At 39.6% G+C, this 72,089-nt stretch overlaps 1 protein-coding gene across 1 annotated transcript; it reads left to right on the forward strand.

Moving 5' to 3' along the window:
* Positions 1-49,294: 49,294 nt before the first annotated feature.
* Positions 49,295-52,480, forward strand: LOC308611325 (UDP-N-acetylglucosamine--peptide N-acetylglucosaminyltransferase 110 kDa subunit-like; the record flags this gene model as incomplete). Its single annotated transcript, XM_081260152.1, has 1 exon — positions 49,295-52,480. The coding sequence occupies exon 1, from the start codon at positions 49,340-49,342 to the stop codon at positions 52,478-52,480; it is 3,141 nt and encodes a 1,046-aa protein (XP_081116278.1). The 5' UTR covers positions 49,295-49,339.
* Positions 52,481-72,089: the final 19,609 nt, after the last annotated feature.

The raw sequence follows: 72,089 nt of genomic DNA on the forward strand, positions 1-72,089 counted from the left end.
ATAAAGGCAGGGGAAGCAGGAAAGTGACCGCCTCATGTGAATTCCTTCTTATTCAAAATACAGGTCGTAGCAGTTTACTTGGGCTGCGTCACAAAATACGACACACTGGCGGGCTTAAGCAACACAAATGCACTGTCCGACATTTACGCAGGCTGCAAGTCTGAGATCAAGGTGTCAGCAGGGTTGGTCCCCTCTGAGGGCTGTACGGGAGGATGTGCTCCAGGCTTCCTGGTGGAGAGGGCGGTTTCCTCACAAGCACATGCACTATGTACGTAGCAGGTAGGTGCCTGGGCTGAACTCCGATCCCAGGGCTGCTCATCCGCAGCAGCACCAGGCCGCTGGAGGGCTTGTCACGGACCCGTTGGCAGGAGGACTGCAGGCTGACACAGACGTCTGCTCAGCTGTGGACCCATGGCCCGGCCACAGCCCTGCCAGAGGCTGCCTGGTTGAAATCCAGGTCACGGTTCACCTCCCTCCTGCTTATTGCATTCAACGATGCCTTGAAGACCCCCTACTGCACCAGCCTGGGTGGCACATCCCACCCAGTCATTTCCACATCAGAAGCATGTCCATTGAGAAGGTTAAAATTAGGCCCTGGCTCAGTGCTGTGGAATTAGAATCTGTGAGGCTGGGTCCAGGCATCTGTGTTGGAATATTTTCTCCACGGGACTCTCATGCCCAAAGGACTGTATTGACAAAGCCCTTCTGCTTCACCCCACTGATATTTCTGCACTAGAGCTACAGCCGTTGTTATATTAAACTGCATCCGCAGGAGGAAGAGAGAGGAGGAGAGGCGACAGTTCTGCTGATCTCCAAACATGCTGTTACGGAACCACACTTGGGTCCACTCGCCCGCACGCACTAAAGCCCATCGACGGACACGGGTCACGGTGAAGGAAAGTGCCACGTTTATGGCAGGGCAACAAGCAAGGGGTCCAGGTATCTAGGGCTCAAAAGGCCCCCACTCCCCCGTGGCTTTCAGGGAAAGGTGTTTACAGATGGGGTGAGGCTGTTGGTGGGAATGTACACTGGTGCTGCCGCTATGCAGAACAGTGTGGAGGCTCCTCAAAACACTAAAGCTAGAGCTACCGTAGGACCCAGCAATCCCACTCCTGGGCATATACCCAGAGGAAACCATAATTCAAGAAGACACACACACCCCAATATGTATAGCAGTACGATTTACAATAGCCAAGACATGGAAGCAACTTAAATGTCCATCGACAGAGGAATGGACAGGGAAGATGTGGTACATATGTGTGATGGAATACTACTCAGCCATAAAAAAGAATGAGATTATGCCATGTGCAGCAACATGGATGGACCTAGAGATTATCAGACTAAGTGAAGGATGTCAGACAAAGACAAATACCATACGCTACCACTCCTGTGTGGAATCTAAAACAGTGATACGGATGAACTTCTAAACAAAACGGAAACAGACTCACAGACATAGAAAAAAAACTTATGTTTACCAAAGGGAAAAGGTGGGGGAGAGGGATAGATCAGGAGGTTGGGGCTAACATATGCACACAACTATATATAAAACAGGAAATCAACAAGGACCTCCTGTAGAGCACAGGGATCTCTACTCAATATTCTGTAGTAACCTAGGGAGTTCCCTGGTGGCCCAGAGGTTAGGATTCTGGTCTTTCACGGCCGTGGCCCGGGTTCAATCCCTGGTCAGGGAACTGAGATCCTACAAGCCACACAGCACCACGAAAAAAAAGCAAAATTCAGTAATAACCTAAATGGGAAAACAATCTGAAAAAGAATAGATATCTGTGTCCATATAACTGAATCACTTTGCTGTACACCGGAAACTAACACAACACTGTAAATCAACTATACTCCCAATATAAAATTTAAAAAATGTTTAAAGTGAATTGCAAACGAGTGGGGTGAGGGAGAGGAGGTTGAGGGGTGTGTGGTCAGCTTGTGGACATTCTTCCGATTGGTTGGTGGTGAGGTAATCTGAGGTCAACATCATCAACCGGCTGGTTCCAGCTGGTCTGGGGTCTACGTGCTTGTGGGCAGCATGCAGTTACCTTCCTCCCCCCTGCTGGGGGCTTCAGTCTCTGCAAAACAGCTCCAAGGACGTGGCTCAGAACAGTATCTACAGCCCTTGAGGAGGAACTAAAGGTCCTTGACTTTGTTTAATGGCTACACTAGTATTTTTTGGTCTTTGGGGACTCTTTTCCTTTCTTTTCGCACTTTCTCCCTTCTCTGATTAAATTGTTTGTTTCCAACTCACGGAAAGTTAGGAGGCTAAAATTTTCTAAAGACAAGAAGCAGGCAGAAGACATGGGGAGAATCCATCCCAGGAAGGCCCCACAAGGTCCTGCTCACTTACAACATCACATTCAATCTGGGCTGCTTACGCCATTTTGGGACAACATACCAACACATCTTAAGATGGGTCCCACCCAACTGTTGCACATTTGGACAAGGTGCGGTGGGGTGGGATTATGCAAATCCAGATCTGAAGACTAGATAAAGCAATCAGGGTATTTCACAGTATACAAGAGAAATTTTCATGGGGACAGAATACCAACCTTCTAATATTTGAAAGCCTGTTAGCCAAGAGGGAGAGTGAACTTCTGTTTTGTTATACAAGGACCCAATCAGCTGTGATGGTTGAAAGCATGATGAACGCAAATCTGAATTCATTTGCCTCCTAACAATGCAACGTCTACAGCAGAGGGACACAGGTCCTCAAGCAGCAGTGCTTTTCCCAGCAGTGCAGACCCTGAGGAGAGCCAGGCTGTGGCAGCTCTGGAGGACCTCAGACACTCTTTGCATGGCCTCTGAGACCTAGAACATCTCAGAAAGTCCAAGAGTGCAAACCAAAGAGACACTCAGTCCCTGCACCTTGGATGAGCTGATTTGACTCTACGTATGCATTGCTTGGGCTAATTAGAAATATGGAAGTGATCAGAAGACAGAATAAACCTCTGGGCACATCCTGAACAACAGAGATACTTCTCATCAAAGTCCAAACAATAATTCAAAAGCAAGATTCAGAGCCAAAATGTGGAAACAAACCAAGTGTTCACTGACAGATGAATGGATCAAGAAAATGTAGTGTGTATATTCACACAACAGATATTATTCACCCACAAACAGGAAGGAAAGTTTCTAATTGATACAAAGACCATTTATGTATTTTTCAAAGATTGACATTTCTTTGTATGAACAGTGAAAATTTAACAATTCCACTTTTAAGAGGAAAGGTTAGTGTTTCTTTGTAGAAACAATTAAGTCTCAGCAGTAGAGGCATAAGCACACACGTGCACACAGAGTAAACAGAATAGCGCCCCGCTACCTCCCCGCAATCTGATCCCCCGATGAGCCCTGCTGATTCTCCCTCCAAATATAGAGAACCTGTTTACTTCTCTCCATCTTCTCAGACATCGTCTTCCTGGACTACCACGCCAAATTCCTAACCTTATCTGGGTCTCCCGACTTCCACTCTTACTGAATCCCCACCCCATCCATTTATGCAGCAGCCAAAATCAATTGTTCCTCTTTCAGTGCAAACTGGATCAGGACACCTCTCATTCACTGCTTTCCCACTGCACTTGGCAAACATCTGAACTTCTTCAGACCCACGGTTTTATTTCCTTCTCACTCACTGTGTACTGTCCACACTGGCTTTGGGGTCTAGGAAGGAAATTTTGACACAGGCTACCACACAGATGACACGCGAAGACATTAAGCTAAGTGGATAAGTCAGATACAAATGGACAAATGTTACATGATTCCACTTCTGTGAGGTCCCCAGATGGGTCAAATTCATAGAGACAGAAAGTGGAGTGGTGGGTGTCAGGGGCTGGGAGGGGGGTGGGGAGTCAGTGTTTAATGGGGACAGAGTTTCACTTGGACAGGATGAAAACATTCTGGAGATGGATGGTCGGGATGGTTGCACAACAATGAGAATTCTTGTTTTCCTTCCTTAAGATTTTTGTTTTACTTATTTTCGGCTGCGTTGGGTCTTCGTTGCTGGGCGCAGGCTTTCTCTAGTCGCGGCGAGCGGGGGCTACTCTTCGGTGCGGTGTGCAGGCTTCTCATTGAGGTGGCTTCTCTTTGCGGCAGAGCATGGGCCCTAGGCGCGTGGGCTCAGTAGTTGTGGCTCGCGGGCTGAGGAGTTATGGCTTGCAGGCTCAGTAGTTGTGGCGCACGGGCGTTAGGTGCTCCGCGGTATGTGGGATCTTCCCGGACCAGGGCTCGAACCTGTGTCCCCTGCATCGGCAGGCGGATTCTTGACCACTGTGCCACCAGGGAAACCCAAGAAAAAAAGCAAGACTCAGACCCCAAGGGGAGGAGTGGAAGTACGAGTTGGGAGGTTCAGAAGAAGCTTCCAGTGACACTGCATGACCCTGAGTTGGCTATTTTCTTCTCTGCATCTCGGCTACCATATACTTCCTACCCTCATAGAAAAATAACCTGTCTGGAATTGGAAATTTTTCCATTTAGTCTTTTTGTGCATGTGACATTTTTATTCAGAAAAATAATCTGTGTTGAACTGGAGTTTTTTCCATTTAGTATTTTGTACATGTGACATTTTTATTCAGGTAGTGAAATCTCTGGGTCAACAGTGATACCACATTCTCAAGATTTTGATAAGTAGACTAGAACTTCTTAACTGGAATCAAGGGGCAGGCTTTGGATAATCCATGGACTTTGTGACATCCAAAGGTGCCCTTTGTGTGTGTGTGTGTGTGTGTGTGTGTGTGTGTGTGTGTGTGTGTGTGTGTGTTTGTAGACACCCTTTGAAGGGTGCGTGAGCACCTGTAGTTTTCTATGATTTTAGCTTCTCCAAATGGCTCTTGGACTCAAAGGTGCCTGAGGGGAGCGGACGTGTACTCCCCCAGTACAGAATTCTGAACGCAGTGTCAGTAAACATTCAGCCAAAGAGCTTTGCCAAATTGCGTGTTTTAACGTAACTTTTTAATCCACTGAGTCGATGTACCTGGGATCTTTTTTTACATACTTATCTCACTCTTTATTTATTTTTTTTTGGGGGGGTACGCGGGCCTCTCACGGTTGTGGCCTCTCCCGTTGTGGAGCACAGGCTCCGGACGCACAGGCTCAGCGGCCATGGCTCATGGGCCCAGCCACTCCGCGGCATGTGGGATCTTCCCGAACCGGGGTACCAACCCGTGTCCCCTGCATCGGCAGGTGGACTCTCAAGCACTGCACCACCATGGAAGCCATTATCTCACTCTTATAAGGCAGAAACGTTGCTGCTTCCCCTAAGTTTCCTTGTCCCTCTCCCCACTCTCCCACCAGGCCGTGGAAGAGGAATGGGAGGGAGAGGGAGAGTCCAGCAGGGAGAGGACAGTGCACCTGCTGGGAAGCAGTAAAGAGGGGTCCAGGGTGGGAGGGAGGGAGACACAAGAGGGAGGGGATATGGGAACAGGTGTATATGTATAACTGATTCGCTTTGTTATAAAGCAGAAACTAATACGCCATTGTGAATCAACTGTACTCCAATAAACTTGTAAAAAAAATTAGAACTACCATATGACACAGCATTTTCATTCCTGGATATATATCGAAAAAAATAAAACCAAAAAACATTAATTTGAAAAGATATATGCACCCTAATGTTCATGGCAGCATTATTTACAATTGACAACATATGGAAGCAAGCTAAGTGTTTATTAAGAGATGAATGGGTAAGGAAGATGTGATATATATATATACAATGGAATACTACTTAGCTAAAAAAAAATTTTGTTTGAATTGAAATTGTATCAAGTATCTTTTCCGACCACAATGCTATGAGACTAGACATCAATTACAGGAAAAGAGCTGTAAAAAAATACAAACACATGGAGGCTAAAGAATACACTACTCAATAACGAAGTGATCACTGAAGAAATCAAAGAGGAAATTTAAAAATACCTAGAAACAAATGACAATGGAGACACGACGACCCAAAACCTATGGGATGCAGCAAAAGCAGTTCTAAGAGGGAAGTTTATAGCAATACAATCCCACCTTAAGAAACAGGAAACATCTCGAATAAACAACCTAACCTTGCACCTAAAGCAATTACAGAAAGAAGAACAAAAACATCCCAAAGTTAGCAGAAGGAAAGAAATCATAAAAATCAGATCAGAAATAAATGAAAAAGAAATGAAGGAAACGATAGCAAAGATCAATAAAACTAAAAGCTGGTTCTTTGAGAAGATAAACAAAATTGATAAACCATTAGCCAGACTCATCAAGAAAAAAAGGAAGAAGACTCAAATCAATAGAATTAGAAATGAAAAAGGAGAAGTAACAACTGACACTGCAGAAATACAAAAGATCAGGAGAGATTACTATAAGCAACTCTATGCCAATAAAATGGACAACCTGGAAGAAATGGACAAATTCTTAGAAATGCACAACCTGCCAAGACTGAATCAGGAAGAAATAGAAAATATGAACAGACCAATCACAAGCACTGAAATTGAAACTGTGATAAAAAATCTTCCAACAAACAAAAGCCCGGGACCAGATGGCTTCACAGGCGAATTCTATCAAGCATTTAGAGAAGAGCTAACACCTATCCTTCTGAAACTCTTCCAAAATATAGCAGAGGGAGGAACACTCCCAAACTCATTCTACGAGGCCACCATCACCTTGATACCAAAACCAGACAAGGATGTCACAAAGAAAGAAAACTACAGGCCAATAACACTGATGAACATAGATGCAAAAATCCTCAACAAAATACTAGCAAACAGAATCCAACAGCACATTAAAAGGATCTTACACCATGATCAAGTGGGGTTTATTCCAGGAATGCAAGGATTCTTCAATATACGCAAATCAATCAACGTGATACACCATATTAACAAATTGAAGGAGAAAAACCATATGATCATCTTAATAGATGCAGAGAAAGCTTTCGACAAAATTCAACACCCATTTATGATAAAAACCCTGCAGAAAGTAGGCATAGAGGGAACTTTCCTCAACATCATAAAGGCCATATATGACAAACCCACAGCCAGCATCGTCCTCAATGGTGAAAAACTGAAACCATTTCCACTAAGATCAGGAACAAGACAAGGTTGCCCACTCTCACCACTCTTATTCAACATAGTTTTGGAAGTTATAGCCACAGCAATCACAGAAGAAAAGGAAATAAAAGGAATCCAAATTGGAAAAGAAGAAGTAAAGCTGCCACTGTTTGCAGATGACATGATACTATGCATAGAGAATCTTAAAGATGCTACCAGAAAACTACTAGAGTTAATCAATGAATTTGGTAAAGTTGCAGGATACAAAATTAATGCACAGAAATCTCTGGCATTCCTATATACTAATGATGAAAAATCTGAAAGTGAAATCAAGGAAACACTCCCATTTACCATTGCAACAAAAAGAATAAAATATCTAGGAATAAACCTACCTAAGGAGACAAAAGACCTGTATGCAGAAAATTATAAGACACTGATGAAAGAAATTAAAGATGATACAAATAGATGGAGAGATGTACCATGTTCTTGGATTGGAAGAATCAACATTGTGAAAATGACTCTACTACCCAAAGCAATCTACAGATTCAATGCAATCCCTATCAAACTACCACTGGCATTTTTCACAGAACTAGAACAAAAAATTTCACAATTTGTATGGAAACACAAAAGACCCCGAATAGCCAAAGCAATCTTGAGAACGAAAAATGGAGCTGGAGGAATCAGGCTCCCTGACTTCAGACTATACTACAAAGCTACAGTAATCAAGACAGTATGGTACTGGCACAAAAACAGAAAGATAGCTAGGTTCATTTTTAAATGGAAGATATACTCTAGATATTTAAATGTAGGGCATCTCTTCCTTTCAAATCTCAGAAAGAAAGGTGTGCTTCAGTTTCCCTGCAGAAAGCTCTAGTACCTTACTCCCTTTTGAAAGAGGAACTAATCCTTCTTTCTCTATTCTTCTTTGTCTTCTTCCCTTCATCAGCAATGAGCCTCTTTATCATTTTTGTCAGCCCAAAGAATAATTTTTCTCTTTCCAGGCCAGTCAAAAATTGTACACTACAAAGTAAACAGAAAGAGCTTTATTTATAAAAATAAAAAAGCTATGGCATTAGTTCTTAAAGAGTATAAAACTTTGATCCCTCATTCCAACAAAAAGTCTTGTTAGCATTTAGGGTTCAATGAGAGGCAATAAACAAAAATGTTTTGGTGACTCATTTGACATCTTTACTAAAAGGTTTGAACTCATAATGGTGAATATCAGACATATTTGTGTTAGGCAATTAAAATTAAATTATATCTAGATGTATTTTAAATTACCATATTAACATTAACAAGTAATCTTAGAACTCATCTTGAAAGTAAAAGGTACTTTTATACTTTATAATGAAAAAATCAATAAAATGTGCCTTTATGAAGAGAAAATGTAATTATAATACCAATTAATGTTAACTGGTCACTTTTTTATTGAAGTAGAGTTGACATACAATATTATGTTAGTTTCAAGTGTTCAACATAGTGATCCAACATCTAAATACATTTGAATTGGTCACCATGATAAGTCTAGTAACCATATATCACCATACAAAATTATTACAGTATTATTGACTATATTCCTTATGCAGTAGATTGCATCCCCAAGACATTTATTTTATAACTGGAAATTTGTACCACTTAATCCCCTTCACCTATTTCTCTCAGTCCCCATCCCCCTTCCCCTCTAGTAATCACCAGTTTGTTCTCTGTATCTACAAGTTTGTTGCTCTTTTGTTTTCTTTGTTTTCTTTTTTAGATTTCACATATAAGTGAAATCATACAGTATTTGTTCTTCTCTGTCTGACTTATTTCACTTAGCACGCCTAGTACTCTAGGTCAATCCATGTTGTTGCAAGTGAAGATATTTCATTCTTTTTTAGGACTAAGTAATATTTCATTATATATGTGTGTATATATACACCACATCTTCTTTATCCATTCATCTATTTATGGACACTAGTTTCTTCCATATCTTGGCTAGTATAAGTAATGCTCCAATGAACAGAGGGGTGCATACATCCTTTCTTATTAGTGTCTTTGTTTTCTTTGGATAGATACTCAGAAGTTGAATTGTTGGATCATATGGTAATTCTATTTTTAACATTTAGGGGAACCTCTGTACTGTTTTCCATAGTGGCTGCATCAATTTACATTCCCACTAACAGTGCACAAGGGTTCCCTTTTGGATGACGGCCATTCTGACAGGTGTAAGGTGATATCTCACTGTGGTTTTGATTTGCATTTCCCAGATGATTAGTGATATTGAGCATCTTTTCATGTGTCTTTTGGTCATTTGTATGTATTCCCAAAGCAATGTAACCCCTATCAAAATACCAATGGTATTTTTCACAGAATTAGAACAAATAATCCTAAAATTTGTATAGAATCATCCAAACAAACAAAAAACCTCCAATAACCAAAGCTATATTGAGAAAGAAAAACAAACCTGGTGGTATGACATGCACTGATCTCAGACTATACTACAAAGCTATAGTAATCAAAACAGTATGGTATTAGCATAACAACAGACACATAGGTCAGTGGAATAGAGAGCCCAGAAATGAACCCACAGTTACGTGATCAATTAATCTACAACAAAGGAGGCAAGAACATACAATGAAATAAAGACAATAAATGGTGTTAGGAAAATTGGACAACTACCTGCAAAAGAGTGAAACTGAATTATTTCCTTATACCATATATAAAAATAAATTTAAAATGGATTAAAGACTCACATTTAAGACCTGAAACCATAAAACCCCTAGGAAAAATACATTGACATCGATCTTAGCAATATTTTTGGGGGGTCTATCTCCTCAGGCATGGCCAACAGAAGTAAAATTAAACAAGTGTCATTATATCAAACTGAAAAGCTTTTGCAGAGAGGAGAAAACCATCACAAAATGAAAAGGTAACTTACTGAATGAAAGATTTTTTCAAATGATATATCTGATAAGGAGTTAATATCCAAATTATCTAAAGAAATCATACAATTTAATATCAAAAAACCCCAGATATTCCAATTTAAAAATGGGCAGAGAACCTGAACTGGTTACTTTTTAAAGTGTTTGATACAGTACTTAGATGCATTCTTTTTTCATTAGCCTTGAATAGCAATACTCTTAACATCTCCGTTTATAAATGAAGAAATTAAGGAATGGAGAGATAAATGACTTGTCTAAGGTACAAAGCTTATTACAAAAAAGATTATACTAAACCAGACCTCTGATTCAGATTCCTATACTTTAATCATTAGGGCTTACTGCAGAAGATTAGAGACAGAATTTGACATTGAAAGCTTAGATTCCAGTTTTTAATGAGACTTCTTCACCATGCCTTTATGTCTAAGGGAAAAAATTCTGGTCTGTACTGCCATTAATGATAATACTGCTTTAGAGAAATGTTCTGGAGGGAAAGGATATTATTCAAATTTATTTTTAAAGTGTTTTTTTTTGGTTTGACTTTGTTTCTTAATTTTCTCATGCTAGGATGGGAGGGCAAACAAAACCTAAACTAACAATACCAACTATACGTGTGTGTGTGTGTGAGAGTGTGCCTGTATTTATAAGTATGAAAATACAACTTACAAGAAAAGGCAAGACCAGAATCTATAAGGCTAAGGATTTTGACTTTATCTTAGATGCAAGAGAAAGCAATTAAATGAAAAGAGAGTTGTGTAGATACTAGGCTGTTCAAGTAGAGCAAAGGAGAAATGGTAGTGGCTAAGACGGTGGCAATGAAGATGAAGAGAAACATTATATATGTGATGAGAGAGAGAGAGATGAGATTCCAGAGGACCTAATGATGCAGTCTATGCAGAAAGTGAACAAAAGGAAGGAACTGAGGATCATTCCCAGGTTTTTGCATGGAGTTACTTTTTGTGTGAATCATGGCACCATTCACTGAGGAAGAAAAGATTTGCAGGATGGAAAAGTTTGGAAGAAGGAATCATTGAAGTTTCATTTTAGACATCTTAGTTGTAGAGACGTCAAGCAGTGTTCCTCATATTTCTCCAATGAAAAGAATCACCTGGGGATCTCATTGCACATATGGATTATCACCTTTTCTGCTAGAACTTCTGGTTTGGTAGTCTGAGTTGAACACAAAGTACTAGATTTTCTCACACTGCAGAAGAAAAAAAACACACTGAAGGAGGTGGGAAAGAGCTAACCTAAGTAACTTTGGAAAACAGTATTTTAATATACTGTGATTAACCATGCACAATATATACTGAAAAGCTAAAGACAAAAAGAAATGTACACAAATATTGAACTTGTTAGTAAATTTATTTTTCACACGTGTACAGGTTAATGATTTTTAAATATTTTATGTGTATTCCAGAATTGAGCAAATGAATAGACTGCAAATAATGAGAATCAGGTTTCTAATTGTTAAAGAGTGACAAATAAGGAAAGGGTAAGGGAGGCTAGAATAAACCCTGTGCTGTTGGATTGGAATCAAGGTATCAATTTGAATTCATGTATCAATTTGAAGTTATATATATATGTAGATAGACAGATGATAATGTGTGTGCGTGCACACGTGTGTGTATATACACACACACCCAGATAGATAATATGAAAATAGAGATACTTGTATATTTTTATGTATTCGTATATATATTTTTAGCTCCCTCTGCTGAAAACACAATGAGGTAGCTTGGATAGTGATAAATCCACCTCATACCAAGATTCTGGTTTCTGAATACCATTATTAATGCAAGGAACAAGAACTCCATGGAGAAATGACTGATTCAAGGCTGAGACAGAGGAAAGTAAAAGATGGGTCTGGAGCACTTTGTGGTGTCAGAAAGTAAGATATTACTCCAACAATTGTATGGCCATGTAGGAAAAATATAGGAGACAGCTGGAAGGAGTACCAGTGACCAAATATGGAACACTTTGAGAAACAAAACTATTAATGATAGTAATAAATTTTAACCCGTAGAATAAAATAATTATCCACAAGTTCACACTGATGTATGTATATATATGAACAAATAACCAGATAAATACATAAATGAAGGAGAAGAACAGCTCTTTCTTATACTCAAATTATAGTTAATAAATGTAGAGGGAATGATGGGGATAGAAAATGAACAATCATCAAACACCACAGTAATGGGTGGAGTCAAAAATTATTGATGGATGCTAAAATTACTATGGGAAAATTAAACAAGAAGCAGAATATTTGAACAATCTCAAATAATTACAAAGGGAAAAATAGTGATTTTGCAGCTATCATTATAACTAAGTCATCAAAGTTAGCATCCCCAGTAGTGAGACATACAGATTTGTTTGTACCTCTAATATGTACTGAAAATGGCATAATATCTCTCCTGAAGTGTTCTTGTCAAGAAATACATATCCTCAGTCTAACCATGAGAAAATATCAAACAAACCCTATTTGAGAAAAATTCTACAAAATGACTGGCTAAGATTTTCCATTAGTTCAAGGTCATAACAGACAAAAAAAGACTGAGGAACTATCCTAGATTAGAGAAGAATGGGGAGATATGACAAGCAAATGCAATAAGGGATCCTAGATTTGAATCTGGACCGCAAGACAATAGGCAATATTTGAATACGAGTCTATAAATCATTAGTAGCATTGTGACAATGTAAACTTTCTGCTTTCAATAATTATACTCTAGTAATAGAAAATGTTAACATTTGGGGAAGCTGAGTAAAGGGTATATGGGAACTCATACTGCTATGTTTGAAGTTTTTTGATAAATAAGATTTGATAACACAGTTTTATAAAAACTTAGTTTGGACATTTCTGAACCTCTTTTTTGTTTCCTTATGGAAGAAAGTTGCTTGTTTAGGGATAATACTAAATCAATGGGGGTAAGATTTACACAGGACCAACCCTAACATTCATAGTGTGTGGCACAGGAAACAACTTTGAATGGCCATTTCAAGGAACAATATACTTAAGTGTATACAATGAGTAAAATGGATGAACTACACAAATTAATGAGTGGAAAAACCATAGAATCATAGAATTTTCTCACTGTAAAGGCTCTTACTTTCATAACTTTTCAGTTCCTATGGGTAAATACCAAAGAGCAGGATTACTAGATCACTGTATGGTAAAAGTACGTTTATTTTGTCAGAAACTGCCAAGTATCCCGCTAGCCACAAATGAGAATTCCAATTGTTCTGCATCATCACCAACTTCGGTATTTCAGTTTGGGGATTTTAGCCATTTAAATAGGTGTGTAGTGGTATCTCATTATCGTTCTAATTCAAAATTCACTGATGACATGGAATGTGTAGCATCTTTTCATATGCTTATTTGCCATGTGCCTATTTTCTTTGTTTAACCATAGTAGTTTTTTTTTTTTTTAACCAAGGCCTGCTAACTCTTGTCCTCCTATGTCTATTTATGTTGTCTTTTTTCTTTCTTTCTTTTTTTGAACTTTTGATCATTTAGTCTTTTTCCTGGTTATGTCCAATTATTTTTTATACTAAAATTGGGCTTAACTTATTTTAGGAAACTATAAAGATACCTCCACATTCTGGATGTTGTTATCTTTCTCTTGAAAAGATTTACTTTGGCCCATGGCAGACAGTTACTATAGGGACTGGTAACCTTAGTCCATTCTCCGTTTGAGCTCATTCAAAGCCGTTTTTCAGTCTGTGTGAAGGTTGGTCTATTCCTGTCTTGTCCTTCCTCTACGGGTGTTGCCCTTTGGGATTACCATGTGAAAGTTTGGATTCTCCCTATTCCCAACTACCCTTGTATTTGTTAGGCTTTAAATGTAATGGCTCCCGCAGCCCTGTGAGACTAAAGATACACTTAGCTTGTCATTCCATTAGTTGTTGCCTTTAGCTTGAGCTGTTGCCCATTGGCTTCTGTGCTTAGAGTCTTTTGAACTCCTTGGCTTTTCAGTTCGTAGGCTGTAAGATTTGAATCAGCAAATGCCCAAAGGAGAAAAGCTGCACCAAATGTCAAGCTTGTGTATGTGTTTCCCTTCTCTCCACAACTTGGCCCACGTCTTGGTGTCTCTCTAACATTCAGATGGCAGTGAACAGATGTTTTCTTACTTTATCCAGCTTTTCTAAAATTTCTTTAGACTTCACCTCATCTTATGTTATTATTGAACTACCATCTCAATTACCCCTAGGAAGAAAATTGACAATTTTATGTTTTATTTTTTTATTTTCTATATTACCTCAGTTTCTGTAGAGACCTTTTACCTCACTGTTCGGTCTAGTTCCTGTGTTAGCAGTAAGATGGAGATAAGCTGGAGGCTAAGAATACTGGGGGGAAATCACTGATGAATCATATGTCTCATTCTTTTTGTTTTTCCTCTCCTTATTTATTACTCTGGCAGCCTACACTTGCCTTTCTTCATTTGACCCAGTTGCCCAAATAAGAAACCCACTCTGGTAAAGACCTGACTTTACTCTCATAAATGTCTGCATGTTAGGATTAGCTAGATGATGAACACCATGCCAGAGTTCTTTGTGTGAGACTTTTGCAGACTTCTGTTAGCCCTTTAGTTTGCCTCTTGCAAACGCTGCTCAGATTGTTGAGGTTTTCTAAGATTCTGTAGGTCAAACCTCTCTACCTGCATACCAGATGAGCCCTTCTCTCTTTCCTGACTTCACTTGTGGGAGGTTAGCCCTCGGTTCTTCTTTTTCCCCATCCAATCATAATTGTTCATGAATTCCAAAAGGCCCTCAAAGTATCTGTCGTCCCTTTCTCTCTTCTTTTTATCAACACTGCTAAATATTAACCATATATTTGCATACCTCTTTCTTACTTACAGTGGAATATTGGAAGGCTCGATCATTAAGTGTGAGCCCCACCAAACTAGGACTCATACAACACTCTCCTCCAGGCAAAACTTTTGATATCCACTGGGTTTTTTTAATACTATCTTATATGTAGCTAAATTTGTAAGGATTTAGTTAATGCCTGAGTTATGTGACAATAAGAAATCAGTCAAATTAGCACTACAGAAGTGCAGCTTAGACCTAGGGACCAGAACCAAGGACCACAAAAACCTGTTAACCAATAAGTTTCACTTGTACTTCATGTTTAACAACTGCTGAGGGTGAATGGGAAGTGAGGGAAAAAGAGTTTATCACAGAAACTTGCACTAAAATGAAGAGGAAAATGACCCAGTTCCTGGTTCAAGTCACTGTAATCTGCTTCAATAAATAATAACAGCACACAAGGAAAACAAACACTATATGATAGGAACAATGGATAATTAATTACCAGATCAGGGAGGACAGATTACACTTGCTATGGGATTTCATTAAAGAAGGATTCCAAAAAGTACTGGCTTCTTCTGAGAAGACTTCTCAGAACAGGTAGCATTTAAACTGAGTCTTGAACAAGTATATAGAGGGTAGGGAACAGGCCTTCCGGGCAGGGAACAGGCACAGTGTCAGGAATGGCACAAAGGGCTTATGGAATAGGGGACAAAAAAAAAAAAAGCTGAACACAGGAGTGCTACGTGTTGGGGAATATGGGGGAAGGCTGGCTGAGGTTGGTTAAATGAAACATAATTAGACGGAAGAGAAAGTAGGTGCAAAGACACATGGAAGACTGTAGAAAGCCCCTGAAGATGGAGGTCAGCATAATAATATGAAGAACTCAGTGGTACTTTGACACTGTATGAATGTCTAGGTTTAAAAAAATCAGGAAAACACAATAAAAGAATAAACTACTGATATAATGATATGTAACCAGAGGCCAGATACCAAAGAATACACACTGTGTGTTTCCACGTATGTTATATATGGTGATAGAGGTCAGCTTAGGTGTTGCCCTGGGAGAGTATGGAACAGAAAGAAGTAACAGAGAACCGTGTAGGGTGTTAGAAATATTTTATAATATCATGATCTGGTGTTGGATACATGGGTGCATAGAGGTGTAAAAATTCAGTTATTAGCAATGCAGTTAACCTACTAGAGTTTTTTTAATATATGCGTACATTAAAAAAAGACTCTAGTAGGTTAATTAGGCTGTCAGTTGTATGAAGTAAATTTTGATCAAGGAATAGCCAAGGTAGTAATGCAGTAATAAGTTATAAATGTACTCACTGTGCTCTAGAATGTCACAATTGGAATACAAGAAATATGTGTAAGAAAAAAGACAAATATTCAACTTTGATGGTTGGATGAGCTGAATAAGTTAGATCACTCTACTTTCAATTTAAGAACTTGGCCAGTGTTTGGATACCTTTGAACAAAGAAAAAAAAGAAATACAATTTTTATTATGCATATGCTATGTATCAATCCCTGACTTCTATTTTGACGCATATAAACATGGGAAATATTGCACCTTGTAACTGAGACAATGAAGATGAGTGAGGTAGCTAGTTTTGACACTAGAGCCTGAGAAAACCATCAGCTCATAATTGTAAGAAGTCTGAAGTCGGAGGAAAAGAATCAAGAGGAAATAGTGGTAAGTGCCAGGAGCTTCTGGAAACTACATCACAGATGAAGACTCCAGGATTGTTAAGCTTTCTAAGAGTCCCAATAACTCAGATAAAAACAGAGGGCTTAAAACTGAATCCTGGGGATATATGTATGCATATAGCTGATTCACTTTGTTACACAGCAGAAACTAACACAACACTGTAAAGCAATTATACTCCAATAAAGATGTAAAAAAAAAAAAAAAAAAAAACTGACGCCTGCAAAGTAACAGTTGTTAGGACAAACAGTAAAGAATTATAAGAAAAATAATCACATGCCTGTCCCAACAGAGAAATATCCTAAGCTCCATCTCACCATTTCTCCGATTGGCCTTTCACAAAATACAGTCCCATCAGCTGAATATAGGTTTGTCAAGTAACTGTGAGTAAGACTGAATTAAACAAAAATAAATCAATTCCTTCCTCCAAAACTTTTCAGAGTATGTAATGAAACAAAGTGAAACTTGAATTTCATGTCGGGATGTAGAGTACAGTTCTTCCCAAATGCTTCTGTCCTGTAACTACATTAACATCATCTAAAACCAGTGTTCTGCAGGACAGAGATTGTGAAACGCTGCTCTCATCATGTAAGATATCAACTCTTTCTGAAAATCCATTCTTCCTTCTGCCCTTTCTCCTGTTGTCCCTGTCACCTGGAATGTCTGTCCTAAGCTCCACCTGCCAAAACCCTACCCATTTTTAGGATCCAAGAGATAATAAAAGGCTTACATTACTGAAAGGCAGAGAAAGAAATCCCTTCCTAGGGATCTACATTTCCTTCCTAGGGAAAAGAAAAATTGTAAAGTATACCACGGTGACCTTAAGTCTATGAATGTAACTATGTTGTGTTACTTGGAGTTCTGTAAAAGTCAATGTGCTACAATATACATGGATATGAATGTTTGATCTCTTACAAGTAGAACTTGCTGATAACTTTCATCATGAGCGAGGTTAATGATTAAGGGAGCCATTGTATTTGGCTCAGCCCTTATAACTAGGGAATATTAAAATTGGAAAGGTCCCCAGATATTAGCAAATCTATCCACCTCATATTCTAAGTAAGGAAACTGAGACCTTCATAGATTGGATACTTATATTAACAAAGGAAAAGGGTATAAGATTGGCAGACCTACCTTTTAGATTAAGAATTTTGAGATTTTTATAGACTACTAGGACATTATGTCCACTGATATTGAGACAATGTGTTTCTTAGTCATCATTTCCTATTGCACTGACCAAGCGAGGTGGCAGTCAGTAGTTGTACAAAGGGAAAAAGAAAACTTTAGAAACTCCCAATTTATATACACAGGGAAATTCATCATTCATGTTATTTAAGCTAACTGGATGCAGTTTATCAGCTACATTGAGGAATGGTGAAGTGAAGTGTCTTTACAATTAACATGTTAGTTTGTGTCATGACCTCCCTGGTGTTCAAGTGAGTTAACGGTTAGCACTCAACTAGGCACTTAAGAGTCCATTATAAATCTGGACTAAACATTTATTTGTGGCATCTTTATTCTTCTTTGGTGCCCTTAGGCAGAATTAGCCCTCTTATGTTTTGATAAATTCAAGTATTAAACAGGGCTAAGGTTTCACAAGTTCTTTGGCCTAAACATGGGGGTAAGGGAGACCAATGAGCTGGAGTACTTCTAGATTTAAGAATGGTCAGATTGAGGAAGAAGAGTCTTATGCCAGAGGTGAAAGAAGACTGATTATAATTACCTATTTTTAAAAATTCCAACCCTTTTCAATGTTCTAAAGTGATCAGGAAGTACATGGGTATGCTAGGAAGTAAGGGAGTCAAGCAAGAATATTCTCTAAGAGTTTGTGGATGGCAATGAAGAGGAAAGGAAGATAGAGACAATCCTGGAAAAGGTTTTGGTTGGCCATAATAATGAAGTCAGAAGGAGAAGAAGAAGAAGAAAAAGAAGAATGACACATGCAATGGGAAAGAGAAAGCAAGAATAGAGAAGCAAAAGGGAGAGTAGAAAAATGAGACAAATTTGGAGAAGGAAATGAGGAAGAAAACTGGGTGAAAGAAGGAAGCACTGATGGTAGACCACCTGACACTCAAACATTAACACGATGCACATTTAAGATGTGTCATCAATGGCCATGGTCATTACCCTCAAATAGTTTACAGTATGTGTTTCAGAGACATTTATAAATTGAAAATGACATTAAAATAAGTGCCAGGGTATAAGTATTCATGGAATTGTATGGGAGAATAAAAAGTCCCCCGTCAAAGAGCCTTCTGAGACATCGGGAAAAAAGGAAAAACCTAAAAAGCATAAGACTCTTCCTATTTTCATTTCCAATGATACATCCCAATCTTGATGATCAATCAGCGATTTAAATATCAACTATAAACACAGTATTTTATGAGCTGCTATGCAGTGTACTAGAGCAATAGAACAGAGAGGACCTCAAACCCTCTGTTCCCTCAAATTCAAAGGCACGCTTCCTGACCTCTCCAGACCACTACTGGACACAGGGAACACACACTAATGTTTCAGGACCCCAACCAGCAGTCACCTGCTTAGTGATTACTTCCATGACACACCCTCACTAACACCACTGACTTTCCTGCTCCTACGGGACATGACATATATTTCCTATTTTAACACATACCACAGTGCATTATGATTGCAGGTAGATGTTCTAACAACTTAAAAGAGAATGATGACTTTTTTGCTCTTTACATCTTGCTATTTCCCTTCCCATAATATTTCTTGAAGCGAAACCGTAAAATATAGACAAACACAAAAAACAGAAAATATACAAAACGTGTGCTTTGCACCTTAACACAAACTTAAGTAAAATTAGTTCTGACAGTATCCGGCATGACAAACTTCCATGGTACAAATGAGAATGGACCAAGGTTTGAGCAGGTACAGGAGACAATCCAGGCATGAACAACACCAAGGAAAGGTAGACAGGAAGTAACATGGTGCGTAGGAAATCACGAGACCAGTCTGATGGGAGGAGACTGAAACAAGACTGAAACTCACTTTCTAAACCTCCATCTCCAATTGGACAATTCACAAGACACAGGTGCACCAAAGTGGCCAAATATTCAATCCCTTTAATGGGGAGGAACAGTTTAAAATTTTATTGCTTTAGTTTGCCCAAAAGTAACTATCAAATGTTGGCAGGACACAATGAAGGCTTACCTTTGTTAACATAGTTAAGTCTCTCTCTCTCACAACTAGCCCACTTGGCTCCACGTTCCTTAGCGCACCCGATGCACTTACACAGCATTGATGGGCTTTACACAGCTGGAAGGTCACATCTTTATTTCTTATTGCAGGAACACAACATCTGGAAACTTTATTTCTATCGGAAGCTACAGCAAAATTATTGTAAAATGAGTCATTTAAACCATACATTTTATCACCTTTAAAAAGCATCTGCTCTGTGCTAAGGATTAGAAATGACTCCTGTCCTTAAAGCCTCATTAAGGAGGAAGATCTATAAACTCAAAATTTCAATCACATGAGATAAAGAACCATAACCTTTAAGCACAGAAGTGCCTATGGAGGCCAAAAGTTATATCTAAGTGACGGCTTCATGATAACCCTGAAGTACAGTCTAGAAAGATGAGGCTAGGCAGAGTTGGAGTAGGAGGTGCATTAACTGCACAGGGAGCACCTGTGCAAAGACACTCAAGCCTGACACCTGCTGGGCACTGTAAATACTGCAGGTGGGGATGACTAAAGACCAGGGGTCCAAGTGTGAGAAGAGGCAGAAATAAAAATAGAGATGTTGGCCCAAGCAAGCCTGGGAGAGAGCATGGCTTGTATCCCACAGGTGATGAGGCCTGGGGCTACCACTGGCTGAGTAAGGGTGCCTCCGCTGATTAGAAAAAGGCGCCCCGCTGCTGAAGGACCAATTAGATAAAGGGAGTGATCACAAAAAGCTCCCCTTCCTCAAGGCCAAAGAGCCCCAGGAGGCTTGGCAAAGCACAGTTCAGACTACAGGCCTCTGTGCAGAGCACACGCTGGGCGGCTAGTATGCACTAACTCTGTGTGGGCAAGCCATTAGCAGCATTATTTTAGGCATATCTTGTCATGTTAGAAGATCACTCAACCCGAGTAGGCAGATGAACTTAGAGGAACTGAGACCAGGGGCCGTGAAACCACCCAGCAGTTTCTGCCATAGCCTGGGCAAAATGTAATATGGATGAAGAAGCAAATTTAGGAGGAGGCCAAAATTTACAAGATAGACCCACTGGATGCAAGACATAAAGAAAGTTCAGTGAAGGAACTCTGAAGAGAATGGGCTCTACAATAAATTTTTCTTACATTCAATGTCAAATATCAGGCAAAATTAAGTACAGTGGCCTCTAAGGTCCCTTCCAGCTCTAATTTCTTTTGATTTCTAACTTATTACTCTGGTTAAGTAAAGTCCCTTCAGAGGTACAGAACAGTTCTTATACCTGAATGGGACGCAAAGAATAATCTGACTTCTCTTCACCAGGGGAGGAGTTGAACTATCCTTGCAGAAGAGATAACAGATGGTGTGAACCCCAGATCCTAGAAAAGGGCCAGGCACACGATAAGTATTCAGCTTTTCAAAATCAAATGAACAATCATTTCCTGTCCTAGATCTTTACACCCTTCCTCTGCTGGCTACTTTCTCACAGCTTATAAACATCCTCAAATATACCCACTTAAAAATCTCTCAGATAGGGCTTCCCTGGTGGCGCAGTGGTTGAGAGTCCGCCTGCCGATGCAGGGGACACGGGTTCGTGCCCCGGTCTGGGAAGATCCCACATGCCGCAGAGCGGCTAGGCCCGTGAGCCATGGCTGCTGGGCCTGCGCATCCGGAGCCTGTGCTCTGCAAGGGGAGAGGCCACAACAGTGAGAGGCCCGCCTACCGCAAAAAAAAAAAAAAAAAAAAAAAAAAAAAAAAAATCTCTCAGACCTATGATTCTCTGGATCTTCTTGTGGATAACCTAAGTCTCTACCATGCCTTCAAACACCTCTCCTCCCCAAAAGCCCAGATCTGAACCTTGGGCCCAGACCTGTCTACCAGGCCCCTCTAAAGCACTGAAGATGAACTAAAATCCTCTCCCCACCCCCAATACCTTCCTACGGTGCTCTGTATCTCTCAAAAAGATGCAGCTGTAAACTGTCACCCACGCTTGCTGCCCTCCCTTTTCTAACTGGTCACCAGGCCCCACCCATTCTCTCTCAGATCTGCAAAATCCAGTCCAACCTTTTATAACTTAAGTGGGAACCTTAGATTACAATTCACCCTGCACCCAATCAAGTGCCTTGCACATGGAGGTCCGGGTAAGTCTCTAAACCAGAAGTCCATCTCACTGTTCTTTAGGGTTTCCCACAGCCTTCAGGATAAACATCTAAACTTCTGACAGGACAAACAAGGCCCCGTTCTGTTGGGCCCCACTAGGTTTCCAGTATCAACTCTCATTTCTTTCCCAAACCCTGAGTTCCAGTCCTATACCTTAGTTTTGCCATATTTTCTTATATTTCTCAAACTTTGACACACACTGCTCCCTCCTGCCACCCCAGTAGCTTCTACATATCCTTAGAAAGGATGGCACCTCCTCCAAGAAGCCTACCCTGAACTTTCCCTTCCAAGATTCTGTGCTCTGCAAAGGGGAAAGGTGGGGGGGGGATACATTAGGACTTTGGCATTAACATAGACACACGACTCTATATCAAATAGATCATCAACAAGGACCTACTGCACAGCACAGGGAACTCTACTCCATAGCCTGGAACAAACTGTACGGGAAAAGAATCTGAAAAGGAATGGATACATGTATAACGGAATCACTTTACTGTACACCTGAAACTAACACAATATTGTACATCAACTATCCTCCAATATAAAATAAAAATTAAATTAAAGAAAAAAGAGATTCTGTGCTCTATAGCACCAGAACTCACTTCTTCCAGAGCACTGACTACTGTGCTTGTGTTTACTTGCTGCCCAGTAGAAGGGAAGATTACCTAGGGCAGAAGCATCCTCTCCAGCAGCCCTTGGTTCTGACAACTCATTCAAGTGCCAGGCTACTTTACACACATAACCTGCTTAATTCATTCTAAGAACCCACAGAAAGAGTGGTTATTAATGTCATTTTACAAGTGTGGGGATTGTAGTGCAAAAGAAACCTGCCCAGGCCACAGACAGCATAAGCCCTGGAATTCAAACCCTAGGCTGCCTTCACACCAGTGCTCTTTCCACTATATGATACGACTACTGAAAAACAGATTTTTTCTTTCCTGAGCCCTGTTTTAATGGAAAGGAAATGAAGCTGGGATATATCCATTTCCTAATCGCTTTGGTGTGTACCAGGCAAAGTCATTCAACAGACCAGGTAACATCTGTGCAACAATTAACGATGCTCCAAACTGTGCTAAGTGTTCTACTTTGTAGAGTCTAGAAGCATTAACACAGTGCATCCTTGTAACCGCCAGAGAGACTGGGTCCTGTTAAGCCCACGCTACAGATGAGAACACTGAGACCTTGAAGCCTTAAGGCACTCGGCCGGGGTCACCGAGCCGGCAGGAGTCCTAGGCCACACACCCTGTCTAGTGCACGCACACTCGGACACTGGGCACTGGTTCTAGTGCCCACCCTCCACCTTGCACCATTTAAAACCCCGCTTCTCAGTGCCCACACGAGGGGCCCTGGAAGCGGGAAGTACAAACCTGTCTCGACACGCCGTGGCTGGAAGAAGCTCTGGATACAGATCAGGGGCAGCGGGTGCTCAGGAGCGGCGCCCAGTGCACCCCGCGGAGGCGGTCGGCCTTAAGTCCAGCAGGCCCTCCTGTAGGGAAGCGCGCACGGAGGGCAGAGGCACCGAGTCCTGCAGCGCGCACAGGTCCTCAGAGCGCGGAAAGATATCGGCCACGCCGTCCCGGCGCAGCTTCACCAAGGGATCATGGCCCGAGCGCGGCCTCGGGGACGCTGGCTGCGGACATGATGCCCACACCCGCCTGGGGGCCCCGGCTCGCCTCCCGGCCCCTCGGGCGCCCACCGCCCGGCGGCTGCGGCCCCGCAGCGTGCGCAGGACCGGCGTCGCAGCCAGAAGACATAGGGCCACGGGCCCCAGCTACGCCAACCCCCCCATGCCGCGCTCCGGAGACCCCGCAGGGCCTGGTGTTGGCGCACGCACCTACGCCCTCCACGCCGCGGGGCTGCCGTTTATAAGTCAGCGGGCGGGACCGTGGGGGCGGGGCTCGAGGACGTCAGCACGCTCGCCGTGCGTCGCGTCCGCATGCAGCCCTGTCTCCCATGGTGACGCGGCCTGAAGAGTAGGGGCTTGAGCTCTGAGACTAAGGCAGCGTGAAACGTTGGAGGTGTGGAGACTTCGGGGCTTCCAAAAAGCGTTTGCTGACTCATCCAAACAAAAGTGAGACCTGGTTGTATCAACGCATTTGAAAAGTAAACTCCCGTAAGTGTCTGTGCTCCCCCCGCCCAGGAGAGAGCGTGTATTCCGTGAGGGACACACGAAAGGCTGAGTGAACGTCTGCCTGTGGTCCCTTACCTGGTGCACGGGTGTGTGAATTTATGCGGAGAGCTCTTAATTTCCGTAGTTTCTGCTAACTTGACACGGTAGTTGGCAAATGGTGACGTGTTCCATGCATTCAGGACATGATCGTGGTTACTAATAATCACTTTGTTTTGTACTGACAACTCCACAGAGAATTTACTACTGAATATCCACTTTACAGAAGAGAAATTGAGGCGTAGGAAGTGAAGTGGCCGAGTAAGAGTAAGGACTCAGACAATTGGTGTTAGTAAATGAACCCTGCAAGGAGGCCGTTAGCCTGCGGTGGCTCTAGTGATGCGGCCGCCTACGTAAAGCAACCGAAATCTAAGCCTGTCAACGCCTCAGGGTGACGCACAGCGCTGAGGACAACTAGTCAGAAACCACCAAGTAGGCTTTAAAGCGATAGCAAGTCAGTCATTTCCTTGCTTTGCTTCTGCCCTTTGAAACTAAAAATCTCTGCAGCTCCTGTGGCTGGAGTGCTCCTCACCACTTCCGCTTTGGCGGTGCCTGAATTGAATCTAGTTTTGCTCACGTAAAGTCTTCTTTTAAACATGCCTCAGTTTGTCTTTTAACATTGGCCGTAGAAGTTGGATTTGTGTCCAGTTTCTAGAACAGTGGTCGTCCTCTGGTCAGGCCTTAGGCGTTATGCATACAACGTTCCTCTTCTACCACCACCTTCTGGATGCCTCCACCCACTACCAGCTCCCGCGTATCAGATCCCCTAGACGTGGTCAGCAATGGCTTTCACATGCAGCGTGCTCACATTATAACATTGCAGACACTCCTCCGTCCTCCAGCCAGCGTGTGAAGTGCAACATGACCATTCCTGTTGAAGAGCCTGCTGTGACCACTTTCCCAAACACAGCCACTCCCCAGCTGACCCTGGGTGACCACTCTTCTGAACTTGGTCTCCATCACTGCATGGATGTCTTTCTATTTAGGCTACATTTTTAAGTATTCTTAAACCTCATATAGTATTCTACTATGTTTTCTCTTCTTACTTGATTTTTTTAGTGTTATCTTTGCTAGGTTCATCCATGCTGACACGTAAAGATCTGTCTAGTTCATGTAGTTTCCTCACTATGTAGGATTCCCATGTAGGGAAATGCAATAATTTATATGTGCATTTTCCTGTTGATGGACATTTAAATTGTTTCCAATTTTCAGTATGATTTCTGTTGTAAAAAATTTTGTATACTTTTTAAAGGATACTTTACATTTACAGTTATTACAAAATATTGGCTATATTCCCTGTGTTGTACAATACATCTTTGAGCCTATCGTACACCCAGTAGTTGACATCTCTCACTTCCCCACCCCGTATTGCCCCCTCCTCCCCCTCCGCACTGGCAACCATTAGTTTGTTCTCTATATCTGTGACTCCCCTTCTTTTTTGTTATATTCGGTAGATTGCTGTATTTTTTAGATTCCATATATAGGTGATATCCTACAGTGTTTGTTTTTGTTTGACTTATTTCACTTACCACAATGCCCTCCAAGTCCATCTATGTTGCTGCAAATGGCAACATTTCTTTCTTTTTTAAGGCTGAGTAGTATGCCATTGGTTATATGTACCACATCTTCTTTATCCATTCATCACTTGATGACACTTAGGTTGCTTCCATATCTTGGTAATTGTAAATACTGATGCTCCGAACATTGGGGTGCATGTATCTTTTCAAATACATGTTTTTGAAAACACATGTTTTTGTTCTTTTTGGATTTATACCCAGCACTGGAGTTGCGAGGTCATATGGTAGTTCTATTTTTAGTTTTTGAGAACCCTCCATACTGTTGTCCACAGTGGCTGCACCAGTTGACATTCCTACCAACGGTGTACCAGGGTTCCGTTTTCTCTAAAAATGGTAGATTTTCTTCCTAGGGTTAATTGAGATGATAGTTGAATAATAACATAAGATCAGGCGAAGTCTAAAGAAATGTTAGAGAAGCTGGATAGAGTAGGAGAACTTCTGTTCGCTGGCGTCTGAGTGTTAGAGAGACACCAAGACATGTGGGCCAAGTTCTGGAGAGAAGGGAAACACAGACGCAAGCTTGACATTTGGTGCAGCCTTTCTCCTTGGGGCATTTGCTCATTGAAATGTTACAGCCTAGGAGCTGAAAAGCCAAAGAGTTCAAAGGACTCTAACGACAGAAGCCAAACGGCAAGAACCGTTTTCCATTGATAAACAGCATTTTAACTATGTAGAAGCAGAAAATGAAAAGAAAGAACTTTGCATTACATTTAATACAAGTTTAGGGAGATCTTTGTGGTATATTAGTGAACTTATTTGTGGAAATTTAGCCATGTACATTGTGTTGGAGAGGCACCAAGGTTCAAGATTTCTCACAATTTGAGGACACAGTTGCCTTAAATGTAGGCATGGTGGCATCCATTTACATAACAATGATTTGGAGGATGTTGTGTTAGTCAGCTCTTGCTGTGATAATGCTTTGGAACAAATCACCCCAAACTCAGTTACATAAACAAGAATTTATTTTTCTTGGACCTATGGGCTAGCTGCAGTGGCTCTCTTTTAGACCTCTAGATGGCTAGTTTTGCTCCGTGTTTTGGGTCAGTTTGAGGTCTGTCACACACCTCTTCGTCTGGAGCCCAACTGTGAGGCCGCAGCTCCCAGGCCCTGTCTTCTCTAAAAGTTCACTGAAACATAGGTGAGCCCAACCGCACAAGCCCATTTAAGGCCTCTTCTGCTCATTTAAGGCCATCATGTCTGCTCATACTTCAGTGACCAAAACATGTCACAGGTCTAAGCTGTATTTAGAATATGTGTATTTGTTTAAAGTTGGGTGCTCTCACAGAAGAATATTGCATTTTGGACAGTGTTAGCTTAGCATTTCCATCGGCATTTGCAAACGTGATAAACGTCGTGTGCACTTTTTCACCTTTGAGAACTTTTTGAAATTGTGGGACAATTTCTATGGGGAAAGAGGAAGGTAAGTTTTAGAACTCAACTCTAGTTATGGCAGTGTTGGGAGAAGAATTAATGAGATAAGGTCAATACAAATGAAAGATTTGGGATTCACATATTCATAATTAACATCAGCATTCTTCAGAACATTCCTGGAGAATTGTGAAGCTTGCTTTACGTGATTTCTATCATAAATCATTATAATCTGACCAAGCCACTTCAGTAAAACATACATCATACAGTACATCGCATTTTAGTTTTTCCTACCACTGCACAACTTATCATCAGGCACGAAAGGCTACATATGGTATGGTTCCATTTATACGAAATGTCCAGCAGTGGCACATCCATACACACGGCAAATATTATACATTAGTGGTTGCCAGGGGTTTGGAACAGAGGGAAATAGGGAATGAGTCCTTAAAATGGGTGTAGGTTTCCTCTTGGGGGGATGAAAATGTTTTGCAGCTGGACAGCGGTGATAGTTGCACAACATTGTGACAGTACTGAATTCCACTGAATTGTAAAATGATCAAAATGGTGAATTTTGTGTTCTGTTCATTTTACTACACTAAAAAGGAGAAAGAATTAGGGAAAGACTTAGAGTTTGGGAAAGTAAGGTGAACTGGTCAGGAAAAAGACAGCTCTACTGTTCAGTTTTCTCTCAGCTCTCCCAGTGCATTAATCCTCAGCAAAAAGTAGCCTGAACTTGTAGATGATAGTCATTCAACAGAGTCCAGGGAAAAGTAAATAAAATAAAAGCCAACTCTTCTTCTTTAGCACATCTATGAAAGGTTAACTTCCTGCTCAGCCACATGGACATTCATGAAGACGTTTCACTTTAGGTGTCCTCTACTTCAGTACTTTACTCAGCGCATTCACACATGTAGGCAACAGCATTCCTTAATTCGATGGACTCTGCAGTGCTGGTTGTGATCAGTCTCATGAAAAGAAAAGGGAAGGAGGAAAAAGCCTCCACATTGACTTGGTGGTCTTGACAAAATGGATGCAGAAGACAGCTTGAGTGTCAAACTGGAAACTTTTATTTTCCTTTTCCTTTGCTTTTTATCTTTCCTATCAGGTCTTCTGCCCACTTCCCACCCCCTTCTTTCAAACGGGAGAGACACTAATTAGCTGCTTTTTTGTGTTTGTGCTAAAACAACTATTGTTTTGGGTTTCTTGTTGTTCGGTGAACGTTATTGCTTTTACTGCCAAATGAGCTTTGGTGGTCGATGTAGGGGGTCTCTTGGGAACTTAACTTTTTCCAGTTTAAGTGGAAAAGCTTTTTTGTTTGAATGGGCTTTTACTGGGTGCTTCAAGGTTTGCTCTTGGCTCTTTGATGGGGGACTGGATAGCACTGTGTTTCCTTTGAGGCTCCGATAAATAAAGGATCCAATGTCCTCCTGGGCACTTTGTGTTGATTTTGCTGTGTGTCCTCTCTAATAGCCAGATGCAGATTCCAGGAAAATGACATATAAATGAATAGAAGTAATCTAATATTTTTAGAATTTGCTTTGGCCATACTCCTGGTCTTATTCTACTTGTAGCAGAGCATTAGTTATGTATATATTAACTATAATATACCAATATTAAATATTATATTGATATATAAATGTAATATACTAATATTTATATTAATGTATAACAATTATGTATTATATTAATATATATTTTTGCCTAGCATATATTATATACAAAATATATGAGTAATGAAATGTATTTATATGGTTAATATGTTCATAATATTAATATGATATATCCTGTAATATTGATTATAAAACAATTATATCATAATATATAAATTATAAATATATATATTTATATATATATATTATAAATATATAATTATTATTATCTGATATAATACACTATAGTTAATATATTCTATATAACACAATACATAATGTATTAGTATAAGACAATTATATTATGTAATATAAATATAATACATCTATGAAACTATATATATTTTAATTATACATTACACATACAAGTATGTATAGCTATTTATAATTTTATTTACATAGGAATCTGTTCATCATAACAATTGATGTAAAAATATGCAATATTTTCAATCAAATAGGCCTTAACCTCACTACCTACACATAACTACTTTTACAGTCGTGAACCCTGTCTAACTCATGCTTCCATATCTCTCAACCTGCTTTTCTACACATGCACATAGACACACATTTATACACTATATATATGTATACTACCAGTTTTCAGTTCAATGTGTATAACTATATAATATATATAATTATATTCCTGTGTATGTATACAAATATAAATCAAAGGTATGTGTATAGGTATGTATTTCATATGTTTATATAACTAGATCATACAAATTATGTGTATATAAATACATGACTATATACATACATACACAGAAATATACTTATTTAAACAAAAGGGACCTAAATAAACATAGTTCTCTAAGAATAAAACTAGTTATGTCTCACTGTTTCAATAAGAGTGTATAGTTTTCTACTGTATGTGCTTCTATAATTGTTATGAACAATTCCCATTTGTTGAATGTTAAGTTGTTTTAATTTTTTGCCATTATTAATGAAGCTCTAAAGAATACGGTGGGCAAGATTACTTGAAAAACTCTCCTAAAGGAAAAGGGTTAGGTATGCTAGGTTAAATGTACACAACTTATTTTTAAGTGCGTGGTTGATTTTTGAAGTATGCAGTAGAAATTTCCAGGACCCATGAAAGAAGGGTGGTACATGCGTGAGAGTTATAGCTATATTAGGAGTGGATTGAAGATCTTGATAGCTTAGAACAGAAGCTGGAAATCCTGTTTTTATGGAGCCAAGTGGCAAATATTTTAGGCTTTGTAGACCAAAGAGGCAAAATTGAGGATATTATTTAGGTACTTAGGTAACCATTTAAAACGTTACCAGTTAAAATGTGTAAATTATTCATAGCTCATAGGCCATAAAAACAGGCCTCTGTCTGGATGCCTTAGTTTAATGACACACCTGACATAGAAACTTGTTTTTAAATGACCATGACCACATGAGAGGCAGGAGGTAAGACTCCATTCCTACTAGATGGGAAGTTAGAACTAAACCTATCTATCCCTAGCTTCACCTTCAATGAAAGGGTGTGCCAGGAGAAAAAATATCTGCTGGCAAAGGGAGACTAAGACCAAATTCTCTTGGCCTCTGCTCTGGGTAGGAAACAGGTAGGAAATCTTCAGAATTCTGAACCCCAGATCTGTGTTCCCAGTGTTTGGGTTGCCAATTTATGTGCGGTCTTGCAAACAGAAGCTAAGAAATTAACTTAAAATGCTCCCAAATCCGTGGTATTCCAAACACAAAACTAAACCCTTTCTGGAGAGGTAGACCTTCAACACAGGCCTATAGCATTCCCACAGATAAAGTTTAGCTAAACATGAGCTCATGATCTAAATTTACACAATAATGAAGAAATCAGCTAGAAGTGAAGAGAATCAGCAAAAAGCAATCAATACCAGAATTAGATTCCCAAGGCCATCCATCAGATGTTGGACTAATCAGGTGCAAGGCAGAAAATATACATAAAACTAGAACTGAAACAAGGAACAAGGATGTTTTAAAAGACTGGGTAGGATCTTTAAAACATTTTTCAAGTACATGTCATTGATAAAGCTAAAAACTCGAAGGTCGTGTAATACAGCAGATTAATCATGGAGAAGAGTGAATTTATGCTGTTTTTAAAAATATGGCAGATCAGATTTTCTGCCTAATTATATAAGTAGATCTATCTTTAAAAAATACACATTATTTTAAAGACTTATTGGCTGTAAAATAAGTTAAGGGTATTTCAAAGGGCTTCTCTCCAAAGAAAAGTGAGAAGTAGCAAAACACAGAAAGTCGAGGGTAAAAAATGTCAATATATACATTGCGATAGGGTGAACTAAGCCTTAGGCTAGCAACAATGTGGACGAGCTGACCCTTAGATACTTACAACTAAGCTGGAATCTTCAAAAAGTTCAACTATTTATAACTAAAAAGATTTCTAAAAATTAATAATCAAGTGTTTTAATTGATATCAGAAGAGTAAAACAATAAACCCTGAGAACATAGAAAAATAGATAATAAATACATGAGCAGAACTTAATAAAACAGAAAAAAGTATAAAATTGAGGTGATTTAGTAAGTCAAAGGAATATTCTTTGAAAAGATTTAAAAAACACACTTTGATTAAGCAAAACAAAAACATAAGTAAATAATATACAGAAAGAATCAGGACAATGTTATAGCAGAGCGTACAAACAGAGAATATATAAAATGCCAGTAAATTTGAACATTTCTGTAAAGTGGACAATTTCCTAGCTCCTAAAGTTTACCAAAACTGACACAAGAGGAAATCTATAGCTGGAGTTCTTTCACCAGTAAAGGAATTATGTCAATAGTTTACAATCTTTCACCAAGAAAATACCAGACCCAGCCAGATCATTTGGGAGGTCAATTCTATCGAACTTCTATTAAACAGATAACGTTAATATTAACAAAGAAAAACTTCTAGAGAAAGCGACGGAAGAATGCTCCTTTATTCACCTTATGAAGTCTATATAATCCTAATACTGAAAATAGATTAGGACTGTAAGGAAAAAGAAATTTACAGGTCAAATTTCCTTGTAAATATAAAAGCAAAAATTTTAAACTATGATATTAGCTACCCAAGTTCACTAGAGTAAGAAAAAGCATGAGCAAGTTAGGTCATCCAATGAATGAAAAGGTAGTTTAAAGTCAAGAATATATATCAATAGATTGAAATTACCACATTTTATTTCTTTCATCTGTCTCTTTAAAAAATTGATAAGTACTTATATTGATCTCTCTTGTACTAGGCACTGTGCTAAGGCACTTACATATTTACTTCTTTAAACCTTCTATCATCCCTGTGGGAAAGTTCTATTTTGCTTCCATTTCGTAGCTAAGACTCTAACCCCCAGGAAAGTGAAGCAACATTTGTAAGTTTTTGTGGATGGTCAGTGATGGGACCAGTACAGGAACATCCAAAGTCTGTGCTTGGGAACAGCGCCACATGTTCACACTCACATTACAGATGAAAGGAAAGGAACCATGCACTTACCATATGGATTAAATCTCACATTACAGGTTAAAGGAAAGGAACCATGCACTTACATTATAGATGAATACCCCCATAACAGGTTAAAGGAAAAAGAAACATGTGCTTCTCTCAAAAGTTGTAAACAAAGCATATCCATTTCTTAATATATTTCCCAATTTCTTTTGCTTGTTTTCTGACCTTTGTAGTGCATTTTGCCATGAGGCAAATTTTAATTCTTATATAATTAAATGTATCCTTTTTTCTTTGTATCTTAGAAAGGTATTCCTCATGAATACTTTATTTCATGTCTCCCAGGTTTCTGATACTTTTACAGTTTCATTATTTTTTTAACTTTTAACTAGTTGCTGTATCTAGAATTTAGTAATGATAGCCATATTTTCCCACTTTTGTTGAATAATTTTTGCTACTGATCCAAAATGTGAATTTTATTTTAATCTCACTTCCCTTATGCTCTTGCATTTAATTTTAAGATGCTTCCTATTCCACTGGTTGTTTTGTCTATCTAAAACAAAATGCTACCTTAATTATAATGTAATTATAATATAATAAATGTAATTAGTAAACATAATACGAAATATAATAAATAGCATATATAAAATAACAAAATATAATTTACCATATAACAAGGTCCAAGGAGAGCCAAACTATACAATCACTTGAAATAGCCCCCAAAAGATAGTTTCTAAAGTTCAATATTCATTTGTAATTTAGAAGAAAGAGTAAAATAGGGATTGATGAATGCTTCCAAAATAAGAAGAAATTATATGTCTAAAAGAGAAAGAGGTAAATGATAAACTTTAGTAACACTGGCAATAAATACAGGACAAGATGAGGATGCCTGATATAATGTTAAAGAAAAAGTATTATGTAACATTGTTTTTGCAGCACTGATGAGTTCAGTGAAAAGAGAATCTCATAGAAATGAGTATCTCGTTCTTCTCAATGTCTGTACACTTGTCCATTGCATGAACATAACAGCTTATTTAGCCAATATGTTACTGATCTGCATCTGGATTTCTAGGTTTTCATGGAATTTTATTATGCACAATTGTTTCAAACACTAGGACTTCCTCTCATGTTTATATCTTTTGAAAGAAACAATATCCCCACAGATGATTTATCTGTGCTGGCTGCTAGCTGACTTTGGGTACTTCTCAGTTCTTCCCTTTACCTTCCTTGTCAATATGAAAATGGAAGGCAAGAAGGTCTCCTGTTTAGAGACTGTAAAGATAGATCTTGGTGATAAAGTCTTGGTGGTAAAGGCTAAAAGTATCAACCCAGAACAAACGTTTTTCCAGCTGTAACTATGTGTGATTCCCTTGGCTTGATTCCGTAGAGGATGTAAGACAACACTGTAGAATCTGCGTCAAAGTGCTTCCAGTAGGATGGGCTAAGTCAAGTATGGTGGCATATGTAATTCAAGACAAAATATAATGTCTCCTTTTCTCTCCTAGCAAAACTTGGTGGAGTGAATGTAGAAGTCACTGTATGCTTTGAATTAAAGGAACACAATAAATCTTGTTTTGGAAGGTAAGTATTCTGGTCTCTTTGTGGAGATGAATTGGAAATTGTCTAGAAGAAGGAAAATGAGGTTAACCAAAGTTAAACTCATAAATAATTGAGCATTAATTAAATAACTGTGGTCTATGTTTGTCTTTGATCATAATTTCTCCCAATTTATAGACCTCTTTGCTACGTGATGAATCCCTGTCAGAGATGCACTTAATAATGATTATTACTTGTGTATTAGGTTTTGCCTGGGCCCTGAAGAAACTACCCTAAATTACCAGCTATGATTGTCACTTGATTTCCTCACAGAGAACAATCAGAACTCCTTGTCTTAAGTGGCTTGGAATGTGAAACTAGTTAGTCTCTTAGATATTGTTAAAGGACCCTACAGAGCCCATTGGTGAAAGTTTGGAAAACATTGGGCTTCTTAAAATTGATTCCTGTAGTGCTTTAGGAAAGATCACTGAACCAAAAGGATAACGGTGTTTCTGGTTCTGTTGTTAGCATTCTCCATAGAAACATTGCTGAAGCTTCTGGACTCAATTTCCTTCCCCATGTGTGAATGTCTCTGAAAATATCCAACTCCATTCTATCCCCATATAGCTTCAGAAACTAAGCAAAATGAGGACTCAAAATTCATTTCAAATAATGAAATGAATATATAACGTAGAATGGAACTGGAAAAATACCTGGTTTAAATTCTGGAAAGTACCAACTATACAATTCTGGATAAGTTGCTTACTCTTGCTTAGTCTAATTTAATGCCCATCTCACAGGATGTTATGATGATTAATTTAATATCTTTGTATAACACACAGTGTTATGTAATTTCTTCTTGTTTTTCTTGAGTAAATTCATATCCTTAAGCAACTCACTGTAAACAATAGTTACTTACTTGCTTAAATTACTCTTATCTTCTATTATCACCTGAACTGTGTCCTGCTCAAGTTAATATGTGGAAGTCTTAACCCCCAATACCTCGTAATCTGACTGTATTTGGAGATAAGGCCCTTAAATAGGTAACTGAGGTCAAATGAGGTCAAATGGGTGGGCTCTAATTCAATATGACTGGTGTCCTTATAAAAAGAAAATATTAGGACACAGACATGAACAGAGAGAAGACCATGTGAAGACAAAAGGAAAACATGGCCCCTACAAACCAAGAAGAGATACCTCAGAAGAAATCAATCCTGTTGACGCCTTATCTCAGATTTCTAGCCTCTACACCCGTGAGTGAGTAAATTTCTGTTGTTTAACCTCCTCAGTCTCTGGTACTTTGTCATGACAGCTCTAGGAAACTAATACAACTTTTTATGGCCTCCTTGTCTCAAGTTGAAAGTTCAATATTTGGCATCACAGCTAAGAAACAAAAATATCATCTACATTCCTTGTTGTAGTCTTTCTTCCCCATTCTCATTGCTAGTGATTTTCATATTTGGGTCTGTTTTCTGTATCTTGTAAACAGAGCATTACACTCATTTCTAGTCTTACTGCTAACATACAATAAATGTGCAGATACCGAATAGATTTTGGAGAAGTGCAACATATAGTTGGTACATGTGTGAAATGTGTGTATTCATATAATTTATACTGTTTCTCTATTTTCTTCCTTTGGTGTGAGCTAAGATTCTCTGCTTTTGTGACTAGCGCTCCTGAATACTAATCTCTGAATTTAATTCACCAGAAATTGTCAATAATAATAATAATATGGGGAAAGAGAGAGTGATAGAGGGAGAAGAACAAACAATCAGGCAAGGGCAGTACTGTGAATTATTAGGGTCTTATTAATAACATTATGTTAGTCTAGAGGAAATGACCGTAAGTATCATCAGTGATCCCAGTTGGTCTTTACTGACTGCTAGACACATCCCTGAGTTCTGTTCTTAGTCTCCAACTGTATGATGACTACTGTCTGGAAGTATTATCTGAACAACTAAAGTCACTTAATGGAAAAGGAATATGTCTTTAGAGAAGCAACAATAACTTTTCTATCTTATTAAAAAGCAATGTTGACTGTCTGGAAACCTCAGTCATATTTGTAAGCAGAAAAGCATTGGCTATTAAAAGTGGATGATGTAAAGAGATGAGCAGAAACTTTAGCGATAGGTATACCTGGATTTAATTCTCACTTCTACCACTTGGCAGCTGGATGGCCTTAGGCAAGTTTCATACCTCCCTGAAATTCACTTGATTCAGTCTGTAAAATGGCATAATAACTTATTATAGCATCCTTTTAGGAATTTTAAATCAGTTATTGAAATAAAAGTGCACACTATATAGACAAGTATGGATTCCTCAATAGGTGTTTGACCTTTCACTTCTCCAGCATCCCACCCCCATGAAATAAAGAAAAATACTTTTTAAAATTTATGAATATTTCATTGTTCTAAAGTTAAAGCCATAAAAATAAAAATAATCAAATGGCCTACTATCATACCCTTAGAAGAACAAAAAAATAGGTGTTCATGAGAGTTCCAAATTAGAATACAAGTTTTCATTAGGCACCTGTTTATGTATGCTATTCTGCTCTTTACAATAAATAATTAAATTTGAAAGACTTATTTCCTCACTTTTAAGACTTTATGAGTTTACAAATTACATATCGACCTATGCTAAAGTTTATACCGACCCATGCTAATGAATTCAGTACAGAAAACAAAAAACACTGCACTCAAGCAAACTACACACATATATATATTACTTAAATGCATTTATATCCTAGCGTGTCTCATAAAGCATTGTGGTAACTCACCGGAATACAGACAATCAAATATAACTGCAAAAGCACTTAATATAAACAGGGCCAAGGATACATAGACAGAAGATGAAGAAAAGATGAGGGAAATGTGAACAGGAGGAAGTGTAGTTAATCGAGTTGTATGTTTTGACCTTAAGATTCTCTGTGTGGGGACTTCCCTGGTGGCACAGTGGTTGGGAATCCGCCTGCCAGTGCAGGGAACATGGGTTCGAGCCCTGGTCCGGGAAGATCCCACATGCCACGGAGCAACTAAGCCCGTGTGCCACAACTACTGAGCCTGTGCTCTAGGGCCCATGAGCCACAACTACTGAAGCCCGTGTGCCAAAACTACTGAAGCCCCAGTGCCTAGAGCCCATGCTCCGCAACAAGAGATGCCACAGCAATGAGGAGCCCGCACACCACAACGAAGAGTAGCCCCCGCTCACCCCAACTAGAGACAGCCTGTGTGCAGCAACAAAGACCCAACACAGCCAAAAATAAATAATAAATTTATTTTTAAAAAAAGATTCTCTGGGGCTTCCCTGGTGGCACAGTGGTTGAGAATCTGCCTGCTAATGCAGGGGACATGGGTTCGAGCCCTGGTCTGGGAGGATCCCACATGCCGCGGAGCGGCTGGACCCGTGAGCCACAACTACTGAGCCTGCGCGTCTGGAGCCTGTGCTCCACAACAAGAGAGGCCGTGATAGTGAGAGGCCCGCACACAGCGATGAAGAGTGGCCCCCGCTTGCCGCAACTAGAGAAAGCCCTCGCACAGAAATGAAGACCCAACACAGCCATAAATAAATAAATAAATAAATTTTAAAAAAAATTAAAAATAAAAAAAATTAAAAAAGATTCTCTGTGGATAAAACAACATGTAAATAATTGGTTACAAAGCCACGTTATTTGAAGGTGCCAGACTGCACATTAACAGTCTGACACAAAAGGACAGCACAGGAAAACTATTCAAAGGTAAAGATTTTTAAATCTTTGCAGTTTGATCCTTTTAGAGCAACTATAATGAGCTCGACACACATTTCAACACTCAACATTTTAATCACATGTTCAAAGTATGTCTCAGAGTCATTGGAAATAGCTGTTGTCTCTGTCCCTGATATCCAAAACTGATCTGTGATGTGTAAAACTCAGGAGGTATTGATATCCACTTTTTGGCATCTGAACAGGAAACAAAGTTGTTTTGCAGTGATAATAAAGAATGAAGTAAATGCAAAAGGTTACAAAAGACAAAGTACTGAAGGAATGTATTAACAAAACGAGTCAAACTAAATTCTGGTGAACTGGGGCCTACGATTTTACACACTCCATGGAAATACCCCAGCCTAAATACTGGCATAGGAGGAAGGGTACTGCGAAGCCCATCACAGTATAATCCTTTAAAATGTCCCTTTCAAGGTTGGCTCCACTCAACACTGAGTATAGGAAATCTTCCCATCAGGCAGAAACACTGGCTGCCCAATGATTGACCAAGAAATTAACACACTAATGAATAAATGATGCTAATTTATTTCTATCCCTGACAACGGAAAACAGCACACACTCTGTGTCAATGGTATGTCCTCTTTCCCACTTTTCTAAATGGTAAATTATGTTTTTCCCTTCATTGCTTTATATCATGTGTGGCAGGCATGATGGGAAATGGCTATCAATGGTTCTGTTATTGATTTCTACCTTCATTTCACTGTGGCTAAAGAAGATACTTTGTATGATTTCAATTTCTTAAAAATGTATTGGTACTTGTATTGTGGCCTAACATATGGTCTTTCCCGGAGAACGTTCCATGTGTACTTGAGAAAAATGTGTATTCTGCTGTTGTTGAGTGGAGTGATCTACATATGGCTGTTAGGTTTAGTTGATTAAATGTGTTATTCAGTCCCCCTACCTCTCTACTGATCTTCTGTCTAGATGTGTTTTCCATTATTGAAAGCAAGGTATTGATCTCCACCTATTATTTTAGAACTATCTATTTCTTCCTTCAATTCTGTCAATGTTTGCTTCACATATTTGGGGGTTGTTTGGTACATATATGTTTATAGTTGTTATATCTTCTTGATAGATTGAACTTGTTATCAACATATAGTGGCCTCCTTTTCCTCTTGTGATAGTTTTTGATTTAAAGTTTATTTTGTGTGATAGTAACATAGCCATCCCAGATCTATCTTCCTTCCTTCCTTCCTTCCTTCCTTCCTTCCTTTCTTTCTTTTTCTGTCTCTCTTTCCTTCTTTTTTGTTACTATTTGCATGGGATATTTTATTCTATGCTTTAACTTTCAAGTAACTTGTGTCTTTTGAAATCAAGTGAGTTTTTTGCGGACAGCATATACTTGGATTATGGTTGTTTTTAAAGTCCATTCTGCCAATGTTTATCTTTTTATTGGAGAGCTTAATCCACTTACTTTTTCAAAACTTACTGATGAGGAAGAACTTAATTCTGTCTGTTTCCTGCTTGTTTTCTGTATGTCTTATGCATTTTTTGCCCCTGATTTACTCCATTACTGACTTCTGTGCTTAGCCGATTTTCTTGTGGTGAACTCTTGATTCCCTTTTCATTTCTTTTTTTTTTTTTTTTTTTTTTTTTTTTTTGCGGTACGCGGGCCTCTCACTGCTGTGGCCTCTCCCATTGTGGGGCACAGGCTCCGGACGCACAGGCTCAGCGGCCATGGCTCACGGGCCCAGCCGCTCCACGGCATGCGGGATCTTCCCGGACCGGGGCACGAACCCGTGTCCCCTGCATCGGCAGGCGGACTCTCAACCACTGCGCCACCAGGGAAGCCCCCTTTTCATTTCTTTTTGCATATAGTCTATTGATATTTTCTTTGTGGTTCTCAAGAAGATTCCATTTACCATTCTAAAGTTAAAACAATATAATTTCAATTGAAACCAACTTCAGTAGCACACAGAAACTCTGTTCCTCTACAGTTCCATTCCTCCTCTTTACATTATTGTTGTCACAAATTACACCTTTATACTTTGTGAGCCCAAAAACATGGATTTATGATTATTTTATGCATTTGTTTTTTCAATCATGTAAGAAATAAAAAGTAGAGTTACAAGCCAATAACACAATACTGGCTTTAGTATTTGCCCATGTATTTATCTTTACTGGAGATTTCTATTTCTTTCTACAGCTTTGAGTTGCTGTCTAGTGTCCTTTCATTTCAACCTGAAGGTTCAATTTAGCATTTCTCCTAGGGCAGTGGTAGGAAGCTGTAAAATAAACGCCCTCAGCCTTTGTTCATCTGGGAATGCGTTAATTTCTCCCTAAGTTTTGAAACCAGTTTGGCCAAATATAGAATTCTTGGTGGACAATTTTTTTTCTTTCAGCACTTTAAATATGTCTGGCCTCTTGCTTCCGTGGTTTCATATAGGAAATTAGCTCTAATCTTTCTGAGGATCCCTGCTTTGTAACAAATTTCTTTTTTCTTTCTCCTTTGGGAGAAAAGATTCTTTCTGTGTCTTTTGGCTTCTGAGAGTTTGATTGTACTGTTTCTTGCTGTGGGGTTCTTTGAGTTTCTCTTAGTCCTGAAATCAGCCAAAGATTTATAGCAACCAAACACATACTGAACCAGGGAAGAGGCAATTTGAAAATGGCAGGAAAGCTTTGTGGCATTTTTACCTGCCCTTGCCCCATCCACTGTTAGTGTAGTGATGGTCTTAAAGTGGTGGAGTCTTAATGCAGTGATAGTCTGAAAGTAGCAGCAGACCATTCCTAGTATGGGACCCTCAATCCTGCTTCAGGAGGGAGCAGAAGAGACCGTACTGTCAGATTATCATGTGTATCTGTTCTAACCTGTCTGGGAGCTACCTGAAGGACTGACACAAGATGCTTATCTCTGTCTTAGCTAACTTGGAACACAGTCTGGAAAAGCAGCGGTCATTGCTCAAAAAAAGTGCAAGGTGAACTAACAAAGCACAGATGGCTGGGGCAGAAGACTGTGCATTGAAATACACTAGACCACAGAAGATGCAGGAGCCAAAGTTGGGGGAGATTCTTTGGGAAATTAGAACCTACAAAAAGTACACATGTGCCCAGAGAAATTCAGAAAGCCACATGCATACTCAAGATAAGATGCATGTTCTGAAAACACCAGAGGAGTCTCTAAGCTTTGACCATGGGTTGAGCCCTGAACTCAATGCAGGTCAGCTAAATGTTGAAGGAGTGATCCATCAATCTGCACAATGGGCAGAGGTGTGTGGTTTTGAGTGTGCATGTGGATGTGCTTGTGTATATTTGTTTTTGTTTGTTTTAGTTGCAGGAATTCAAGGAAATCTCTGTCAAAACATTAGCTAAACATGAACTAAAGGAACAGAGACTTCAGTGCGTACATACAATAAGGAAAACAGTCATTGCAAAAATAGTTTGGAAAGGTCCCTAAACAAACAGACTACTACAGCCTTCAACAATCAAAAGCCCAGAAAACCCTGGGAAAGTGGGAGAATCTGATTTCCATAGATACTACATTATAATATTTGAAAGACAAATTTTCAACCAAAAAAATCACAAGGTATACAAAGACATGGAAAAGTATGGTCCATTTAAGAAAACAAATTAATTGATGAAACCATCCCTAAGGAAGCCCAGACATTTCTCCATTGCATATTCTTGCCTCCTTTTTCATAGACTCATTGACCATAAGTGCATGGGTTTCTTTCTGGGCTCTGTATTCTGTTCCAGTAATCGATGTTTTGTGCCAGTACCACATTGTTTTGATTACTGTAGGTTTGTAGCACAGTCTGAAGCCAGGGAGCATGATTCCTCCAGTTGTGTTCTTCTTTCTCAAGACTGTTTTAACTATTCAGGATCTTTTGTGTTTCCATACAAAGTTTAAAATTATTTGTTCTAGGTCTGTGGAAAATGCCCTTGATATGTTGATACAGACTGCATTGAATCCGTAGATTTCCTTGGGTATGATGGTCATTTTGACAATATTAATTCTTCCAATCCGTGACCATGGTATATCTTTCCAGCTGTTTGTGTCATCTTTAATTTCTTGTATCAGTGTCGTATAGTTCCCTGGGTACAGGTCTTTTACCTCCTTAGGCAGATTTATTCTTATGTATTTTATTCTTTTTTACGCGATTGTAAATGGGATTGTTTCCTTAATTTCTCCTTCTGATAGTTCACTGTTAGTGTATAGAAATACAATAGATTTCTATATATAAATTTTGTATCCTGCAAATTTACCAAGTTCATTTTTGAGCTCTAATAATTTTTTGATGGTGTCTTTCAGATATTCTATGTATCATGCCATCTGCAAACAGTGACAGTTTTACTTTCTCCTTTCCATTTTGGAGTCCTTTTATTTATTTACTTTCTTGCCTGATTGCTGTGGCTAGGACTTCCAAAACTACCTTCAATAAAAGTGGTGAGAGTGGGCATCCTTGTCTTGTTCTGGATCTTAGGGGAAATGCTTTCAGCTTTTCACCATTGAGTATGTTAGCTATGGGCTTGTCATATATGGCCTTTATTATGTTGAGGTATGTTCCCTCTATGCCCACTTTCTGGAGAGTTTTTACCATGAATGGATATTGAAGTTTTTTCAAAAGCTTTTTCTGCATCTCTTGAGATGATCATATGGTTTTTAGTGTTCAATTTGTTACTGTGATGATGAGAGACCTAAGACAGCTACAGAGGCTAAGTGACCTTTCCTTCCCTGAATGGGTAGGTATCCTTGTTCTGCCTTCTAATTGAGTTAGTATCTGAGTAAAGAACTGCCAGGTGTCATTTAGTTCACAATACACTGCTGTGGCAATATAGAAATGAATTTGCCTAGATCATTTGGCTTTTCTAAATTATAGTAAATGAATATACTGAATGAATACTTCAACTTAAGGAAATGTTCTTAAAAATATATTAATGTAGGCAGTTCAGCGGAGAATTGAAAGCAAAACAAATAACTCAGGTAAAGGGTTGAAATTAAGGTACACTCAGTTGTATCCAGTTTCCTTTTGTAAATCTCTCTTTTTAATTAGAGTGGACAATCACTGGAGAATATCTGACTTGGGGCTAAGGAAATTTAAGCCTTCTTGGCCACACTGTATTCTCTTAGGTCGTTTAATAAAGACACCAGTTGGGTTGCTGAAAAAGTAGTGGGAAAAATCAATCCCTCACATCCAAAGGGCGGCTCTTGAAAATATGTGGATTGTTGTAGTCATTTTGCTCTTCTGGCCTCAGAAGTTCTAATCTTAACCTTAGCCCCTCATGCAGAGAGACTTTTTAAACCAATTCCCACATTACTCATTATGTGACTGTTGAATAAGAGAAACCCAGCTCTTTTTTTTTTTTTTTTTTTTTTTGCGGTATGCGGGCCTCTCACTGTTGTGGCCTCTCCCATTGCGGAGCACAGGCTCCGGACGCGCAGGCTGAGCGGCCATGGCTCACGGGCCCAGCCGCTCCGCGGCATGTGGGATCTTCCCGGACCGGGGCCCGAACCCGCGTCCCCTGCATCGGCAGGCGGACTCTCAAACACTGCGCCACCAGGGAAGCCCCCCAGCTCTTTTCTTATGCTTTCAACCAGTTATCTTCTTCAAAAATTTGTTTGGATTGTTATACCTTAATCTTGCCTGGCAAGGGGCTTATGGGAAGGTTCTTATTGTTTGAAAGTTTGGTGCCAGTATCTGCAAAGAAAGAAGAAAGTAAAGAAGGAAAGGTGTGTTTATCAAACATCCCAATAGTGAAGGTGTGTGAAAGCAACTTTTGAAAAAGTTAATCTGTCAGAGTTTAGCTGTATTATTACATTTTATTTTATTCATTGAAAATAAATAATTATCAATGAATCCTTTCTAGATTTTCTAGTTTCCCAAAGTTCCCTGTATTCACATTCTAAGCTGAAAAATGGTATTTTAAGTCACTGCTCTCCACCTTATATTATTTATAATCACTCCTCATGACCTCTTCCTTCAAAGAAACGTGATCCTGAGAAGTGTCCTTTGTTTGTCTTTGTGGAATAAGTGATGGGGATGCATCCTGGAGACCTGTGAGATGTTTAAATTGTGGCCTAATGAAACTAGGATGGAGAGTTCTGGAAAGATCTGGAAAGATGGCTGGTAGAGTGTGGCCAGATGTGGGAGAAGAGAGACGTACAGAGAGAGGGAGAGGAAATTTTCAGAGGGAGAAAATTAAACAAAGAATTCAATAAGTTTTGTTGTGTGGTGTGGGATGCAAGCCTTTCTCTCTCCCTTTCCTTCACAATCTCTTTGTTAAAGACTGCGTTTTTCATTAGTTTTACTAAGATAGGATTTGCCATTTTGTTTGGATACTGAGAATGGACCCATGGAAACAGTTACATTTGGGTTATCTCTGACTATCTTTAATGAAGAACATAAATATCGGCCACACTATCTATGCACATGCTATCACCATGCCTTTTTTGTTCTCTGTTCATATATCTAAGTCCTCTTCTTTAAGGTCAATCTCAAATCTCATCTGAAATATACATTTATTGATAGATTCAACCCATAATGAACTGTCCCTTCTTTGTCCTCCTTATGCTCTGATTATCTATAAAAACTAATTTTTGAACTTAGAAACTGTCCAATATGATATATTATGATAATATGATATATTAGTTATTTCATCAGCATCCTCAACACAGTTATAAGCTTTTGTGGGGCTGGGATCATACATTCTGTAATTTTTCTCAGTACTTACACTTACTTTGATAGAAAGCGCATTCATTCATCTAAACATCATTTATTGAGTGTTAATTAAATGTCTCAACTCAGTAAATATTGTTTGAATAAATGCATGCATGAATGAGGGAGTATGCAATAAGTAGCCTAATGTACCGCCCAATGTGAAAAAACCAAAAACATAAACACAAAAGCAAGCCAAAAAGTGGACCAGGACTTTCTGTAAAATATCCTGCTTTTTGTTGGATGAGGCCATGAAAATCAAGATGCTCCTGAAAGGTCTTAAGAGCTGACCAAGAATAGTAAACAAATGAAATTCTCTCAGGCTTATTCAACCCTATCACTGGACACATTTATACCTCTCAGGAATGTTATTAAAATAAGAGATTAATAAAGCTTTTAGAGATGAGTTGATAAATCTCTAAATATTTAAATCTTCATTTCCTCCTAGGTTTCTCTATTTTGGGTTTCCAAAAGGTTTCAAGAAACCACAGGATAATTAAAAAATTAGACATTATCTTTCTTACCTTCATGTTTTTTGATGGCAAACACCGTTTTATTTTCTCCATAGTGCCGCCCAATTTCCACCAGTACAGTTCTTAAGTGAATTTTGCTCTGGATGGTGGGATATATAAGATGTAAATGAATTGTTTGTATATGTTTTAGAATTCTTCAAAAGGGCCTGGCCAGGGCCTCCCTGGTGGCGCAGTGGTTGAGAGTCCGCCTGCCGATGCAGGGGATACGGGTTCATGCCCCGGTCTGGGAGGATCCCATATGCCGCGGAGCGGCTGGGCCCGTGAGCCATGGCCGCTGGGCCTGCGCGTCCGGAGCCTGTGCTCCGCAACGGGAGAGGCCACAACAGTGAGAGGCCCGCATACCGCAAAAAGAGAAAAAAAAAAAAAAAAAAAAAAAAAAAAAAAAAAAAGGGCCTGGCCATGGAAATGCATTGAATATTACGTAAATAACTAAAGTAACTTCCTCAGAATTATTATTCTCTTCTGGTTAGGATACTCGCTGCCCTGGTTTGTTAAAATTTCCCTCTAGAGTGGTTTTAATTTTGTTTCTGATAGGGTCCTAGGATTTATTGCCACACCCATCCTGCATCTGTTTTTCTTTGAATTACTCTCCTTGCAGTTTCTGATTCCTACAGGGCCTTCCAGGTTAGTGACAACCTGGCCATCACAACTCTGAGAAGGACAGGCCTACTTTTCAGAGGTGTTGATGTTTTCTGTACCTGAAGGTTTTCAAGAGATATCAGTCTTCCTCACCACCTCCCTTGGCCCTCTTAATGGACTAAGCAGTTCCTCATGAAATTTCTGTAGGATATCTGTACTAACTTCTCAATATTGTTCCATCCTGAGTCTAAATTCCTGGCCTCAAGGTAATGTTAGATTTCTAGCTCCAGCCCCTATTTACATAAGGCCTATACTAAGGAACGGAACTCATACACATCAGTCTGCTCTTATTTCTCTGGATTTAATTTCTCTGTTACTTTCTGAAACATGCAGGTGTTCCTTTCTTTCTTTTAATCTCAGCTATGTGCTTTTAACTTTTTCAAAATTGACCCAGAATTTACATGTGTCTCCAATAAGAGTACATTAAATTGAGCTTAGTCTGCTCTTCTACTGGCATATTTGATACCCAAATAATTTGCTACTTAACTGGATTCAGTTACCTGTATTTTCAGGCACCTAAAACTCACCATGTTCCAAATTTCCCCCTTTATTGTTAGTAATTTTCTTGGGAATCTGGATATCATTAGACAGAATAAAGTTAGTGAGTGGCCCAGGAATGCCTGAAATTTTGTTTGTCAGAGTGGCCAGAGAAAGTTAAGCAAAGAAGAAAACCAAATGAAAAGCAGAATCACATTATTATGGCTGAGACAAGATTCCATGCAGAGCTCTCTGTGGAGCTGGGTTGGGTCATAACTTATGCCAGAGCTCTAGGAGGGGTTGACACCATCTCATGCCAAGCTCTCAGTTCTGGGCTAATGTCAACTCTGGTCCACTCTATGGAGTGGAAACTTTGGAGGAATGGCCAATGTGTTCCACGGTGTAGGAAGAGGGAAATTGTGAATGTTACTTTCTAAATTGTGGAGGAACTAACCACTGTAAATGTGCCTTGAACTATGGTGTTTGATTTGACCAGTCAGATCAATGGCTTTCCCGTTGAATGAAATGCTGCTACGTATATGAGCGGAAAAACAAAACTGGTGTAAGGAATAGATAACTAGTGGGAAGCAGCCGCATAGCACAGGGAGATCAGCTCTGTGCTTTGTGACCACCTAGAGGGGTGAGATAGGGAGGGTGGGAGGGAGGGAGATCCAAGAGGGAAGAGATATTGGGACATATGTATATGTATAACTGATTTACTTTGTTATAAAGCAGAAACTAACACACCATTGTAAAGCAATTATACTCCAATAAAGATGTTAAAAAAAAAAAACTAGTATAAGGAGATGGAGAGACTGGGAGTCTTATTTTCCCAGCAATTAACTTTTCCTCGACCATGACCTTCCCTTTGAGTCTCCTAGACCTTGGGGATGATCGCAACCCCTTGGGTTGGGTGATGGCAACCCCATCTTCACTAGAACCTCTATAGTTAACTTTGATTTTTCCCACTCCGTCTATCCATCCCATGTATGCAGTCAGACATTTGATCTTGGACTTTTACTGACAAAATATCCTTGAATATAACCATTTCTTTTCACTCCCACTGCTACTGCTTTTGTCACTGCCTTAACTAGGGCTTTATCTTTAAGTCCTTTATATAAATATATAAATAAAATATACAAATAAATAAAATATAATATTAATTCTGATGATTTTAAAGTCTTTTCTTGATAAAGACTTTTCCTTATAAAGATACACAATATCTTATATAAATATTTTTGTATTATCTCTTCCTTTCTTAGAATTTTAGTCATATGATTCTATCTCTTGGCATGTCTAGAACTTTTTGATTGAATGCTGACTATTTTATTTGGCTTTTTAAATTTTTCTCCGTGGAAATGTTGTTTTGCTTCAAAATATTTTACTCTACCTGGAAGTAGCAAATCTTCAAATTACAATTTTTTAAATGCTTTCAAATATCAATACTATAGGTGTCACAAAATCTAGAAAAATGACATTTGAAAATTCACTACTGCCAGATGTGTCTCTATAAAACTTCTTCCCCACTCTTGTAGCTATATATTCTTTAACTGCCTCCTCATATGACAGTTTATGTGTTTTAGAAATAAAATTTTCAGAAATAAACTTTGTAGTTTATAGACATAGATTTCTTTTAACATGGTTGATTAGAGTTTGCTTTTAGTTATTAATAGTTTAGAAAAGTTTATTTCAGCGTCACAATTTATTATTGATAATGTCACATTAATTTTCATTGTTAACTTTGAGAAAACCTCTATGGATTACTTCCTCATAAATATTTACTATTATAAATGCATTACTGATTTCAGTACTGCTATAGGATTGTGCATTACAGGAATTCTGATAAAATACTCATTCACACCATTCCATTACACACATTATTGATGGGGTCTATTCTTTTATTTATTTATTTATTTATTTATTTATTTATTTTTGACTGTGTTGTGTCTTCGTTGCTGTGCACAGGCTTTCTCTAGTTGCAGCGACTGGGGGATACTCTTTGTTGCGGTGTGCAGGCTTCTTATTGCGGTGGCTTCTCTTGTTGCAGAGCACGGGCTCTAGGCACGCAAGCTTCAGTAGTTGTGGCTCGCAGGCTCAGTAGTTGTGGCTCACGGGCTCTAGAGCACAGGCTCCATAGTTGTGGCACACGGTCTTAGTTGCTCCGCGGCATGTGGGATCTTCCCGGACCAGGGCTCGAACCCGTGTCCCCTGCATTGGCAGGTGGCTTCCTAACCACTGTGCCATCAGGGAAGCCCCTGGAGTTTATTGTTTTTTTGTTTTTTTGTGTTTGCGGTATGCTGGCCTCTCACTGTTGTGGCCTCTCCCCGTTGCAGGGCACAGGCTCCGGACATGCAGGATCAGTGGCCATGGCTCACGGGCCTAGCCGCTCCACGGCATTTGGGATCTTCCCGGACCGGGGCACGAACCCGTGTCCCCTGCATCGGCAGGCAGACTCTCAACCACTGCACCACCAGGGAAGCCCTGGAGTATATTCTTGACAGAAGGAAATGTCCGTTTTGACTAAGCATTGAAGAAAACTGAATCTTTGACTTATCTTTCACATGCCTGATGATTGAAATAATTTTCCACAGAATAACTTCTGGTTTTATACTTTTCAGTTCTTTTTTTCTTCTTCAAATGCACATGCTTTGAGAGCTGTGAAGTGCAAGACATGGCTATATTGTAAGGTGGTTTTTGTCCTTACGCTTCTGTGTCTTGTGCTAGTTAAGTCAGTAGAGTAGTCAGTAAGAGTACTGGAAGTTATTCCTGTAATGGGATATTATATAGTCAATTACATATGGTGGTGTCTGAAAATCACATAATAGCCTCACTTAAAACATCTCCTTAGCCAGGTTTCAAAAAAGCCTGTGACCAATCCAATATGATCCAACATAGCGGACTATGATAGAAGGAAAATTGGCAAAGAAATAGACGCTGGTCTTACCTGATGGAAGTTAAAATATCTCACTTTTGACAATTTTGCAAAAACCTATAATTACATGAACTAATTTCTAGGGTTCTTCGTAGGACCTAAAAAGGAACCCATAGAGTTGTGGAACAACAATAGAAGCTACTGTGATGAGAAGCCCCGGCACCACAACAAAGAGTAGCCCCCGCTCACCTCAACTAGAGAAAGCCTGCACGCAGCACTGAAGACCCAATGCAGCCAAAATAAAAATAAATAAATAAAAATAAATAAATTTATCTTTTAAAAAGTAATACTCAGGTTTGAGTCATGAGAAATTTGATGAGGAGAAATTAGCTAATGTTTTCAGAACTTTTAAAATATCAAACTCAGTCTCTAAGATTTTAGCATCATATACAACATCGGTTACTTATTAGTGGTTTGGGAAGGCCAATTTAAAATTTTCTCATCTTACTGTATTGAAATTCATGGCCCTAATGTTTTCCACGTTGACTATATGAATGATGAAGAAAAGTCAATCATGTATCTCATTTCCAACTGGACAGAAAACAATATTTTAAAAAGTGTTTGGACTACTGACTTTTGATTTCTTGTAAGGCAAATGGATAGGTAATTTTTATTCCCTGATTAGCAGAAAAATGGTGGAAGAGGGCAGGGTTAAGAATTAAGATTTCAAGAGCATGAGAGGTAGATGGCCAACCAGAGTTCCTAAGGTTCGGTGCCTGTAACCGTTGCCGCCGCTTAAGCCTGCCAAAGCAGTGGTACGGCTGCTGCGCTCGTGTTTGCTACTAGAAACATTCTTGCCAGTAGTGGCGGCAGCGGGACTCAATTACCCCCTTTTTTCACTCTCTCCAGAAGCTCCAGATGGCGTCTTCCGTGGGCAACGTGGCCGACAGCACAGAACCAACGAAATGTATGCTTTCCTTCCAAGGGTTAGCTGAGTTGGCACATCGAGAATATCAGGCAGGAGATTTTGAGACAGCTGAGAGACACTGCATGCAGCTCTGGAGACAAGAGCCAGGCAATACTGGTGTACTTTTATTACTTTCATCTCTACACTTCCAGTGTCAAAGGCTGGACAGATCTGCCCACTTTAGTACTCTGGCAATTAAACAGAACCCTCTTCTGGCAGAAGCCTATTCGAATTTGGGGAATGTGTACAAGGAAAGAGGGCAGTTGCAGGAAGCAACTGAGCATTACTGGCATGCATTGCATCTCAAACCAGATTTCATCGATGGTTATATTAACCTGGCAGCCGCATTGGTAGCAGCAGGCGACATGGAAGGGGCAGTACAAGCTTACGTCTCTGCTCTTCAGTACAATCCTTATTTGTACTGTGTTCGCAGTGACCTGGGGAACCTGCTCAAAGCCCTGGGTGGCTTAGAAGAAGCCAAGGCATGTTATTTGAAAGCAATTGAGACGCAACCGAACTTTGCAGTAGCTTGGAGTAATCTTGGCTGTGTTTTCAATGCACAAGGGGAGATTTGGCTTGCAATTCATCACTTTGAAAAGGCTGTCACCCTTGACCCCAATTTTCTGGATGCTTATATCAATTTAGGAAATGTCTTCAATGAGGCACGGATTTTTGACAGAGCTGTGGCAGCTTACCTTCGTGCCCTAAGCTTGAGTCCAAATCATGCAGTGGTACATGGCAACCTGGCTTGTGTATACTATGAGCAAGGCCTGATGGATCTGGCAATAGACACCTACAGGCGAGCTATTGAATTGCAACCACATTTCCCTGATGCTTACTGCAACCTAGGAAACGCTCTCAAAGAGAAGGGCAGTGTTGCTGAAGCAGAAGATTGTTATCATACAGCTCTCCGGCTGTGTCCCACCCATGCAGACTCTCTGAATAACCTAGCCAATATCAAAGGAGAACAGGGAAACAGTGAAGAGGCAGTTCGCTTGTATCGTAAAGCATTAGAGCTCTGCCCAGACTTTGCTGATGCCCATTCAAATTTAGCAAGTGTATTGAAGCAGCAGGGAAAACTGCACGAAGCTCTGATGCATTATAAGGAGGCTATTCGAATCAGTCCTACCTTTGCTGATGCCTACTGCAATATGGGAAACACCCTACGGGAGATGCAGGATGTTCAGGGAGCCTTGCAGTGTTATACTCGTGCCGTTCAGATCAGCCCTGCATTTGCGGATGCCCACAGCAATCTGGCTTCCATTCACCACGATTCAGGGAATATTCCAGAAGCAATTGCTTCTTATCGCACTGTTCTGAAGCTTCAACCTGACTTTCCTGACGCTTATTGTAATTTGGCTCATTGCCTGCAGGTTGTCTGTGATTGGACAGACTATGATGAGCGAATGAAGAAGTTGGTCAGCATTGTGGCTGACCAGTTGGAGAGGAATAGGTTGCCTTCTGTGCAGCCTCATCATAGTATGCTCTATCCTCTTTCTCATGGCTTCAGGAAGGCTATTGCTGAGAGGCATGGGAACCTCTGCTTGGCTAATATAAGTGTCCTTCATAAACCACCGTATGAACATCCAAAAGACCTGAAGCTCAGTGATGGTCGACTGCGTGTAGGATACGTGAGTTCTGACTTTGGGAATCATCCTACTTCTCATCTTATGCAGTCCATTCCAGGCATGCACAATCCTGATAAATTTGAGATATTCTGTTATGGCCTGAGCCCACATGATGGCACAAACTTCCGAGCGAAGGTGATGGCAGAAGCCAATCATTTCATTGATCTTTCTCAGATTCCATGCAATGGGAAAGCAGCTGATCGCATCCATCAAGATGGTATACACATCCTCGTAAATCTGAATGGTTATACCAGGGGTGCTCGAAATGAACTCTTTGCTCTCAGGCCAGCTCCTATTCAGGCAATGTGGCTGGGGTACCCTGGGACTAGTGGCGCGCTTTTCATGGATTATATCATCACTGATCAGGAAACTTCACCTGCTGAAGTTGCTGAGCAGTATTCTGAGAAACTGGCTTATATGCCCCATACTTTCTTTATTGGTGATCATGCTAATATGTTTCCTCACCTGAAGAAAAAAGCCGTCATCGATTTTAAGTCCAATGGGCACATTTATGACAATCGGATTGTGCTGAATGGCATCGACCTCCAAGCATTTCTTGATAGTCTATCAGATGTGCAAATAGTCAAGATGAAATGTCCTGATGGAGAAGACAACGCAGACAGCAGTAATACAACTCTTAATATGCCTGTCATTCCTATGAATACTGTTGCAGAAGCAGTTATTGAAATGATTAACAGAGGACAAATTCAGGTTACAATTAATGGATTCAGTATTAGCAATGGACTGGCAACTACCCTGATCAACAATAAGGCTGCCACTGGAGAGGAGGTTCCCCGTACCATTATTGTAACCACACGTTCTCAGTACGGGTTACCGGAAGATGCCATTGTGTACTGTAACTTTAATCAGTTATACAAACTTGACCCATCTACTTTGCAGATGTGGGCAAATATTCTGAAGCGTGTTCCCAATAGTGTACTGTGGCTGTTGCGTTTTCCAGCAGCAGGAGAAGCTAATATTCAACAGTACGCACAAAATATGGGCCTTCCCCCGAACCGTATCATTTTTTCCCCTGTTGCTCCTAAAGAGGAACATGTTCGGAGAGGCCAGCTGGCTGATGTCTGCTTGGACACTCCACTCTGTAATGGACACACCACAGGGATGGACGTCCTTTGGGCAGGGACCCCCATGGTGACTCTGCCAGGAGAGACTCTTGCTTCCCGAGTTGCAGCTTCCCAGCTCACTTGTTTAGGCTGTCTTGAGCTGATTGCTAAAAATAGACAAGAATATGAAGAGATAGCTGTGAAACTGGGAACTGATGTAGAATACCTGAAGAAAATTCGTGGCAAAGTGTGGAAGCAGAGAACATCTAGCCCTCTGTTCAACACCAGACAATACACGATGGAACTAGAGCGGCTCTATCTACAGATGTGGGAGCATTATGCAGCTGGCAACAAACCTGATGACATGATTAAGCCTGTTGAAGTCACTGAGTCAGCCTAAATAATGACTGTGTGCCCAGGAGAATTACCCCTGTAGCTGAGCCTCAACCTTCTGGGGGAAAGGGAACTACTTTTTCAATATCATGTTGCAGATGGGTGACACACAATGATAAGAAATAGCACAGCCAGACTCGCTTCCTGCATGATCATGACAGGGAGAGACACAAGAGATGGGAAACTGCTGTTCCACAAGGGGATTCCATCGAATTTTGCTGCAGCCAGGTGTCTGGAAGGTCTGGAAGGTAAGTCTGGAAGGTCTGATCTCCCTTGGTCTTCCAGGGGATGGATGGTTAGTGTGGAAGGGAGATAGAGATTGCCCAGCCATTTTGTGATTATCATGGCTGGATTGAGTCTTCTGAATTAATTTTTTTCTTTCTATTTTGGGTATTGGAGCTTTTAAAAATGTTTGGTTTCAGGTATTTTTATTCATGTGAAGTGTATATGATTCTCTTGAGATAAGGTGTTAAGCTGAAATATTCCTTGTTTTAGTTTCTGAACTCTACAGATAAATGGGGACTTTGCTGGTGTAGTCTTTTTCTAGGTTTTATAAACCGTTTGAGCCTGTATCAGTCATTTTAGTGTCTGACATAACGTTTGGAACTCTCAGTGCTTTGTTGGTTTGTAGATGATGGCCTCAATTCTTTTTCTGGTCCGTTTCCTTCTTCCCTTCCCCCCACTTTAAAAATTCTCCTGTAACTTGGCTAACAAAAAACCAAGTCTGATTCAAAACCTCCCAGAGTGTTTCTCTTAAACACATCATCTGGTGCCAAATGAAGACTCTTAGGAGTGCTTATTAATTATGAAGGGCACAGTTGTGGTACTGTCACTGATGATAATAATAATGGATTTTTGGCCTAGAGTTTTGTCCTATTTCACCAGTGTTTTACTGTTGACTGCCCCTCTATGCTGCTTCCAAAAGTGATAGTGTGTGATAAGATGTTTACTTTCATTTCTAAAGTTTGTTTTTTTTAGGTGAGTCCTGTTCTTCCTTTTTCTTTCAGCAGAAATGAAATTCCAGGTAAGTATAAGTATTCAAATATTTGATCAGTAATTCACAGTTATCTCCAGTACATTAAATAACTTTCATCAAAAAACATGTTATAGGTAAAAAGTTCTGAAGGACCAGCTATGTATACGATAATTATGTTTCAGGCCTTCTAGGGTATTATATATAATAACTTGTCTTCTGGTCGTGGTCTTGAAGTCTTTATGGATTCAGCCTCAGTAGTAGCGAACTGCACTGCTACTTGGTTTGGAGTACAAATTAGACTTTAACCCTCCTGGAGGTAGAGTTTTTGGTATTGAAAACCATGGGAATGAAATTATTGTATTTCAACAAAGGATCGAGGGCTTGAGGCTTAAACAAGCCAACATATGTGTGGGAAGCAGTCAGCCTTGAGAGCACCTTCGGACATGCCAGGCATGCCGCTGCTGCTCGAAGGGACTGTCCCTACTTGTTCCCCTCCTTGTTCCATTCCATGGGAGATAAATCACCAGGGCCCAGAAATCAGAAAGAAAGTAAAATGAGACAAGCAAAGCTGTCTCCTCCCTGCACATGCAGGTTATTTTGGATGATTCTGGGTTTATGGGTTTTCTCCCAGGGAAGTTAACCTTGAGCCAAGACAGTCTATAAATAATGTAAACCACCGTCTGGCAACCTTCCCTTTTCTAGTCTATATAATCTGCACCTGTAGCATAATAAAACTTACCTTGCAACCATCAGTTGTCTTGGTCCTTCTGACCCCATTCGTCGGTGCTACTTCAGTTCCTTACCCTGTCCCTTCTGACCCTGGGCGGTGAAATCCTCTTTCTCCGGCTGGTCCATGGCAAGTGGTGCCCGAACAGGGACCTGAAGCATGAAGGCAATTAAAAGGAAAAGAAAGTGCAGGTAAGAGAACCCTTATGCAAAATATGTGTGGCCACGAGTAAAAGTGAAACTAATAGAGGCATAAGGCAACAGTCAGAAGTAAAATAAGATGGGGCAAAAGGGCTCAAAGGAGCGTGAATTATTTGCTCAGGTTTTACTTTCGATGCTTATAGCTCGGGGTAATAAAGTTTCTACCTCACAGTTGACTGAATTTTTGCAGCATATCCATGATGTATCTCCCTGGTTTCCTGATGGCGGCTCTGTGACATAGAAATCTGGCAGAAAGTTGGAGAAGATTTAAAAAATTATTATGAGTCTCGAGGGCCTACTCATACTGCTGTTGTTACATTTAGTTTGTGGAATCTGATAAAAATATGTTTAGGTTCTTCTCATGATAGTGTTGATTTGAATGTAAAGTCAGAAAAACATAAGCCTCTGACAGAAGACAAGACTGTATTATCAGCTACTGTGTCGCCACTTCCTAAACCGAAAGAGCTAATTAATTTAAATATTTCAGATGAAGAGGAACATTTTGACTTAACCGATGAGGCTTTTAAACATAAAAGAGAGAGAGAAAAAAACATAAAAGAGAGAATCATCCTGAGGATGATTTTCTAATGGCTATGACAGATAAGTCAGTGAAAAAGCTGCAAATTAGTAAGGACTGTCTTCCTCAAAAATCTACATCTGTAAAAATGCTCAGTCTCTTGCAACGTGCTGTATAAGCAGCAATAAAACGAGGAGAAGATCCTATTTTCTGTTGTCCTGTCATAGAAAGACCTGATCCTAATCATCCTCAACAGGCTATTAGGGAGCATCAGGCTCTTCCTTTTAAAGTTTTGAAAGATTTAAAATCTGCTTGTGCTCAATATGGGCCCACTGCTCCTTTTACTACTGCTATGGTTGACACTATTGCAGGAGAAGCTCTTTCCCCCGCTGATTGGAAGTCTATCGCACGAGCTTGTTTAAATGGTGGAGATTATTTAATATGGAAGTTTGATTTTTATGAACGGGCTGCTGAAGAAGCAGAAACGAATGCTACCCATGATATTCCAGTGGATTATCATATGCTGATTGGGGAAGGACCATATATTTCTTTACAAGATCAATTAACTTATACCTTTGTTGCTTATCCTCAAATAAATCATTTGGCATTACAAGCCTGGAGGAAATTACCTTCTACACACAAAACTGAGGGTCTTTCAAAAATGAGACAGGGGGGCTTGCTTGGTGGCGCAGTGGTTGAGAGTCCTCCTGCCGATGCAGGGGACACGGGTTCGTGCCCCGGTCTAGGAGGATCCCACATGCCGCGGAGCGGCTGTGCCCGTGAGCCATGGCCGCTGAGCCTGTGCGTCCGGAGCCTGTGCTCTGCAACGGGAGAGGCCACAACAGTGAGAGGCCCGCATACCACAAAAAAAAAAAAAAAAAAAAATGAGACAGGGACCTGATGAACCATATGCTGATTTTGTAGATAGATTGTTACAGGCGGTGGGGAGACTCATTGTGGATGGACTCACTGGTACAATTGTAGTTAAGCAACTTGCTTTTGAAAACGCTAATAATGCAGGTCAGGCTGCGATTCGACCTTGGAGAAAACGGAGAACACTGGAGGATTATATTCGCCTTTGTGCAGACATTGGGCCTGCTTATATACAGGGTGCTGCTATGGCTGCAGCATTAACTAAAGTGGGGTTTAAAAACAATCAAAAGAGAGCAAAGACTAGTTTTCAATGCGGAAAGGCAGGTCATTTTGCTGGAGAATGTGGATCTTTTCATTGTAACCCTGCTCCTTCCTTCCCTACTCAAAAACCTCCAGATGGTCCGAAAATCCCTGGTTTATGCCCTAAATGCAACAGGGGAAAACGTTGGGCACGAGATTGTCGCTCAGTGGCCCACAGGGATGGGACACCACTGTCGCGAAACTCCTCCCGGGGCCTTCCCCGGCCCCAACAAATAATAGGGGCAACGTCTGTGTATCCTCCTCAAACTATCAATCAGACATTAACCAAAAACAAAAACATACAATATCTTCGCTCTCCAGAGCAACAGCAGGAAGCACAGGACTGGACCTCAGTACCTCCGCCCGATATGTATTAACTCCTGCAATGGGTCCTCAGGCCCTCTCTATGGGCATCTATGGACCTTTACCCAAGGGTTTGATTGGACTATTATTGGGAAGAAGTAGTGTCGCCATGAAGGGTTTAACTATTATGCCAGGACTCATAGACTCTGACTACGAAGGAGAAATAAAAATCATGGCACAAACTATTAAAAATATAATAACGATTTCTCCTGGTGATAAAATTCCACAATTGCTACTTTTGCCCTTTGTACCTCATGGACAAATTTTACAACATCAAAAGAGAGAAACAAAGGCTTTTGGATCATCTAGTGCTGCCTACTGGATTCAGAAGATAGGGAAAGAACGTCCAGAAATGAAATGAACCATGAATGGAAAGGTTTTTTCAGGTTTGTTAGACACTGGAGCTGATGTCTCTGTTATGACGCAGATGCACTGGCCTAAACACTGGCCCGTTAGTCCTATTATTACAGAACTTAAAGGAATAGGACAGAGTTCTTCTCCTATGCCAAGTAGTCAGTTATTATTATGGCAAGATAGTGAGGGCCATTCAGGATACTTCCAGCCTTATGTTTTGCCTGGGCTGCCTTTAAACCTCTTGGGCCAAGATATATGAAAAGAAATGGGAGTATTACTTTATAGTCCAAATTCTCACGTCTCTAATATGGTGTTGGATCAAGGATTTCTTCCCACAAAAGGGCTGGGAACAAATCAAAAAGGAACTGTCTATCCTATTGATGTGAAAATAAAAAGTGATAGACAAGGTTTGGGTTTTTCTTAGGGGCCTTGGATTCTCCTCCACTCACTGCTGATCCAATTACTTGGCTGAGTGATGACCCTGTATGGGTGGACCAATGGCCCCTCACAAAGGAGAAATTAGAAGCTGCAGAACAGTTAGTACTGGAACAATTCGGGCATTTAGAAATTTCCAATAGTCCTTGGAATACTCCTATTTTTATTATCAAGAAAAAGTCTGGAAAATAGAGGTTATTACAGGGTCTAAGAGCTGTTAATAAAACTATGCTAATAATGGGAGCTCTTCAACTAGGCCTACCCTCTCCAACAGCCATACCACACAATTATCATCTTTTAGTTATAGATTTAAAGATTGTTTTTTCACTATTCCTTTGTTTCCTGAAGATAGAAAACATTTTGCTTTTAGCTTGCCTTCCTTAAAGTTTAAGGAACCCATGAGGAGATGTCAATGGAAAGTATTGCCTCAGGGCATGGCAAATAGTCCTACATTATGCCAAATATATGTGGCTCAGGCCTTAACTCCTGTGAGAAAAAGGTTTCCAACGTTATATCTCATACATTATATGGATGATATACTTTTAGCCACTGACAATATTTCTTGATTAGAGACTGCTTCTCAATTTTTACAACAATCCTTACAATCATTTGGCTTGGTCATTGCCTCAGAAAAAATTCAAAGACAATCTCCATTTTTCTATTTGGGAAAATATATTGATAACTCTACCATTAGGCCTCAAAAACTGCAAATTCGAGTTGACAATTTAAAAACATGAAATGATTTTCAAAAATTACTTGGAGATATTAATTGGCTAAGGCCTTCCTTAGAACTTCCTACTGCTCAGTTAGAGCCTTTACTTGATATTCGTAAAGGTGGCTCAGATCCTTCTACTTCACGCTCTATGACTCCAGAGGATTTCAAGCTTCCCAAATAGTTAATAGAGCTATCAGCTCTGCACAGTTAACTCGAATACATACTCACCTGCCCATGTCTTTAGTTGTTTGTCCAACACCTCACGTGCCTACTGCCATCTTATGGCAAACTGGTGGAATTATTGAATGGATTCATATGAAAACTCCATCCTCTAAAGTTATTAACCCTTATTATGAACTTATTATTAAGTTAATAATGCAAGGTAGAACTAGATGCTTACAACTTATAGGTATAGAACCTTCTCAAATTATTATCCCTTATTCAGTTAGTCAACAAAATTGGCTTTTTCAACATAGTAATGAATGGGGTCTTGTTCTTGCAGGATTTTCAGGTACCTTGGAATGCCATTAGCCTGCTGATAAATTGATCCAATTCAGCAAACTTAACTCTTATATCTTTCCTTCTATAATTAGGCAACAGCCTATTCCCATGTCCCTTTGGTTTTTACAGACAGTTCTTCTTCAGGAGTGGCTACTGTAATCATTGACAACGGAACAAAACTCATTAAACAAACTTCCTTGACTTCAGCTCAACGTGTTGAACTGTATGCTGTCATTATGGCTTTTAAACATTTGCCTTCTATATCTTTTAATTTGTTTTCTGATAGTAAATATCTTATTAGCTTATTATTTCTTCTGGAGACTGCGACCAGAGGATATACTAATGACCCTGAATTATCATCGTCTTTTCGTTTGCTTCAACAGCTTATTCGTTCCCACGATGGTCCTGTTGCAGCTCTGCATATCCGTGCTCATTCTAACTTGTCTGGTCCATTGTCTAAAATGAATGGGACTGCAGATGTTTTAACTCGATCTAAACGTGATCTTTATCCTGTGCATTTTCCTCCCAAAAATAAAGTTAAAGTTACTCTTCCTCCTCAATCTCTTTTCCCTAAAGCAGGACATATCCCAATTTACCGTCCTCCTCCTTTCCGTTCGTCATGCTGTCAAGAATGGCTAAGGTATTGCATTCATTATCTTCATACTGTTGATACTCATGGTCCATGTCCTGGACACCCTCATATTATGGTAAGTTATGATCAAACTGCTTCACAAGCAGCACAACAATCGCATGCTTTACACCATCAGTCGGCAGCTACATTACGCAAACAATTTTCCCTTACTCGTGAAGCTGCCCTGACAAATTGTTAAGCAATGCCCACAGTGCTTACCTCACCTTCCTGTTCCACATTATGGTGTTAATCCTCGTGGATTATTACCTAGTCATTTATGGCAAATGGATGTTACTCATATCCCGTCTTTTGGGAAATTACAGTTTGTTCATGTCACTATTGATACTTATTCTGGTTTCCTCTGTGCTACAGCACAGACCCGAGAAGCTACTAAACATGTCATCACTCATTTATTACACTGTTTTGCTTTCATGAACCTTCCCAAAATTATTAAAACAGACAATGGGCGCACTTACACTAGTGTTGCTTTGCAACATTTTGTAATTCATTACAAATTACCAATATTACAGGCATTCCATGTAACCCTCAAGGACAAGGTATTATACAACATGCAAATAGATCTTTAAAGCTAACTATTGAAAAAATAAAAATGGGGGAATTATATAGAACAACACTACATAACCTTATAAATCATGCTCTGTTTATTTTAAATTTTCTCACTGTTGACAGGGGAAAGGTTGGTGGCTGAGCCAAGATTGGCCTTTCAGTCTCTGGAGGTCCTCGGGAAAGATCTGCTAACCAGCACTTGGCGTGGTCCTGATCCTGTGTTGATTTGGGGACGTGGTCACGTGTGTATATTTCCCAGATCAGCTCCTGGACCTCTCTGGCTTCCTGAGCGCTTGCTTAGTCAAGCAAATAGATGGCTCGCCACAGCTCACAACTAGTTCAGAAGATGAAGAAGCTCTGCATCTCTCCCGAAAATTTGACAGTGTTGATTCAGCAAAAGAAGAAGAAGAGGAGACCACTTGCCAGGACGACTCAAAGGAGTGATGTTCCAACTTGGGGACAAATTAAACAATTGGTTTTACGAGCTCTAGAGTTAGTGAAACAACAGAATAATCCTGTTACACCTGTGACTTTATTTTTGGCTATGTTGGCAACCATTTCATGTGTTCCCTCTGTTAATGCAGCAACTTACTGGGCCTATGTACCTGATCCTCCACTATTAAAACCCATATCTTGGTCTGAAGCAGAGTTTCCTGTATTTTACAATGATACTGTTTATGGGCCTCTTATTGGGAATATAAAACAAATCAATATGTCTGTAAATTATACTAACTGGTTTAGTACCTATCCTGTCTGTCTTAGCCCATTGAATCTGGAAACTGGATGTGTAAAGGCTATTAGTTATGAGCATACAGATGTTTATGAGGGAACGGATGAATCAATTAGTTTGTCAGGCTCTCCAGGCATCCTTCGTTTTACAGGAACCAACATTACTCTTACATGCCCGGCTACCAGCCGACGAGAGGATCTTAAGGATACCATCATTTGCTATAAAAATGGGCAACCTATTAATATTAGAGGTCAAATCTCATACGCCTCACCACTTAGGGATTCTGCTATTACTATAGCCAAGGTTACAGGTGAAGATTCAGGAAATTATTTGTGTATGAAACGTTTACTTGGAGGACAAGGGATACTTATGGCTGGACATATGGTTACTATTTTTAAGAGAAAATCAAAAAATCAATTTCCTCCTTTTATGACCATTAACTTTCCTGGATCCAATTTTGAATGTTGCAATGCATCTTGGAATAATAACCAAATATGGTGTACTATAGATTATACCAAGGGGTAAATTCTTATCTCTTGTATTCCCGTCATAGATAGGTTTATCGCATTTCAAAAGAACTGGGGTATATGGAAACTAGCTCTAACTTATTCCAATACACCTGTTATAACTTGTGTTGCTCCTCCATATACACTTTTGATTGGTTCTATTAGCATTGGTAATTCTTCCAAAGGAGGATATAATATTAGCTGTGTTCATTGTATTTTTACAGTTGTATGTTCCCTTCTGCAGGAACACAATCTGTGCTTATACTAAAGTAACCCATATATGTTATGGTGCCTGTACATCTGAGAGAACCTTGGTAGGAAGATACTGGAGTACAGGCATGGGTGGAACTCTCTAAAGCCTTGCAGAGAAGGAGACGCTTTATTGGGTGGCTAATAGTAAGTTTACTTGCCTTGGCTGCTCTGTCTGCTACCGCGGCTACTGCCTGTCTTGCTCTTTCACAGAGTATTAATCATGCTCACTTTGCTAATCAATTATCTCAAAATACCAGTCTTGCTTTATCTTTACAAAGTCACATAGATTTACAGATGAATAACAAGTTAGATGAATTTAAAAACGGGGGATTGGAGATCAGATGGCAGCATTAAAATTGAGGATGCGTTTAGCTTGTCATGAAAAGTATACATGGATTTGTGTTACTCCTTACAAGTACAATGACTGTATTTGGGAATGGGAAAAAGTAAAAATGCATCTGCTGAGTGTTTGGTCAGATAATAATATTAGTCTTGACCTTAAGAAATTAAATGCTGAAATTCAGGATATGCAAAATGCACATCTTGATGATATTTGGCAAGAAGATGTAATTAAAACTTTACTGGACCATTTAAAGTGGTTAAACCCTCAGTCGTGGATTACTGGAGGGTTGTCAGGATTTATTACCCTGGCCATAATTTGCCTATTTTTGATAATAATCTTCTCATGTCTGTTTCGTATCCTCATGCAACAATATACTACTCTCGGCACTACGCTTCATGGAATTATTTTGCAGCAAAAATTAAAAAATAAAAAAGGGGGAACTGAGGGAAACAGCCTTGAGATCAGGCTATGGACATGCCAGGCATGCCGCCGCTGCTCGAAGGGACTGTCCCTACTTGTTCCCTTCCTTGTTCCATTCCATGGGAGATAAATCACCAGGGCCCAGAAATCAGAAAGAATGTAAAATGAGACAAGCAAAGCTGTCTCCCCCTTGCACATGCAGGTTATTTTGGATGATTCTGGGCTTATGGGTTTTCTCCCAGGGAAGTTAACCTTGAGCCAAGACAGTCTATAGATAATGTAAACCACCATCTGGCAACCTTCCATTTCTAGTCTATATAATCTGCAACCGTAGCATAATAAAACTTGCCTTGCAACCATCAGTTGTCTTGGTCCTTCTGACCCCATTCGTCGGTGCTACTTCAGTTCCTTACCCCGTCCCTTCTGACCCTGGGCGGTGAAATCCTCTTTCTCCGGCTGGTCCGCGGCACATATGAATATATGTTTTTGTCTTGCTGTACTGCACATATGCTGTCTAGTAACAGATATTTTGTCTGCTAGTAGTGTTGTAGATTATGTCTTTCCAAAGCGCTGAGGCAGTGCACCTATTCTGTAGTTGCAGCTGATGCCCGAATGTATCCTAGCTGACAAATTATTGATTAATAAGAACTTGAATTTCTAAAGATTAGTACTGTTAACCAAAATCTGAGCAAGGAGTCTCAAATGTAATTCTTAGCCAGAATTACATGTTAATGAACCATTTAACAGTGTAAATCGAGGAACATCAGTGTAAGGATTTCTTTTCATTTATTTTTTACCTGTTTGAAATATCAGTTAAAGGTTGGCAGCTTGGTTGCAGACGAACGGTCGTTTGAAGTTCACCAAACTACTTAATGTGGAATAGGATAACAGACTTCCAACGCCCTCAAGGCTGTGACCTTGCAGCCATTTTACACAGCACATCATCATCCTATAGGGATGAACCTTTCCCTGGCCCGAAAAGTAGCCGCTCTGTTGAAGCTTTGCTTATTGGAACAGGCTTTTGTTTCCAGGTTACATGTCTGTGGAAGACTTAATTCTGAATAGAAATATAGATATTACTGGAAACTAATTGTTTTTCTATTATACTCTGCTTTATCAAAAAAGTAAAACATTTAAATTGTGCTACAAAAATTCAGATGCTGTCTTGCAATCTTTAAACAATAAATGAATGATTTGCCCTTAAAAAAAAGAATTAAGCAGTTAAGCTGTTGGTCCCACATCAGACAAATCATCCTTATACCTCCTGTCAATATTGTTAACAGAGACTGTTACTTTATGAATCCTTATGATCCCGTGATTCTTTCTTTCACGTTTCAGGGCACAGCAGGTGAGAGAGTGGATTTGTTAAACTGGGTGGGTTTATCCTTCTTTTATGCGTTCATTCAATTTTATGTTCATTTACTTACTATACACATATGGCAATAGAAGCTGCTAAAGCAATCATTGCTATTCTGCAAAACAACAAGGCACAGAAGCAGATGTCTTATTTCCGAGATTTCTCCCCCCAGGATTATTGTGATTAAAGATACCTTCCCGCAGTTTCCTGGAGAGGACAAGGGGCTACTCGCTGGAGGTTTTTTAATGACTTGGAGAAAGGCTCAAATATGCCCCCATTATGGTAATCCACCCCAGGGGCAAACCACACAAGAATATTATGAATTTATTTTATTTTTCTATCCTTGCAAAGGTAGTACTCAGCTCATTAGAATATGAAAACTATACTGTCAAATTTCAGAATTACATGGATGAAGAAAATCACCAAAGTGGCATCATATCATGTTTGTTATAGTTGTATTGACTATATTAACTATGTTGTGTTAACAATGTATTGTATAACTATATATTGAAAAGGCAAAATGCTGTACCTTATTTCAGAGAAAATAATTATGTTGGCAAACCCCAAACTGTACATTGTAGACGGGTCCTAGGAAAAGAAGATTTAATTCATAGTGGACAAGAGGTTAGCTTCTGTTTTCAGCCATGTGCTATTTCAAGAATTAAACATCATGAATAATACAGGATATAAGAGGAATAGTCTAAAGACGGAAAAGCACATTTTGATTAGGAAAGAGAATTTAAGGCTTAAGTCTTTATTTTTTTTTAAGGAAAACTGCCTTATTACTATGAGATAAGAAAATTGTTTCCTTCTTTTCTTCCTTGCTTTCTTCTTCTTCTTCTTTTCTTTAACCTTTTTTACTTTGGATATTTGGATATTTGACCTCTAAGCTGAGATGACTGGAAATGCCTCCTCTGGGCACTAAATGCTGACACCTCCTGATAAGAGGGAAGCTGCAAAGTAGAAGAATTGACGGTCAGTATGTTGATGTTGGTCTCAAGCACACTGATGTACATTTGTGTATTGGGGAAGGGGAGTGAAGCTTGAGAGTGGGCCAGTGGGCAGGGGTAAATATTTTGTGATGCTGTCTACCTATGGGCTTATAAAGTTTACAGCTGCATTAGGAGGACAAGCACTACCATTCGCATGAAAAGTAGGGCAGACGTCAGTTGCAAAAGCTTCTAGCCATACACATAGGGAAATACATAAATGATACACCTTATTGCATTCACCCATTCACCCTCCCCTGTTCACGCTAATTGGAAATTTCTATCCATTTCAGAGAAGTAACACAACTATCAATCATTTTCCCTGGCACGAATCTTCCAGGAGGAAGAAAATGGAACACGCCTAGCAGCAGAGCTCACGCACTAGCCCATGTGTCTTAGATTTAATATCTGATCACTAGCTGGATTGAAGCCAAGAGGTGGTTCACAAAGTTGCTGCATATTAGAATCACCTGGGGAACTCTGAGACCTCACCGTGCCCAGGCTCCTCCCTAGATCTACTGAATCAAAATCTCTGGGGCTGGGACCCAGACACCAAAGTTTCTCTTAAAAGCTCTTTAGGGAAAGGGATATGGGAACAGATGTATATGTATAACTGATTCAGTTTGTTATAAAGCAGAAACTAATTAAAAAAATATTTAATACTAAAAAAAAAAAGAGCTCTTTAGGTAATTCATACGAGCAGCAAAGCTTGAGAACCAGCCCAATAACGGGAACAAACGTATTTCACACAGATAAAGTGGGGCAATTCATATGTTAAAAGAACATGAATATATATATATATTTTTTTCTTTTTTTCTCTTTATTCTGTTTGTGTTTCAAATAGGCTTTTTTTTTCCTTCTGCAAAAAGCGTTATTGTTTCCATTTGGTCCAAGGCTTGGGAGAGTGCTCCAGGGCGGTTACAAAGCTGCCTAGTGGCTGCAGAGCTGGGCTTCGGGCAGAAGCTCTGACGCCAGAGGGGCTCCTCAGAGGCCGCTGGACTTCAGAGACTCCTGTTTGTGCTCGAGCGTGAGCCTTTCGAAAAGATACTCGCCCAGCACAGCCTGCGGACCAGCCAGCCTGCGGAGGTTGGTCAGGTGGTTGCCCATCTTCTTGATGAGTTTCAGCTGCTCCTCCAGGAAGCGGCTCTCCAGGAAGTCACAGAGGTGAGAGTCTGCGCGGGCAGGACCCAGGGCACGCAGATCCGATAGTGCCTGGTTCAGGTTCTTCTCCCTAAGAATGGCGGCTTGCACAGTGTCCTGGGTTTTACCCCACTCATCTTGAGAAGGCTTCCGCGCATCCTGGAAGAGGGCGCGGCCGCAGCACTTGTTTTGCATTTTCAAGAGTCGCTGGGCGCCCTCACACTTCTCTTCAGCCAGTTGGCGAAAACTGTGGCCCCCATTGTCCAGAGTCCCACTGTTGCTGTGGAAATAGAAGCTTAGAGAGAGGTAAGTGTCCACAGATGCATGTTGAACAGGCGGTGGATGGCGGCCTCCACCTCGATGGAATAATTCTGACGAACCTGGGAACTCGTGGTTGATCAGTGATAAGGAGCTAAGCTCCAAAAACGGTGTTGGCCTGTCCTGGAGGCTGAGGATAGCTGAGTGGCTGATTCCAAAGGTTGCGACAGGAAGAAATGTTGGAGGGTGGTCGGGGGCTGGAGCAAGGAGCGTCCCTGGGTCTGTTCATTCCAAACACTGTTGAAGCCAAAGACAGATCTGCAGGACTGCCGAGTGCACTGCCTCAAATAGGCTTTGATATAAATGAACAAGAAGTCCAAGCAAGGACAAAACTTACCCTTCCCGGAACCCCACCAAAATAGCTGGTGATACTAGAATCTAGATCTGGGAAGGGCTTCTTCCATTACTTTAACATTCCAAGCCACTAGAGCAGTGGTTCTCAAAGTATGGTCACCTTGTAACCAAGCAGTACCCTATGGGGCCTTCCTAGGACAGACCCATCCTCCATAGCCTCTGCTGTAGTTCCTCTCTGAAGTCCTCAGATAATAGTATCTCAGGCATATTTCTTGAGTTTTCAGATGCTAAAAACCACCACCCAATGGAAGAAGTTAACTCTTCGATGATCATGAGCACACAGCCCCCAGACCTTCTGGCACCTAAGGATGGATAATGTTACCTGCCCTGTGGCCTCAACATCAGCCAGTCAGATGATTGTGCACGAGCTGATCACATTCCCTGGGACGTCCCTCCCTCACGTGGCCTTTAAAAATGCTTTGCTGAAATCCTTTGGAGCTTTCAGGGTTTTTGGAACACGGGCCACCCCTCTCCTTGCTCGATCCTGCAATAAACCTTTCTCTGCCCCAGACTCCAACCTTTCGGTTTGTTTGGCCTCACTGTGCTTCAGACACACGAACGTGCATTCGGTAACAACCTGACCAGCTTTACCAGCGTCCCCTGATAATGTGTCAGATATTCAAGTTTTAGGGCCCTGTCCCAGCCCTATGGAATGAGCAACTCTACTGGGGCTCAGTGATCTCTGTTATAACTGGCCCTCCAGATGATTTTTTTTTTCTTTTTTTTTTTGCGGTACGCGGGCCTCTCACCGTTGTGTCCTCTCCCGCTGCGGAGCACAGGCTCCGGACGCGCAGGCCCAGCGGCCACGGCCCACGGGCCCAGCCGCTCCGCGGCATATGGGATCCTCCCAGACCGGGGCACGAACCCGTATCCCCTGCATCAGCAGGCGGACTCCCAACCACTGCGCCACCAGGGAGGCCCCAGATGATTTTTATTCACCTTAAAGTTTGAAAATATCTGCATTGTCAGCTGCCAAAGCGTCCACCAGCAGGTGAAGGGGAGAGACGCCTGGAAAAGATAGGGAGTAGCCAAGGCAAGTAGAGCAGCATTTGCCGTGGTAGTAATGGAGAATGCCTTTTCTCCACTGGTTGGCACAGACAAGTATCTGGGGGCAGTGGCAGGGTTATTTAGGATGCTTTACATTTCAATGTAGAGTGACCTCTGTCCTGGTTTGCCAGGGACTTCCCCTGTGTGAGCACTTAAAATCTCATCCTGGCAAACCCCTTAGCCCTGGATTTGAAGAACTTAGGAAATCACATGAAATTTAGGGGAAACATGATCTAGGTTTTGGGCAAGTCACAAGTGCTAATTAAAGCTAAGCAAGTATGGACAACATCTAGCCTTCTTTACCCCTTTGCAGGAAGGTAAATCTGATTGGGTGAAAGAACTTATTGTTAAGAAATCTTTGTAGAAACATCCCCTTCTGCTTAGTCCGCTGGTTCTCACTTCTGGCTAGACAATGGCATCGTCTGAGGAGATTTAAAATGATTTTATTGGTTTAGGATGACCAACTGTTGGTGTGAGGGTTTTTAAAAAGTGCTTCAGATGATTCTAATGTGCAGCCAAATTTAGGTGCCACTGCTTAAGCTTTTGAACCGCTGCTACATATTTTCACCTCATCTTCCTATGAGAATATCCAACTGTAGTTGGTTTGTTTTTTTTTTCTTTTTCTTTTTTTAACTGTCTTATTATAAGATTTACTGTCTAAAATAAGATTGAATGTACAGAAAATCCTGCTAGTCCATCTGGTATAGCTGGATCCTTAGAATAATATCGTTAAGATATATACCATTTAAGTGTTGTGATTGGCCTTTTAAAAATGAACATATGCATTGAATTATTACCATCTGTTTTGAAGCTGTCATGTTGGGTAGCTATACCTCTAATCTGCTGCCATTGCTAAATATCTGGACACCTCTTATTAGGAATTGCTTTTAAACATCTTTCGGGGTTAAAACCAAGATTGCTGTATTATTTGTACTGGGACCACAAAAACCTCACAAAGATCCCCCGCTGTACTTTCTACCCCCATGTCTAACCCTTGGCAACTTCTAATCTGTTCTCCATCTCCACAGTTTTGTTATTTTAAGAATAATATGTAAATATCATCATGAATTACTTCATCTTCGGAGATTGGCTTTTTAAAATTTTTCCCTCGGCATCATTCCCTTGAAGTTCATTTCAATTTTTGCATATATTAATAATTTGTTCCTTTTTGTTGCTCGGTAGTATTCTATCATAAGATTTTATCACAATTTGTTTCAACATTCATCCATTGAAAGACATTTGGGTAGTGGCCAGTTTTGGGCTGTTATAAATAAAACTGCTATGAACATTTATGTGTAAGTTTCTGTGGGAACTTAATGAAGTTTTTGTTTCTTTTGGATAAATGCTCAAGAGTACAATTACTGTGTTGTAGGGTGAATCTACTTTTAGGATTAAAAGAGACTGTCAAGCTGTTTCTCAGAGTGGCTAAACCATTTTATTTTCCCACCAGTGATGTGAGATCATTTTTCTATGTACTCACCAGCATTTGATGTTGTCACTATACTTTAATTTTCGTTATTCTCTGATATCTCATTATGGTCTGAATTTGCATTTCCCTAATGGCTAATGATGTTGAGCATCTTTTCATGTGCTTCTTTGCCATGTGTATATTCTCTTCCATGAAATGTCTGTTCCTGTCTTCTGCCTATTTTCTAGTTGGGTTTTTTTAAGTTGTTTGGAGAGTTCTTTGTATATTATAGATACAAGTCATTTGTCTCATGTGGGATTTTCCAATATGTTTTCCCACTGTGTAATTTGAGTTTTCATCCACTTAAAATGATCTTCTATGAAGCATTTTTAACTCATTTTGATGAGATCCAATTTATCAATGTTTGCTTTTATTGATCATACTTTCCGTGTCAAGTCTAAGAATTATTCACGTAGTTCTAGATGCCAAAGATTTTCTCCTATTTTTTTTTCTCAAAGTGTCCTGCTTTTACATTGAAGATTATGATCCACTTTGATTTAATTTTTGTGTAAGGTGTGGAGGTTTAGGTTAAGGTTCATTTTTTGTTGGTTTGTTTTTGTCGAGGGATGTCCAACTGTTTCAGTACCATTTTTTGAAAAGTCTATTCTTCCTTGATAGCTTTCACACTGCTGTCAAAAACAAGTTAAATGTATTTATGTCAGTCTATTTCTGGGTTCTCTATTCCATTCCGTTAATCTGTGTATCTACCCTCCATCATTACTGCAAAATCTTGAAATTGGGTAGATGAATTCCTCCCATTTTAATCTTCCTTTACAAATTGTTTTAGCTATTCTTCAGCCTCTTCTTACCATATAAATCTTAGAATAAGCTTGTCTATATCCACAAAAACCTTGAGGGCATTTTAAGAGTAACTCTGTTAAGCCTCTTAACTTGGGGAGAATTGACATCTTTATTATGTTGTGTTTTCTAATCCATGAACAAGGTATGTCTCACTATTTGTTTGGGACTTTTAAATTTTTCTTCATCAGCATTTTGTAATTTTCAGTATAGAGGACCTATAAATGTCTTATTGGGCTTATATTTAAGTATTTATTTAGGTCAGTTGTAAATGGCATCACATATTTTTATTTAAGCTTCTACACATTTGTTATTAATATATAATTTGATAAAACTGTGTTGATTTGTACTCTAAAACATTTACAAACTAATATTATTTCTCAAGCTTTTTGTGGATTCCTTGGTATTTTCTCCATTTAGATTATCATCTCCTCTTCAGATACCGTTTTACTTTTCCTTATTTAATATAATAGTATATATTACTGTTCAACATTCAGTAGGATATATTCCTTCCTATTCAACGTAGTAGGAATAGTCCTTTTATCTTTTAAATAAATGTTTTAAAAATTTAACTTTTAAATTTATGTATTTATTTATTTTTGCTTTATTTTCTTACTAGAACCTCCATTAATATATTTAATAAAAGTGGTGAGGGCAGATATCGGTGCCTTGTTTCTGATCTTACAGAGAAAGCATTCAGTCTTTCACAGTTAAATATAATGTCGGTATAGGTTGTTTGTAGATCCTCTTGATGAGTTTCAGTATGTTCCTTTTCTATTCCTAGTTTTCTTGGGGGTTTTTTTCTTCTTTTTTTAAATTTTTTAACTTTATTTTTATTTTTTACAACTTTATTGGAGTATAATTGCTTCACAATGGTGTGTTAGTTTCTGTTTTATAACAAAGTGAATCAGTTATACATATACATATGTTCCCATATCTCTTACCTCTTGCGTCTCCCTCCCTCCCACCCTCCCTATCCCACCCCTCCAGGCAGTCACAAAGCACCGATGTGATCTCCCTGTGCTATGCGGCTGCTTCCCACTAGCTATCTACCTTACGTTTGGTAGTGTATATATGTCCATGCCTCTCTCTCGCTTTGTCACAGCTTACCCTTTCCCCTCCCCATATTCTCAAGTCCATTCTCAAGTAGGTCTGTGTCTTTATTCCTGTTTTACCCCTAGGTTCTTCATGACATATTTTTTCTTAGATTCCATATATATGTGTTAGCATACGGTATTTGTCTTTCTCTTTCTGACTTACTTCACTCTGTATGACAGACTCTAGGTCTATCCACCTCATTACAAATAGCTCAATTTTGTTTCTTTTTATGGCTGAGTAATATGTCATTGTATATATGTGCCAAATCATGAATGGGATTGGATTTTGTCAAATGCTTTCTCTGCATTAATGGATAGGATCACATGACTTTTCCCCCTTAATCTATTGGATATGGTGGATTACATTGTTTGATTTTCAAATATTTAACCAACTTTGCATAACTGGAATAAATACCACTTGGTCATGATATATTATTCTTTTTATATATTTCTGGATTTAATTTGCTAATATCTGGCTGAAGATCTTTACAGGCAATTTCATAAAACATATTGGTCTATAGTCTTCTTCTTTTTATACTATTCCTGTCTGGTTTTGGTATCAAGGTAATACTGGCTTCATAAAATTAATTAGGAACGGTTCCCTCTACTTCTATTTCTTATCAAATCATGTAAAATTGGTTTTAATTCTTTAAGTCTTGGGTAAAAGTGAAACATCTAAGCCTGAATATTTCTTTTGGGAGTTTTTATATGAAAAATCAGTGTTTCTAATGGTTACAGGAAAATTGAGATTATCTGTTTCATCTTGGCTGAGTTTGGGTAGTTTTGGGTGTAGAAGAATTGGCCCATTTCATCTACATTTTTGAATTTAGAGTGTAGACTTGTTCATAATAACTTGTCCCTTATTAACCTGCAGGATATGTCATGGTATCCCTGGTTGCATATCTGATATCTGTGATTTGTGCCATCTCTGTTTTTACCTTTATCAGTCTTGCTAGATCTTCATTGATTAAATTGTTTATTTCCAAGAACCAGCCTTTTGTTTCATTGATTTTCCCCCCCATTTTTCTGTTTTCAGTTTCATGGATTTCTGTTTCATCTTTATTATTTCCTTCTTTCTGCTTGTTTAGTGTTTTTTCCTCTTCCTTTTTTACTATTGTGATATAGAAAATGAGATTATTGCTTTGAGATATTTTATTTCCCAGTTTAGTTCTATAAACTTCCCTTTTAGCATTACTCTCACTTCATTCCACAAACTTGGATCTGTTATATCTCCATTTTCTTTTATTCTATGCATTAAAAATTTTTTCCTTGACGCTGTCTTTTTTACCCATGAGTTCTTTGGAATTGTGATGTTTAGTTTTCATGTGATTGAAGATTCTCCTGTTGTCTTTCTGTTATTGATTTCTAGTCTGATTCCATTATGGCTAGAGAACATACTCTCTATGATTTTAATTCTTTTAAATCTGCTAATGTTTTTTTATCACCCAGTATATGGTATATGAGTGAATGTTCCACGGACACTTGAATATGTATTCTGCTCTTATTGAGTGTGTTCTTTAAATGTCAGTTATGTCCTGTTGATTGATGATGTTTTCAGCTCTTCCATATCCTTGCTGATTTTTCTGTCTGGTAGTTCTATAAATTGCTGTGTTGACGTCTCCAATAATAATTGTGGAT

This window comes from Mesoplodon bidens, assembly GCF_964165515.1.
Source record: "Mesoplodon bidens genome assembly, contig: HAP1_SCAFFOLD_757, whole genome shotgun sequence".
Taxonomy (NCBI): domain Eukaryota; kingdom Metazoa; phylum Chordata; class Mammalia; order Artiodactyla; family Ziphiidae; genus Mesoplodon; species Mesoplodon bidens.